Below are 72,089 nucleotides of genomic sequence, written 5' to 3' on the forward strand. Positions count from 1 at the left end.
ACAAGCAAAACATTTTCTGAATAAATAGATTTTAAAATATATATATATATATATATATATATATATATATATAGATATATATATGGTGTGTGTGTTGTGTGTGTGCGTGCGCGCGCGCGCTCTAACGGTCAATGAATTGAGAAATTGAACTCATGTTTGCATATTCATGAAATATAACCTTATAATGCTCGTCCACCTCTCTCTCTCTCTGTAGGCATGTGTGTGTGTGTGTGTGTGTGTGTGTGTGTGTGTGTGTGTGTGTGTGTGTGTGTGTGTGTGTGTGTGACCACCAATCTCAATCTGTTCCCTCTCCACAAAGTAAAGTATTGTGCACTTTCCATGCAGCAATTATACCAGAATTACTCATGATAAATGAGTTGAAACAAGCAAAACATTTTCTGAATAAATAGATAAAAAAAATAATAATAATAATTTAAAAAAAAATATATATATATATATATGGTGTGTATGTGTGTGTTGTGTGTGTGTGTGTGTGTGCGCGCGCTCTAACGGTCAATGAATTGAGAAATTGAACTCATGTTTGCATATTCATGAAATATAACCTAATAATGCTCGTCCACCTCTCTCTCTCTCTGTAGGCGCGCGCGCGTGTGTGTGTGTGTGTGTGTGACCACCAATCTCAATCTGTTCCCTCTCCACAAAGTAAAGTATTGTGCAATTTCCATGCAGCAATTATACCAGAATTACTCATGATAAATGAGTTGAAACAAGCAAAACATTTTCTGAATAAATAGATTTAAAAAAAAAAAAAAAAAAAAAAAAAAAAAAATATATATATATATATATATATATATGGTGTGTGTGTGTGTTGTGTGTGTGCGTGCGCGCGCGCGCTCTAACGGTCAATGAATTGAGAAATTGAACTCATGTTTGCATATTCATGAAATATAACCTTATAATGCTCGTCCACCTCTCTCTCTCTCTGTAGGCATGTGTGTGTGTGTGTGTGTGTCTGTGTGTGTCTGTCTTATATCTGTGGAGTGATGGTCTAGAGGAAACGCGTTCGCGTAGGAAGCGAGAGAATCTGAGTACGATGGTTCGAATCACGGTTCAGCCGCCGATATTTTCTCCTCCTTCACTAGACCTTGAGTGGTGGTCTGGACGCTAGTCATTCGGATAAGACGATAAACCGAGGTCCCGTGTGCAGCATGCACTTAGCGCACGTAAAAGAACCCACGGCAACAAAAGGGTTGTTCCTAGCAAAATTCTGTAGAAAAATCCATTTCGATAGGAAAAAATAAATAAAACTGCACGCAGGAAAAAATACAAAAGAATGGGTGGCGCTGTACTGTATCGACGCGCTCTCACTGGGGAGAGCAGCCCGAATTTCTTACACAGAAATCTGTTGTGACAACAACAACAAAAAAAAGAAAAAAAAAAAAAGAGAAATACAAATCTATGTCTCTGCGTTTATATATGCGCTTCTGGCCCTGTAGAGGCCAAATAAATAAATATGCCAGAATCAATGTATAATTTTCTTTGTGTGCATGTGTGTTTTTGTGTGTTTGAGGGGATGGGGGTGGGGGGGATAATGAAATACACAGCTGCATTTCACTCACATACATATATACACATGCTCGTGCGCTGACCGACCTCGCCACCCCCCACCCCCTATTATTTTTTTAACAAACACATGTCCCCTCACATAACACAAATACACTACCAACGCAAGTAGGTATATGTACAAAACATACAAGTAATATAGAAGCAGTGCACCAATGAAAATAGACTAGTATTACTACTCATAGACTACTATTACTCTTTGTGTGTGTTTGAATTTAGTACAAGGCTAGAAAATCAAAAACCGAGTTTAAGTTCTCCTGGAGACAAAGTTGATGGAAATTACTCTACTTGTCCCCCCAAATTTCTGCTAGCCCTCGTAAATTAAAGAAAAAGCTGGTAAAAGTAACTACCGTTAGTGCAATGATATGATCCAAACAGAACATACTCCTTTATATGTGGTATGCTTAACTATGTTTTGCATACATATGTATTTGTACACACGCGCACGCGCGTGCGCATGTGTGTGTGTGTGTGTGTGTGTGTACCGTGTATGTGTGTGTGTGCCCGGTGAGTGTGTGTGTCTCTGTGTGTGTGTGTGTGTGTGTGTGTGTGTGTGTTCAGTGTGTGCATGTGTGTGTGTGCCGTCCGGTGTATGTGTGTGTGTGTGTGTGTGTTAGTCAGGTGTCACATTGTGTGTGTGTGCCAGTGTGTGTGTGTGTCAGTGTGTGCCGGTGTGTGTGTGTGTGTCAGGTGTATGTGTGTGTGTGTGTGTGTGTGTGTGTGTGTGTGTGTGTGTGTGTGTGTCGGTGTGTGAGTGAGTGGTTCGCAGTGGATCCCCAACCGGATTGGTCAGTCTTTGGTGACAGTGAACCATCTGTGTATATGATGATGGCCGTGCCGTGTGCGGTACTGGTGTACTACGGCAGCCGGCGGGTGTACTGCTGCCGGATACAGTGAGTGCGTGCGTGCACGACGGTGTCACACTGACACATACAAACACACACACACACACACACACACACACACACACACACACACACACTGACACACATACGACACACACACACACACACACACACACACACACACACTGACACACATACGACACACACACACACACACCGCCGGAGAGGACTGACGGTGACGCACTGACTCCCAGTCCACATCTGTTGCACGCACACACACACAGGCTGACGGACACACACTGGCACACACACACACACATTTGCAGACGTGACACGCACACACACACACTCACACACACACACACACACACACACACACACACACACACACACACACACACACACACACACACACTCACACACACAACGCTGAAATACGCAGACCCGGCGGCATCAGCCGTCACTGCCACTTAAATACAGACGGCGTTGTGCCAAACCGGCGTTCTTGGGAGCAATAATTCAATGAATGATTGATTAAAGTTATCACAGAAAATTATGTCAGTTTTTAAGCACTGTATGTGTTTTAAGCTGAGGTTTGTGCTCAGCAGTTGCTGGTGGATTATATCCTTCCCTACTGTTTTATTTCAAGTATCTATTTATTGTTGATTAAAAAAGAAAAAGTAAAAAAAAAGACTGCTGTATACAGTTTTGTGCACTCGCATGAAGAAAACCTCATACGGGCATGACAGAAATGAGTAACTGACCTTTCAGTTTAGTTCATCCCTGTTGAAATTGTTGCAGTATTGTTTACTGCTGACTTCCGAACGCACGAAATATACGCATGAGGCCCGCGTTCAACTGTTTACATCTTTCATGTTAAAACCAGTTTCATTGGCTGATGGTGTAACTCCAAGCCAATCGGTAAAAAGGGAACAAGTTGCTTGAGCCAACCTTCCATGAGATAGGAAATGAGCTCGCGAACTCTGTCGAAGCGATGGCTGTAAAAAGCTTCCTGTTTGACCTCAACTTCACAAAATGACTGTGATCGAACGCCATTTACTTGCCGAGACGCTTCCTAATGTGTGTTCTGAAACTCGGAGGGAAGGATAACAGAGGACACGGTGCCATGCATAAGTTGACCAATGTTGTACATTCCGGTTGGATGACCAAATCTCCTCCGGAACAAAAACTGCAATCGCCTCTCAAGATCTTCCGCGCAGTAAGTTTATCACCTGATGAAAAAAACAACAACAAAAAAAAAAAAAAAACCAAAGAAAACCAAAAAGACCTCCCCCCCCCCCCCCCCAAATCATTGTAAATAATGATTTACGAGTGCTTAGTTCATATATTAATGTAATTATCTCTTGATACCATCGAACTTTGAAGTCTGTCGTGGTCATGTATTGATGGGTGTGTCATTTACCCTAAACACTGAACAGCTGTTTACTTATGGGGGCAAGACGTACATGTAGGACCATCGACATTTATGTAATCCATTTAATGTGTGTTTGTTGTCTTCAAATTGTGACCAGCGTGCAGTAATATAAGAATTGCTTGAACTGGCGAAATTTACTAATTTAGTAGCTCTACTGTTCTGTTCATTATTGCCCAGGCCAGACTGGATATGCAGTATATAAAATGTAAACAAACAAAATTTGGATTGAATAATTGATTGAAACCAAGGACACAAAGACATGAATGTACAGGAGCTTCTTGTCTTTGGAGGATGTCACCATGTATATGTCCTGTTTGTGTATCTGAGGTTCTGTATGAGTGTCTCTCTCTCTCTCTCTCTCTGTGTGTGTGTGTGTGTGTGTGTGTGTTTCCATTCCGTCATATAATCTAAATTATCTATAAATACTGGAACAAGACAACGCAGGTTGAGGTGTTATCTATAAATAGTATAATGAGAGTAATTAAATTTTCAGTAAATTAGGAAAACTAAGTATACATGTGTGTGTGTGTGTGTGTGTGTGTGTGTGTTATAACCATGGCACTGAAGTCTGATCAAGAGATCTGTCCATTTATCATAATTAGTGGAGGCAGGCTTGCAGCCAAACGAACACGGAAGAAGACGTTTTTGAAGCTCCAGGTCATTGTCTGATAAGGAGTGATAGCAGATGTGGGCCATACTATGATACTGATGGCTATCAGCTTTTTCTGTCAAGGCTGAATCAGTAGTTGCCCAAAGCATATAAACAGAGTTTACACTATACACAGTATTGGTCATGATATACGCTAGCACACTTGTTTGTTTGTGTCAGATACGAGCTCATGTTTCCAGATTGAAGAGTGGTCATGTTATGGATTCAGTTTATGAGTGTTTGATTTAATCTGAATTTGCTGAACTTTGGATTTTAGATGAACTCTAACAGTACACCAGACAGTGTGACTGTTTATCTCCAGTGAGTGAGTGTGTGTGTGTGTGCTTGTGTGTGTGTGTGTGTGTGTGTGTGTGCTTGTGTGTGTGTAGGTGTGTGTGTGTGTTCAGACACATTTATTTTGATTTGTTTTGAAGTGTTTCTTCTTGTGTGAACCTGTTCTATTTGTGTTACACAGTTGCTTGAAAGTTGTGGTAATACAATTTGTATTAATGATTATAGAAGTTATACATTGTGTTCTGATTTGTGATGAACAGGAACTTGCTCTCTTGCCACCAGCTTACTTCATACCTGTCTTCTTCAAATCAGTTTTGTGTGGATGCTCAAGGAGTCACAAATATACAATATCAAGGAATGTTAATTAATTCTAGTTATATGAATATTATGTTTCTTGAAACATGTGTAGATGTCACTGCTTGTCTTGCCTTGTTTCCTACCTGTCATGTTCACAGCACTTAAGCATGATGCACAAGGAGTTAAGGTTGATTAATGCTAGTTATTGCATTTCATGGAATACACATTGTAGAAGTAACTGTGTGTGTGCGCATGGGTGTGTGCATGCATGTGTGTGTGTGTGTGTGTGTATGTGTGTGTGTGCGTGTGTGTGCACTTTGAGCAGGGTTTCCACATTCTGTTCTCTTTACCATACTGCCCCACCCACCCCTCTCCCTCCCAATCCCACCTTCTCTTCTTTTTACTGGTCTTCCCATCTTGGTCTCTTTACTTTTAGTGCAGTGGTGTGCTTTCAGACTGAATGGGCCAGACTATAATTAAAAAAGCTTCATTTCTCGCGGCTGCTGAAAAACGGATTTGAGAAGTTGGTAACACAAAACCACACGACTTTCTTCATGGTAGTGGTGTCTGTTGTGACAGATGCAGTGGATTTGAATGGTTAATTGATAAAGCACTGGATTTCCAGTCTGAGGGACCAGGGTTCAATCCCAGTGTTGACTACTCCTGGTGTGTTAAGGATGGAGAAATTTGCAGTTTCCCAGGTCAGTGTATGATGTGAATGCATGCAAAAAATAGAAGCACACGTTAAACATCACATGATCCATGTCCGTGTTTCGTGGGGTTATGGAAACATGGACATACACAGCACACCCCCATAAGTGTAGAATGGTTGCCTATATAGTATATGGCTCGGGAATAAAATAGTTACAACAGAAATGGTTATTAGATACAGGTTTAAGCATTGCACCTGATAAAGTTTACCTGCAATGGCGTCCATGCCTATCCCCATCCAACCACCCTCATTATTTACTTGTATTATTTGTTTTATTGTCATTATTATTATTATAACTATTATTATTTTTATCACTATCATTATTATTATTCTCATCATCATTTCCACCAGCCGTTGGCTACCCTCCCCCTCCTCATTCTTCTGCCCAAGTGCAGATTCTTCACCTAAATGATGGCTGTCCTATCATGAAGAACTCATGAGTTATATATATTTTTTTTTATTGTACATGAATGGATCTGGGAATAGCAGCCCATGAACATTGAAAAAAAAGGAGGGAAGGAAAGAAAGCTCTTCTAGTTTGGTTTGTCAACACAAGTTCTCGCCGTGCAGAGAACAATGGTGGTTAGTAAAACTTGTTGCTGTAAACTGCACACCTGCCTGTTTGTGTGCCAGTCTGGAGTTGAAACACAGCACTGGTAGCTGGGTTTGGATTGTGTACACACACACACACACACACACACACACACACACACACACAGAGAGATATATATGTATATGAGAGAGAGAGAAAGAGACCAATAATATTGGATTGTGTACAGGATTGTGTACACGAAAAGGGAACACACACACACACACACACACACACACACACACACACACACACACACACATTCACAGACACACAAACACACACACACACACATTCACAGACACACAAACACACACACATGTATGTATGTGTGTGAAGGGTGGGAGGGCATGGGGGTATGTATAAGCATTCAGCTGGTCGTTAGAAGTTAGAAGCACGGAAGCCACCATTATTTTACACCTGTGGTTTGTTACTGTAGAAGGTTGGAGACAGGGTTTGGGGGTAGATATGGAGGTGTGTGTGTGTGTGTGTTTGAGAGGGGAAGTGTGTGCTTATGTGTGTGTGTGTGAAAGAAAGAATGGGTTTGAGTTGGAGAGAGAGAGAGAGAGAATGACGGGGAGGGGTGGGGGGGTTACACGTACAGGGACATGGTTCTATTTATTGCATTGACAATTTATCTTTTTGGCAAGGGGAACAAATACATGAACAGACAAAAATAAAGACGGGATACAGGAAATTGAGCAAACTGGAAAAAAAAAGAAAAAAAAAAAGCCACAGCCGAGATTTCCATTCATATAAATCATTTGAATGTTAGCCTGGGTGTAGACCATGCAACCCGTAACGTTACATTCGGGAAGTAAAAGAAGAAAATTAGGACACACACTTTATCCATAAAATACACCTCACCCGCGCTAACACACTTGTATTAGTTATTCCGTTCTAAGAGAGAGAGAGAGAGGTCGGGGGCGGAAGGGATATCAAAGACCTACATCGAATTAAAGGGGAACAGGTCTTTATTATAGGGGGGGGGGGGGGGGGCCTGGGGGGGGGGAAGACATGAGATGGAAACGTGTATGGGGGAGGGTGGGGGTGGAATGAGGGGGTAGGAGAGGGGAGAGCAATGGAGATCTCAGGTGGAGGGGGTATAATTATGATTTGAATTTACTTTAAAAAGAACGGGTGGTGACGAAAAAAAAAAAAGGAGACGTGAGTGGAAACGTGCGCGCGTTCGCGCGTGTGTGTATGTGTTTGTGGAGAGAGAGAGAGAGCGTGGTGCGAGATTGGGTATCGTGAGGGGAGTGAGTGTTTAAACTGCAGATGCTCTCTCTCTTTTCTCTCTCTTTCACACACGCACACACACACACAGGGTGCCACATAACAGATACCGCGCGCGTCAGCTGGTAAGCGAGGGGAATCTTGCAAAAAGAAAGCGGACATAACAGGGGTCAGAGATAATGTAAGGGAGGGAGAGGTAGGAGAGGGAGGTGAAAGGAGGTGGGGCGGGGCAGGTGAGCGGAGACCTGGTGTTAGGTTTGGTGGTTGTGGTGGTGCAGACGTGGTAATATGATATGGAAATCCCCACACACGTAGAGGGAAAGCAAAATAAAACAAAAATTCCCTTCATTCCCAACTACTAGGGTGTGTGTGTGTGTGTGTGTGTGTGTGTGTGTGTGTGTGTGTGTGCCGAGATAAGGGTGTGTGGAGGGTGATGGTGGTGGTGGTGGTGGGGGGAGTTAAGATGGTTGTAGCATGGTAGTGGGTGGTATTCGTGTGCATGTGTATTCATGCAATGTGAAGAGGAAGTCCTGGTGTCCACTAAGGTGTCATCAGTTACTGATAGCACCGACAAAAGTGTGTTGTGGCGTGGTGGTGAGACGATTATGATGTGTGGGTGGGCAGGTGCGCGTGCGTGTTTGTTACAGAGAGAGAGAGAGGTGTTTTCAAGACTCAGATTTTATCCAGCATATTAAACAGACAAGCGTTTGACTTTACAAACCAAACGATTACAAACACCTACGACTTGTACTGCTACAACTACTACTTCTAAAACCTGTTGAATGCCTTACTCCATGTACTGAATAGAACAGAAAATGGTTTGCAGTAACACACAGGGATTTATAGACCAAAAAGCAACATTGTCAAACGACATGAAGTATATAAACCATAATGTCAAACGAAATAAAGTATGGACCAAAAACCTTTGATGATTCTGATAGTCACATACATGTGTAAGATGTAGACAAAAGAGAGCGTTTTCAGTGCTGGCGCCACTGTGCAACGTGCACATATGGTTTGGCTTTGCCTTTCGTTGTTGTGTCTATAAAGCTGTATGGTTTTCGTGATAAATGAACATGATTCTGATCCTCTGTCTGTCTTTCTGTCCCAGTGTCCTCAGTGGTCCCCACTTTCACAGTTTCACTCACAGTAAGTGTGTGTGTGTGTGTGTGTGTGTGTGTGGATAGATGGACATATAGATTAAGATAGATGGATAGATGGATAGATAGATACATACATACATACATACATACATATTGCCACTATAGATCTCCGCTGCCGCAGATGCATGTGTCTGTGAGTGTGTGTGTGTGTGTGCGCGCGCGCACGTGTGTGTGTGTGTGCGTTAGGTATAACTCAACACAGTAATAAGAGCAGACTGAAGATAAAGCACGAAGATGTTCTCGCATTCCACCTATCAAATTAGGAGGCAAGATTGCAGTCTCTTGGTGCTACAGCCTTCTTGGTTGAACAATCTCAACGCCGACTGTTTTAAAACCCTCTTGGTCGAGAGAGTTGGGATGGAACTTGGACAGGACACTCTCCACAATAATCAAATTCTAGCCCGGATAGTTAGGACAGCAGTTGCCTCCTCTGCTGTTCTGATGGTATTGGTCGGACACGACTGACTATCATACAAAGAGCTCTGGATGGCAACATGGTTTTTAGTTTCTAAACTGATATAATGCCAAATAATTGCCCAACTTCTAAGATGTGTTATAGTATACATATGGGTCAGTCATCACGGGTTGATGCCTCCATGTAACTGAAACATGGAGTTGAGTTCAAACCGGAGGGGGGAAACGTGTCAGACCCGTGAGGCGTTTGTCTGTATGTCTGTTTTGTCGATGATAAAAATTCGTTTCCGAACGTTCATCATGAAAAGGATTTGGATAATTATTAAATGTAGGCCTTAGGTTTATCCAGATCTAGACTTTTGCGTCTCTGAATAATTATGCGGGACGTAGTTACTGTCACAAAACAAATGGTACAAACGTAGGGTAAAAGTGTTTGTTTTTTTTTTTCCGTGAAAGGAGAAAACGACTGTTTTTCTGCTGGTGTCATGCCGTGGATGATTTAAGAGAAGAGCACGCTCGCCATTGAAGTTTTAACAAAATCCCGTGTTAGTTTTTCCAATAGCATCTCCACTTGAGGGTCGAAGTAATGCGAACAAAAATGGCACTAGTCTGTGACCATTTTATCATGATTGTATTTTTGTAAACACACATGGTAACCCCTGAAACATAAGTAATCTGAAAGTGTTGTTTAAAGGATATTCTTCTTCTTCTCCCTTAACTTATTTTAAAAATTACGTATCCAAAAATAGCGACAGTGTTGGGGAAACATCGACCCAGGATTGCCACATTTTCCACGACGACGAACGCGCTGTGGACAACTCGAGATCGATGCACTCTACAGTGGAATAGTATTTCAAGTTTATTGTGGCTATCGCAGACACCTGACTTGAATATAATTATGATAGAAGCATTTGGAAGAAGATAGTTAACTGTTGTGCAGATCTTATGCATGTCATTCAGGAAGTCTGGGTCTCGCTGTCTCCTGCTTACATTCTACTCTGCAATTCGATTCCCACCCGTATTCGATACAATGGGCTACACGGGCTGTACTTGCCGTTGGATTTGCTTCTGAGTGCAAGCTTTAGCTCGAATCTGACACTGATTGACAGTGCTGTCGTTGATTGTTTACATCCGTCCCCCACCTTTTAGACGTTTGAGCACGTTTTAGTGTGATGGCCTAGAGATAACGCGTCCGCCTTGGAAGGGAGAGAATCTGAGTGCGCTGGTTCGAATCACGGTTCAGTCGCCAATATTTTCTCCCCCTCCACTAGACCCTGAGTGGTGGTCTGGACGCTAGTCATTCGGATGAGACGATAAACCGAGGTCCCGTGTGCAGCATGCACTTAGCGCACGTAAAAAAACCCACGGCAACAAAAGGGTTGTCCCTGGCAAAATTCAGCAGAAAAATCCGCATCGATAGAAAAAACAAATGAAACTGCATGCAGGAAAAAATACAAAAAAAAAAAAAAAATGGGTGGCGCTCTGTGTTGCGACGCGCTGTCGCTGGGGAGAGCGTCCCGAATTTCACACAGAATCTGTTGTGACAAAAAAGTGAAATACAAATACAAATAATGTTGACCCTTGACTGTATGCTTGAACACGCTGTCGGGAATCTGTCAGTGTGAATATATATATATATATATATATATATATATATATATATATATATATATATCCATTCCTTTTCTGAAAACAGCACTTTATAAGCTGCGGTCTGCTTTGAAGGTCTGAAAGTACTGAACTGAGCGCGCATCACCAATGAAGTAATAAAATGTTGTGTTGGCCTATTATTAAAACCAGTCGTGCATGATTTTGCGAAGTGTGTTTGTTATGATGAAAGTGGTAGCTTATTACATATATATATATTTTTTTTTACGATGGGTTGGGGTCTTGAATCGAATTCCTGGGACAGTACATGTTTTCTTTTTCTCAACGCTCAACACAGTCCCATACCACACACACACGCGCGTGGGCGCGCGCAAACATACACACACACTAAAGCACCCACCATACTCACTTCGTATTCCTTCTCCCTCCTTATCATTCTAAACGGCCTTTCAGCCGAAGACATAATGATCACCATAAGAGTTAAGAGACCGAGCAGTACTATTGTTCCTCACCGTGCCGAGCTTTTGAACTGTCTGGCTGTCAGTGCATTTTTATATTCTGTTTGCCGCCCGACCATATAATCCTTGCCGCTTGCCAGCTGACGCTCGATTTGGCGTACCCGCTCCACCCCCATCCCTCCCTCCTCCCCTAAGAACGCGACACACATGCATGCGCGCGTAGGCACGCACACAAAAAAGAAAAATAGATCACGCTGTGTGAAAACTCGCCATCTGTCCGCAGTCTGCAGTTTCCCTCCCACCGGCTTGGCGCGGCCGAACGTTATGGAAAAGGGAAAAGGGTAAAGAAAAAGAGGGTTGCCTTTGTCCCTCTCTCTGTCCTCAGTGTGAGTTGCCCCCCTTCCCTCCATAAAACCCGCACCATCCGCCAGCATCCCTCCATACCAATCACTTGCCCCCTCCACCCTCGCCCCCACCCCACCCCCATTCCCCCCTGAACCCCTCGAACCTGCGATCTGGTTTATTTGATTTTTTTTTTTTTTTTTTTTTAATGGTCAGACACTATTTATTCGCGTGGAATCAGCGTGGCAAACAGCAGACTTGGAAGAGCTTCCCATGTGCAGGTCGCCCCAGTACGCGTGTGTTCGTGCAGAGTGATGAGTACGTGCGTGTTTTGCCGTCGGCGTTAAACGTGTATAGTAACACTATTATTCATTGTCTTGACTGACCATCTGGGTAAAGAAAACAACAACAAAAAAGAATCCTTTCACCCGTATTCACTACGCTGAGTATCCATTATTCGAGTGCGTGTTGCACGACTGTGTGCTAGCACGCCTTCCAGACATTTGTCCGACTTTGTTGTCGGATTTCTGCAAAAGCTCGTAACATGAAATGAGTCAGAAATAAAACATTCTAGAAAAAAAGAGACAGTAATTTGAAAGGTTTGGAAAGCTGTAGAAGGTTTTCGGGAGGTGTTTGTCTCGCTTAGACTGACTGACTTTTGTGACCTGCTCACTTACTCCAGAAAGAGACGGTGTGTATATGTGGGAGAGGATCATCTTCGACTTCAGCAGTGTCGTGGTTCTGTCTTAGTTGTGAAACACTACAACATCAACAAAATGAGTTGGTGCTGGAATTTCCAGGCGTGTCTGTCGTTTCTAAAGGTAAGGACTGGCGCGGTCGTGCGTGTATCAGTATGTGTGTGTGTGTGTGTGTGTGTGTGCACGTGTGTGATGTTACTGTTTTGAACGCGTGTATCTGTGTGCATTAGTTTAATCTTTAATCTTTGGAGCAGAGAGAGAGGGAGGGAGAGAGAGATAAACAACATCGCAGGAAGGTATTTCCTGTTCTAAAATGAGACACCTGACTTGCAACCATTCTGCTTCATGTTTATATATATATTTAAAATTTTTTTTTTTTCTTCTTTTCTTTTTTTTTTTTTTTCCCCCAGTGAAATAAGTCAGCCATATGTGGTGGTGGCGGCGGTGGTGGTGGTGGTGTGTATACGTGTGTGTTTGTGTGTCTCAGAGAGAGAGAGAGAGAGTTGTCAAAACAACGTCAAGTCCGGGATTTCCTGTTCTATAACGAGACATCCGACTTGCGACCATTCAAAGTTACACTGACAGTTTCGGCGTGAAAGAAATCAGTCAAAGGTGGTGTGTTTGTGTGTGCGTGTGCGTGCGTGACACCTTTTATTCGACGAATGGGTTTTATTGGTAGAAATATTTCTGAATGCTGGAGACAGGCGAAGCTGTGTAACCCGCTTCTTGTCCCTCAATTTCCTGGGTAGTAGGCGGGGTCTCTCTCTCGCTCTCTCGTGACAGCAACGCTCAGCACTGATTGTGCAACACACACACACGCGCGCGCGCGCGCGCGCACACACACACACACACACACACACACACTTGCAGAAAAGGCGGCACATTTATACAGACAACAGAACCGGCCCGACATCAATCACTAGCCATACCAGGAAGTTGGGTGTATAAACCCCACTGATTCACGAAACGAAACAACGTACAAGATCACGACTCATGCAGCTTAAAAAAGATTTTTTTTTTTTAAAGAGAAAAGAGACAACATACAAGGACGGCAATGTTTGTCGGCGGGTCGTCTTGGATGGTTGGTTCGGGGGGGGGGGGGGGGGGGGGGGGGGGGGGGGCAAGTGTTCCTTTCACTTTATGTGTGTGTGTGCTCTCGCTGCCGGTGTTGACACTATTTTCAATGTTAGTTTGTCACCCAAGCAATGGCCACTCGTAGTGGGCGAGGGGCATGTTTTAAAAAAAATTATTTATCAATCTAATAATTGAAAACAGAAAACAAATAGTAATACAGGCAGTATAATCTACTTTTCCTAATGACACTATCTGCGCGGTCGCTTAGCCATGGGCATTATCTTGAACGTTTTTATTTACGATGATTGACGAAATGTCTGGGTTTTTCCTTGAGGGAGAGGAGGGAAGAAAGGACGGGGTGGAAGGAATAGTTTGTTTTCTGCGGAGACGGAGGAGTGGGTGGGTGGGTGGGGGGTTGGGGAGTAAGGGTAGGTCCACTGAGATGTAATGTAGGTCAGTGCCTCGAATCCCAGAGCCTCTAGAGCTGCGGGCGAACCGACATGTATCCGAAGGGACCGACGCAATACAGACTGTACTGCCTTCCTCGCAGTGGGCGACCCTCACCTGGGATTCTGTTTGTTCCGGTACCGATTCTCTTTGTTTGGATGAACCGTGTTGGGGCCGGGGATTATGCTCATGGGACAGATCCCGGCCCGGCGGAATGCGGAGCATGCTTTTTTTTGAGTGGTGTGAAAGAAAGAAATAAAGTACAGGAAGGAAGGGAGGACAAATCGAGAGAGCCTTGGACGTCTGCACGGTCCACTTTAATGCTCAAGTCCACAGTCGTTAGAGAAGAAGATGGCGGGGTAGGGTGGAGAAGGAGAAGTGGGGATGGGGGATTTGGGGGTGGGGTGGGGGGTATTTTTTGGAGACTTTCTCGCCAAGCTTGTCATCGGGGATGATGGGGAAGGTGGTTGTGTGGGGGTGGTGGTGGGATTGTGTTCGAGGGGGTGTGTGGGTGGTGGCGGTGTTGGGGTGAACGAAATATGGGAAGGGTGAATGGGAGGGGATTTGGGGAGTTGTGGGAGATAAAGGGGATGTTTAGGGTCGTCTCCTCAACGGACAATCAAGGTAGCCCTCAGACTCCCTTTTTGCCCTCCTTTCTTTTTTTTTCCTATGCTTGTTTTGGCTGTCATTTTTCATCGTGGGCTGACGAAGAAGAAAGAAAGATTTAAAGAAAAACATATAGAAATAAAAGAAAAGCGAAGCAGAATACGAAGGAGGAGGAGGAATACAGGAAGAAGATAATGAAAGAAAGACACCTTCGTTGACAAGTCGCTTAGTCTGTCACACCTCACTGCAGGGTGAAGAGAAAGACGAAAAAGGAGGAGAAGAAGGAGGGAGAGGAAGAGAAGACGACGAAAAGAAAAAGAAAAAAAAGAGGAGAAGGAAGAGAACAGAGGAGGAGAAGAGAGAAAAAAGAAAGGATGGTGAGGAGGAGAAGGAAGAAGTCAGGTTGCGGAGAGAAAGAAGAGAAGGAAGAAGAAAAACGTGTGAGAAAAAAAAGGACAAATAAATAAAATGATAGCAAATACAAACTAAGATTAAAAAAGGAAAGGAGTTGAGTATTTCAAGAAGAAGGAATAAGAAGAAAATTGTTCTGGTCACTTTTGAAATCAAGTTGCATTCTTTGGTTTTCGGAAGAACTCTAATAGGACTGAAGTAGAATGATCGATGGTGGTGATTGTGATGATGATCTATCTGTGTGTGTGTGTGTGGACACACAAACACACACACACACACGCACGCACGCACACGCACATAAGAGGGAGGGAGAGAGCTCCTGTCGCCACCACTCCCCTGTTTGTGGTATTTATTTCTCACACCCATGCTGCTTGTAACAGCATACTCCCGCTCACAACGGCCACATTAAAAAAGAAAGAAAAAAGAAAAAAAAAGAAAAGAAGCTGAGACCCGGCCGAGCAAAGGCTGGCAGTGGTGGTGAGTGTATGGAAGAGGGGGGATGTGTGGGGAGGTGGGGGCGATAAATTGGGAAGCCAGTTAACGACACGTGATTATTGTGGTTGTGCTGCCAAGCACGGTTTACGTTGGCTGAACCGAAACGTGGTACATAAAGAGCCCTAATCCGATAGTCGTCCTTAAGTAGAGGGTGTGAGACACAAGCCTCAGTCGCGAGAAGCCTGATTTTGAGGAAGAAGAAGAAGAAGGAGAGAGAGAGAGAGTCAACATCTGCCATAGGTGATAAAGTAACGCAACACGTACTTGATGAGATTTTAGTTAAGTCAAAGGTGGAAATAACGACAAACTGCGTCAGGATGGGGACCGTCTTTTCAACATTCTTAAACAGAAAGAAACAACACATTGATGATTGTGGATAAAACACATTTGTGACTACCAACCTTTGGATCATGCAGTATAAAGCGAGACGAAAATCGTTCACAATTTTTAGCCCTGCTGAATATCTTTGAATGTGTGTTTTCCCGGGCCTCTGTAAACTGAGAATGTTGCTGAAGAGTTGACCACCCAGGCAAGGGTGCAGCACCCAATTAGGAGAATCGGTATCACATGTTTAAAAAAATGTTTTTGAATATATATATATATATATAATTTTTTTTTTTTTTTTTTTTTCAACACGTGTGTCCTGTCAAAATCTCGATCATGTGTGTGTGTGTGTGTGTGTGTGTACACGCACACACACATGAAGCTGAAGGACACGCAGTCACACACACACACACACACACACACACACCACTGACATTATGCTCGCGGAACGCACCAACCAGTATGAAACAAACTGGTGGACTCTGCTTTGTGCGCTGTACACACATAGCTCACTGACGATATATGAGAGATAGATCTGTGCTCCGCACGGCGGCCTGTATAAGTTCTTTGATGTCACACTGTCTGAACCATTGACCTGCATTACAAACCTCAGACAGATACCGCACAGTGTGGTCTGAACCATCTCCTTCCTCTGCTCATCATCCCAAGGCCACACAGGCCGTGTGTGGTGTCAGAGGTGTCTTCCTGCTGAACAGTAGCGGAACGTCGTGATTGGCGCTTCACTCGCCAGCCGGATGCAGATGTTGCGAAAGAGAAAGCGAGGGGGAGGTGGTGTGGGGGTGGGGGTGGAGTGATACAGGGAGGGGGTGGGGGAGGATAACCGGCAAGTCATAATAATGACGCCCGAACAGTATACAGTGCCGCAGTGTGTATGTGTGTGTGTGTGTGTGTGTTCAATTGCCGGTTTGATGTGTAGAAGGGCATGCTATGCAGAGGTGTGGGCGCGCGCGTGTGTGTGTGTGTCTGTCTCGCTGGCAGTATGACCGTGTGGAGTTGTGCAAAAACGTGCGCACTGCTGCTCTCGAAGTAGTACACAAATGCAGTCGCGGTTGGTGATATTTGATAGTTCTGTAGGCAATTTTAGCTGTACTTTGGTGATCATCAGAAGCACCGCTGCAGTCTGGGAACCAAGAGAATGTATGTGTTTGTGATCGGTTTGAATTTTAGAGCATGCATGCATGTCAGTTGTGTGTTTGTTGTTGGCTTGAGACTGTTTGTGTGTGTGCATGTGTGTGTGTGTGTGTGTAATGTTCATGTACACATATACACACTCAAACACACAGGTATGCATGCACCCCCCCACCCCCACCCCCTCACCCCTCCCGCCTCTCTTACACACATACAAACACACACATTCATGCATACATACATGCATATTTCTGTCTCTCTCTTTCACACACACACACACACACACACACACACGAACATGCTTGCATTCAGACACAGGCATGTCTGTATACACCAGGGTTGGGGTTGGATTCTTGAAAAAATGGTAGATTTTATCTTGTACTTTTTCTTTCTCCATCTTTTTTGCTTGTTTTGTTTCTTTCTCTTCTTTTTGGACTTTGTTTCTTTTGTCACAGTGTTTGGCCTTGTTTTTTTTGTTTTGTAAATAGCTGACAGTAAACCAATCCATGTTCAGCTATTTTTCTTTGTCCCCCCCCCCCCCTTTTTTTTTTTTTTTTTTGACATTCATTGGATGCAGTTCACATTTATATTTGTGTGGTTTTAATTCTTTGTAATGCTAATTGGTGTGCATTTTAATATCTTTAGAGGAAAACATTAACTGGGCTCAAAATCAAAAGCTAATAAGTCATAAAACTCCACTGAACTGTTTTATGGTTGTCTTGTTGTTGTTTTTTTGTTTTTGTTTTCTTGTCGACATTGTGCTCTTTAGGCACCTGTGCTCCGTGTTCAGAGGCTTTGTGTGCTGGGTGTTGACAAATTTGTCTTTTGACCCCTCAAACTGGTCAAATGTTGATATGGATAAAAGGAAGAAACTTGACACGCATTTTTACTGGATCATCTGCAAACATGTGCATGCAAAGGTAAGGAGGTGTGGGTAGGTGGATTTCCACACCCCTGAACATGCACACACAAACACACATGCAGACATGCACACGCACATACACGCACGCATGCATGCATGCACAATATGAGGAGTGAGAATTTCTCTCCCCCCTATCTCTGTCCTTTCTGTTCTTACTCACTAAGCATCACCCAGGATTTGAACACCAGACCTTCAGTTGAAAGTCTGATTCAGGAGCTACCACTTGCCATACCCATCAGTTACAATATTTTAAGTGTGTTTAATAAAATATTTGCATGTTTAACACTATTCAGATAAACAGTTGCAGTCTCCACCGACTCTCAAAAAAGAAAAAAAAAAAGGAAAAGAGATGTGGCATCATCATACAGACAGGCTTCCTCAGCAGTATTTTATCAGCATTAGAAAGAAAAAAAAAAGCTCACAGCAGTGATGGGGTGCTTCTGTGGTCTATGTATTCCAGTTGGTTGGCTTAATTGGCTGGGTCAGGATACATCCCTGTGGGCTAGATGTGAGCATGGGGGAGGGAGGATGATAATGGGGCCTAAACGATGATAGTTATCTATGACTCACAGAGGTTGCTGCAGAGAGCTGTTCACACTCTGTAATTGCTGTTTACATCAGGGATGATGATGATGATGGTGATGTGCCTGAAGGGGATCTCAGCTTAGGGCAGTGTCAGATTTTCTTTCCTAGGTGTTGACTGGTGGTTCTTGAAAACAGAAGAGCAAGGAGGTAAGAGGGGAAAGCACTTTACTGGTCTCTTTGGTTTCAGTTTTGTTGACTGATTAATGTTTTCAATGAAGGCAGCTGGCTGGCTAACAAAACTTGGTTCGATAATATTGGTCCTTTGTGTGTGTCTTTCTCTGGCGCTATCTGTTGTTCAGTTGCGGGGTATATTACCTCTGTTCTCATTTTGTGTTGTCCCTGAGTTACAGAATTACTGTCATAAGTTTGGAATGAATTATATCTTTTAAGCTGTATTTAACATGATAGAATGTTATTTGTTTGTGAAAACCATATTACTATTATTTCTTTTTTTGTTGTTTGTAATTGATTGATGTTCTGTGTTATCTGTGTGCAAGCAAAGTGTTCAGAGGTGCGAATGAGTTGATTTGAATTGTGGAGATATTTAAAAAAAAAAAAAAAAAAAAAGTGGGGGGTGGGGGGGTAGGGTAGGGGGTGCTGGTGGGGGAAGGGGGTGGTGGCACTGATCCATCATTTTAGTTATGGGTCATTATCACTTAATTACTTTCTCTCAGTTCTGTGTTCTCATTCTTCTCTTGTCCTGTCTTCACATCCAGGTGAGATATGTTTGAGACTTTTCTGAGGTCAGACTGAAGGGAGGACTTTGGAAAAGGCAACTTGCTACGTACCTTCACATGAGCGTTGTGGTTGTATACATGTACATGTCAGTGATTTCAGACTGAAATTTTCTGATGGAAAACAGGAGTCTCATCCCATTTCTCTCTCTCTTTATCTGTCTGTCTGTCCCGCTGTGTGTGTGTGGATGCATGCACGCGTGAGAGAGAGAGAGAGAGAGAGAGAGAGAGAGAGAGAATAATTTATATTTCGTGAGGTTAATGGAATGAAGAGAGAGAAAGAGAGTTATCTCTCTTTTCCTTAAAGTCTTTTTCTTTGCATCCATTCCAAATGATCACTTTTCCTGCCAGTTACCCTCAGTCCCTTTCTTTCTCTCCCTCTCTCTTTTTTTCACTCTGTCTCTCAACCCTCTCTGTTTTTTTCTCTGCAGTTTTCTTTGAAATCATCTTTGTCTCTGTCTGTCTCTTTCTCTCATTTCTTCTTTTCTCTGTTTTTCATTACTCTCTCTCACCCTTGCCCCCCATATCAATCTCTTCCTCTCTTCTTCCTATCTCAATTTTCTTTCATTTTTCAGATGCTTTTCTTTCTTGATTTTGTACCACAAAGCTGGGTAAAAAAAAAAGAAAAAAAAGAGCATTCTTGATGCTGTGCTTGTCTTAATACCTTGAAAAAGGATATAAGTAATTTGTTTGTTTTCCATCTGTCTCTGTCTGTCTCTGTCTTTCTGTCTGTCACCCTGTCTCTGTCTGCCGGTCTCTCTCTGTGTTTCTCTGTCTCCCTGTGTGTGTATCTGTGTTCAGGGTGATGTGTAATGAAGGTGTCACTCTCTGCTTGTCCTGACAGAAATGGAAACAGCGGTTCTTCGTGCTGCACAAGCCCACAGGCAGCCTGCCGGACCAGTATGAGCTGAGCTACTACAGCTCTGAGCAGTGCTCCAAAAAGAAGGGCTCCATCGACCTGGACCAGTGTGAGCAGATCATCGAGTCGCTGGACTCGGATCAGTACCCCTACCTGCTGGCCATCAAGACCATCTGTCGCAGCAAGGTGAGTTGCCCCAGTCCCCATCCAGCTTTGGCTTATTCACTAAATTAATTATTTGCTTTCTGCCCGTTATGGTATGTAGGGCAGCAACGAAGCTTCTGTTTGTGTTCCAGAAATAAAAATCTTTTACAGGACTGAATTGTTCGCCCTGTGCTTAACCCCCAACCTGGAGGACCAGTGAACTATGCTTTGTCCGGCCTCTCTGCCTTTTGACCTGCCTGGCTTTGGTGGTCCTACTAGGAGCATAAGCTCCCATCAGCATAGCTCTAGGAGTCCCTGAGGCACGCAAGCTTCCCATCCACGACACGGTGGCTGTCCTTTGGGCACCTGTTTACATGTGTTCAAAGATTGGGCCGCTCACCCATTACTGTTAGTTCTCGCCCCAACATTTCTTCACAGACTGTCGCTTAGTAAGGAACAGGAGAGAAAAAAACAAACACCCACCACCAAATCTATCAAAAAGCAAAAAATCTGGTTAGTAATAGTAGCCAGAAATGGCATTTGGCTAGCAGATAGCGGACGATTAGATGTCTTATCACTGAGTTGCCATGAACTTTTGGCCATGAGGAGCAAACAGATAGGCCTGATTTGCATGAGTTGTACATGGCAAGTATATTTAACCAAACTGGGAGTATGATGCAAACTGCTCATGGTAGTGGTAGTTTTGATACTTTTCTTTAGTAACTGATTCAGTTCTATTCTTTATGATTGCGAAGTACTCACACAGAGTACCCATGTGAGATGTAAGCTTTGATACAAGTGGAACAAAGATGGTCCTGGGGGGGGAGGATGGAGGAGAGTGAGGGGATTGTCATTCACACGCAGAGCAAAGAAAATGCTTTCATTGACTGCTTTTGAAAGTGGAGAGTCAGTGATGCTGTGGGTAGCTCATGACATTATTGCAAAAGTGCACAAAAAATTCAAAACACTTCATCAGTCTCTTGATTCCCAATTGGCATGTTTCATTTTTTGACATTTTAATGGATCTGTACCTGAGTGTACTGCCTCAACTCTCAACTGCAATGAAAGATAATAGTTGGGCCAAGAACAAAGTGAGAGCTGTATGATCAGTGCATTTTCCACTGCGATGGGAGATCATTTACAGCTTAGTCTGTTGTGAAGGACCAGTTTTCTAAAACTTGGAGGCAAGATTGCACTGGCTTGCTCTCTTAGTGCTGCAGCCAGGGGGTCTAGTTTGAGTGTGGGGACCCCCCCAGTGCTGTCTGTCATAAAGCCCTCTTGGCCTAGAGAGTGGGGATGTAACTCCGGCAAGACACTCTCCACTATAATCAAATTCTAGCACAGGTAGCTGGGACAGCAGTTGCCTCCTCTGCTGTTCAGTTCTGTAGGTCATTAGTCGGACATGACTGACCATCACACAGGCCTCCACATACAGTGCGTTTGTGCAGGAACTGATGAATTATGGCGTTGTTGCAGGTGAGGACCTACTACCTGGCCACCAATTCTGAAGAAAGCATGAACACATGGGTGCAGTGCCTGTGCCGTGTATGTGGTCTCAAGCAAGAGGATACACGTGAGTGCGCTGGCTGTGGAGGGTTGGTTTCTTTTGATGGATTGGTGGTTTGAATCTTTCTTGCTCTCTCGCTCTTTCTTTCTTAGAAAGACACAACTTTTATCTTTTTTTGCATATTTTTCTTTCTGTCTTTTTTTCTGCTTGCTTTAAGAAGAATCTTTCTTTTCGTTTTTTTCTTTCTTTTTTTTTCTTTCTTTCTTTTCTTTTTTTTTGTTTTGTTTTGTTCATTCTTTGTTTCTTGCCCCCCTCCACCATTTTCTTTCTTCTTGAGGAAAGGAACTTTAGAGGGGGCTTATTTATTATCATTATTTTTTTCGTTTTGTACTGGTTTTCTACCCTACCATTTAGGTAGTCATACTCTGTTTTGGGGGCAAGTGCATGCTGATGGTGTTCATGTGTCCATAATCCATCAACAGCTTACATGGATTGCTGGATCTTTAACACAGGTATTTGATCTGGTGCCATTGTATGCACACAAAGAATATTGAGATAACAGCAAGCCTGAGCAGTATAATACATTATGTATATTATGTATGTTTTCACCCGGGAGACTGGTGAAAAAAAATCACCACCCTTTACTCATCAAATGAAGCCAGGGTTTGAACCACAGACCTGCGGGATGGGAATTCAATGCTTTAACCACTTGGCTATTGCAGATGTCATGTGGAGGTTGGAAAGAACGGTTTAAATCTAAGAATTTTAAAATTTGATAATAATGATTTTACAGCGGTGTGCAGTTATCAACAAACGACTAAAATGTTCTCTGAACCTAACTGTTTAATATGATTATAAGTAAAGATGGCTTACAGTTCTTGCATTTTTGCTTGAATGGTGCAATTTTTGAATCGTCATGTCAAAGTTGTTTTCTCTATTTTGATTGGTTGTTTCCAAGTAGCTGCTGTGCTGCATTTCGTGAATTGTTTAGAAGATGTGTACCACTGACCCAATTTGCACACTTGTTGACACTGTATGTAGGCCTTTGTGTCAATGTAGATGGAGTGTTTAAAATGAGCCAGGTTAATGCAGACTGTGATTGTCATATGTTGTCAGATTTCTTGCATTCACTTGTTACAGTTGTGATACTGTTTTTGTGTGCCTTGATGCGTTGGAGTGTACTGTGTATGTGTGTATGTGCATGCACGCACATTTTTTTTCTGTGTGGATTTTTTCAGAAGAGCTTTATTGGTAATGGCTCAAGATATCTTGGAACTAACCTTAGTTTATACTTCTGCGCTTGCTTCCAGCGACAGACATCCCTGACGTCCGATATGAGCATGGTGCCCAGAGCAACGCAGGTGAAAACGCCTCTGGAGAGACAGGGTCATCTCCGCCCTCCACAGTCACCTCACAGCCTGTGCAGGCCCCCATCTCTCGAGGTGCTACTGTCCCTCCTTCTTCCAGCACTCCAGGCAGTTCCCACCCTGCCCCGTCTACCTCCCCACAGTCTTATGTCTTTCTGAATGACTGCACCACAGGCACGGCTGAGAAGCGCAGTGATCGGTACGGACGCACTGACAGTGTTGACAGTGTGCCTGAGTATGAGGCCCCACCTCCCCCTGTGAAGAAGGGTTCTCACTTCCACAACAACAACAATGAAGAGTTTTCCAAAGGTGGATCTCCGGACAGTGGGTTTGATGTGTATGACCGGCCCCCTCCTGCCGGGCAGGAGACATACAGCCGACCCAGGTCAGGGTTTCAGGAGGTGTACGACCGTCCCAGGTCAGGGGAGTTCAAGAGCTCTGTGGGGAGCCAGGGGGATGATGATTTTTACAAAGTGCCCCCTGCCAGCAGTGCAGGACAGACGGGTGCATCCATGGACACTGTGGATTTGAACTCGGCGGTCCCTCTGCCAGTGCCTCGCCGTAGTCCTCGCTCAGCCCGCTCCAGCCTCAGTGATCGTCCTGATTCTGTGGACTCCTTCAGCAGACCGATGACCGATTGCTATGATGTGCCTCCTTCGGGTCACATTGATCGACCAGTAGAAACCTATGACGTGCCTCCGCCTGGTTTCAGTGACCGCCCAGTGGCAGAAACATATGATGTCCCCCCAGCTGACATGTCAGGCATGGAGACCTACGACGTTCCTCCCCCATCCTCTGGAGGACGTCCGGTGTCGGAGAACTACGATTTCCCCCCACCTAGGCCCGCTGCCCTCGGTCCGGAGGAGGGGACATCAGGTAGCAGCTCCATGCCCCCTCGGCGCCCGCCGAAACCCCACAACCTGACGGCGCAGTCGGTCTATCAGAACATGCCCAATAAGAGCAGACCCCAAGATGATGGCGGTCTCAACGCAGTGCCATCTGCTCCCACACACTGCACCCCCAGTCTCAGCTATGACGTGCCGCGCTCCTCCTCCATCGCCACCCCTCCCCGAGACTCCAACATCCTGGACGTCGCCCCCCCTCGCCCCGCCCCCAGGTCCATGGGCGGGGCGGCTCAGGCTTACCAGAATGCTCCCCCAGTGCTCCCGCCCCTCCCAGAACCTTACCATGCCTCCAGGAACGGGGATAAACGAGAGGCTGGACATAGGGATCGAGATCATGCTCCCCCTAAGCCGGCAGACTTGAGCAAGACGGGAGGAGGTAGGGGGCGAGATAGTCAGGACCTGTACCAGGTGCCCCCTGTGGTGCCCCGCATTCCTGCCCGCTCCACCACCATGCCGCCTGGAAGAGGTGGAACCTCCACTGGTGCAGGTAAAGCATTCACTTTGATTAGTGTCTGAAATATAGTGTACAGAACAGTGCAGGTAAAGCAGTCACTCATTTTAATTTCTGAAACATTGTGCAGACAACAGGGCATGTAAAGGAATCAATCGCTTTAATGTTTTAAACATTGTGTAGAGAACAGTACAAGTAAAGCAGTCACTCACTTTGATGTCTGAATCACATGGTGTGGAGAGCAGTGCAGGGAAAACAATCACTCACTTTAATTTCTGAAACATTGTGTAGAGAACAGTGCCTGTAAAGGAATCAGTCGCTTTGATTTCTGTAATATTGTGAACAGAACAGTACATGTAAAGCAATCATTCACTTTAATGTCTGCAACACATAGTGCATGGAAAAGTGTGGGTAAAGCAAAGAATCATTTAAGTGTTTAAAATACATTGTGTACAGAAAAGTGTTGGTAAATCAGTATCAGTATCAGTAGCTCAAGGAGGCGTCACTGAGTTCAGACAAATCCATATATGCTACACCACATCTGCCAAGCAGATGCCTGACCAGCAGCATAACCCAACGTGCTTAGTCAGGCCTTGAGGAAAAAAAAAAAAGAAGAAGAAAATACATTAATAGATAAAGCAATCAGTGAATCACTGACTTTTATGTCTGAACCACAATGCACATAACAGTGCAGGTAAAGCAGTCACTCACTTTAATGTCTAAAACATTGTGTACAGAAGAGTGCTTGTAAGCATTCAGTCTCTTTAATGTCTGAAACACATTATATACAGAAAAGTGCAGGTAAGGCAATCAGTGAATCATGTCTGATTCAGTGTTGAGAACAGCGCTGGTAAAGCAATCACTCACATTAATGTCTGAAAGGTTCTGTACAGAACAGTGCTGGTAAAGCAATCACTCACTTTAATGTCTGAAACATTGTGTAGAGAACAGTGTAGGTAAAGCAATCACTCAATTTAATGTCTGAAACTTTGTGTCGAGAACAGTGTAGGTAAAGCAGTCACTCACTCTAATGTCTGAAATACAGTGTACAGAACAGTGCATGTAAAGCAATCACTCACTGTAGTGTCTGAAACGTTGTGTAGAGAACAGTGCTGGAAAAGCAATCACTTACTAATGTCTGAAACATATAGCGTACAGAACAGTGCTGGTAAAGCAACCACTCATTTCAGTAAATAAATGTCTGAAACACAAAGTGAACAGAAATTTGCCTAAAGTTGGAGGGCTTTGGCAGCGGTACTGGAGATTGTCTTGAGATGGAGTGGGCGAAGAAAAGGTGTGATATGCTGTTGAGTGCACCGTAGATGAGTGTGGATTGCGTGTGTAGTAGTGTGGTCTTTGTATTTTTTAACCAGGAGAGACCAACAAACTTGAGTGTGTGATGTCTTTCATTCTTGGTCTGTATTGCTGTGTTGTGTATTGTGCCATCTTGGCCCGTATTGTACTGGCCTGACCTGTACTTGTGTATTTGTACTGTTGTGATATTGGACTGGCTGGAACAGGGCCTGACCTGTCTTACTGCGTTGCAGTTTCAGAGGAGATGGAGGCTCACTACATTTGGAGCAACACGCGCACCAAGAGCTTCAAGCGTAACCATCAGCTCAACGCGACCTCTGCTGTGTCTGCCAAGTGAGCAGTTGAACCTTTTCCCCGCTGTTTAAAAAACAATTACTATATGAAAAAAAATGATTTGTTTTGTTTTGGGGAGGTCGGGGGGTTGTTTTTACTTCAGGGTTTTGTACTTTTTGTTATTTTTTCCAACTCAGGGTAGTGTGTATTGAGGTCAATCTGATGTACAGGTGTCGTTTATTTGGCAGACAATGAGGTTTTGGGGCAACTTTCATTTATTGTGTTTGGGATTATATAGAAAAATGTGCACTTGTTTGTTACTGATTGAAATTTTTGAAAAATGTACACTGTTTGTGTGTCTGCGTACATCTGTGCACACATGCATGTGTGAATCTGCAAGCATGTCATGATGTATGCTCTCGATTTCCATGCATGCATACATATATAAAACTAACATGCACACATAACACATACACCTACACACACAATCTGGGGTAGGTGTGTGTGTGGTGGTGGTGGGGGGGGGGGAGTGAATAGGGGGGAAGGGGGGGGGGGGGGCAAGGGGGTGTCAGAGACTAGAATTTTGGTCTTTTTCTGTCTCATTTTCTAATTTCATTTCTTAAACAACCAGTTACTGCTAGAACGCACATAAAAAATATATAAAAAAACAGTTCAGTTATGAATTCATTTAGTAAATGCAGATTTACTTTTGAGGGTGCTTTTGCATCACAAGAGATGAATCACCAAGTTTTTTTTACTAGAAAGGGTATTATTATATGTGCATTGAGAGGAAAATGAAAATTGAGAACACACACACACACACACACACACACACACACACACACACACACATGGAATGCAGCTGATATTGAGTTAAAAAAAAAAAGTTCATTGTCTAGCATTAGAAAAGTTGTGGCACAAAAGGGTTGTCCCTTACAAAAATTATGTTGAAAAATCCTTTTTGATAATAATACAAGTACACATGCAGACAGAAAAAAAATAAAAAAAATAAAAGATGGTGCTTCATTGTGGTGATGCGCTTTCCCTGGGGAGAGCAGCCTAAATTTCATAGAGAGAAATACGTTGTGACAAAAAGTGTATGGCAGTCAGTCGTGTCCAACGGTGACCATCAGAACAGCAGTGGAGGCAGTTACTGTCCTGATGATCTGGGCTGGAATTTTCATATAGTGAAGAGTATTTCGCACAAGTTGTTTATTTATTCACTGTCTCAGCCAAGAGGGCTTTGGGACAGTCAGACGGTCATTGGGAAGATCCTCCAAAGCCACCTAGCCCCCAAGGCTGCAGAACTAAGAACCAGAGCAGTCTTGCCTCCTAGTTTGACCTAGTTTGAAAGTCATAGTCCTTCACATGGGACTGAGCTGTTAATAAATTTCTATTGCATTGCATTGAAGAAAACATTGATTATACAGTTCTCACTTTGCTGTTGGCCCATCTGTAAGCTTATGTCAGTCTCTGACATGAGCAGAACACTGAGCCTGGAAAAAAAAGTAGTACAATAGAAAAATACAAGCACAAAAAGCTCATCTTGTGCTTGTTCTTTTGCGCAGGCCTCCTCTGGAGCCCCGTCGTCCCCCTCTCCCACTTCGCAGTGAGTTTGCCTCCAGCTCTGACGATGATGACGATGTTTCTGTCGATGGCAGCGATGTGAGTACAGAGCTGGCATCAGTGTATAAAGCTCTTGGATTAAGTGTTTGTATTTAAGTGCATCCTTAGGTATTGTGATGTATGATATGTATGTTGAGTGTGTGCTGTGTGTGATGATTTTGTGTGTGTATTGTGATGAATGATATATATGATGAGTGTGTGTTTATGTAGTGTGTGATAATTTTGTGTGTGTGTGAATAAAGTTAGTGCTTGAGTGTTTGGTTAGGTGTCTGTCAGTGCCGGGATTTTACATTGTGCAGTGCAATTGAGCATTCTTTACATGGAAAGGCGCTTTCTATATTAGAATCAACTTCATCATCATCATCATCTTATTATTATTTGTGGTTGCAGTAGTTTGTGGGACATTTAGCACTCTCATGATGTTTCTTCTTTTTTTTCTGTCTGTTTTTCTGCTAAGCTTTGCTCTTTTGTTTTTCGCTTTTTTTTTTCTTTTCTTTTTTTGGTTTTGTTCTTTCTGTCTTTCTCTACTACCTTTCCTTTTCTTTCTTTCTGTCTTTCTTTTTCATTTCTACTTTCTTTCTGTCCTTGAAATCTGTTCTTTCTTTCTTTCCTTTCTTTTTGATGTTACTTTTCTTTCATTTCTAACTTTCTTGTAAATATTTTCTTTCTTACTTTCTTTTTAGATATTCCTTTTCTTTCCTTTCTAGCTTTCTGACTGCCTTTCCACCCTTTCTTTCTTTCCTTGTTTTGTTATTGCTTTGTTTCTTGCTTTTCATTTCTTCCTTTCCTTTCCATCCTTGCTCCCTCTCTTCTTTCCACAGTTTCTGTCTTCCAACCTTTTTTTTTTCTTGTATTCTTTCTGTCTTTCTTTCTTTCTTTCTTTGTCTTCTTTCTTATTGTTACCATTTCCATATTCATAAATTTCAGATACAGACACACATTGACCCCGGCATCATTCGCATGTCCACCACTGTACCTGTGGCAACGGAACAGGAGTTTGACCCAGAGCTCAAGTACCTTGACCTTGACCTGGACACCCCTCCTGACCTCTCAAGGCCGCAGGCTGCAGGGACACATGGGAAAGGAACAGAGTACCGGGAGATTGATTTTGACAGAACACAAGCTCTGCAAGAAGCTAGGCGAGCACGACATTTGAATAAGTAATGGATGGTGCTGTGTTGAACTGCATCCAGGGGCATTGAGACTGGAATTTTGTACTGTCATCTAGCGAGTGTGTGTGTGCATTCATGTGTGCGTACATGTTTGTGTGTGTGTGATTATGGTATGCATACACATGTATTTGTGTTCATGTGTGTGTTTCATGCATGCGCATGTTTCTTTGTTCATGTCTATGTGTCTGTGATATGCATATATATATATACATGTATCTGTGTTCATGTGTAAGTGTTTATGTTAGTCTGTGTGTATCTGATAACATTTTTTTTCTGGAGCAAATGTTTGCCTTCACTAACTAACCTTAATGAAAGGAAGATAAAATGCTTTGAGATATTTGAAAGTGCTATGTAAATGTGCTGTTTTCAGTCATCAAAGGGATGGACACAGAGAGGGGGTGATACATACCAGAGAAGGAAAATTGAAAGCCACTGAAGAATCTGTGAATAGCCTACTGTAGCTTAGAAAGATTAACATCGTCCTTCAGCACATTAGCACCCCGCTAGAGTACACAAGGTTAGGGAAAGTCATGTTCTCCTGAGTAACGCTCAGAATAATGAACAGAGGATATGCGGGCCTTGTATGTCTGCACTGTCTGTCTTTCCTTCAGTCCTTCCACCCTTCCTTCGTTTTGAACGTTGGTTTATTTATTTTTAATCATCATGACTGTCTGGCTGACCCTGCACAGACACAGCATACTTCTTTATTAAGCCTGGATGCCTTTGTGGTCATTCATATTTGGGGGGAATTCCAGTTTGCCAAAACATGGTTCAGTTACTCATACTATACAGTGACCCACTGGTGCAGACTCTGGCAGGGGTCCGATTCCTGTTCTGTGCTAACTACAACCCAGTTTAAGCGGAGAAATTGAAAGATTTTTTTTTGAAGGGGACAAATTTCTTTTGGACTCTGGAATCCCAGATTGCCAAAATGCCCGTTTAAAAGTCAGTATTTTGTAATGTGCAAAAACCTGCAGGTGTGTTGACAGCTGTTCAGTGATGGTGTGTTAGTGATACTTTTACTGCTTTTGGCTGGATCCAAAGGTTGTTTGAATATTTTATTGTTTTCTGGTGAAGCGAATTTATTTAGGAGGACAGTCGGGGGTTGCTCAGTCTGGGTTTCTCAGTGTATATTCGGCATTCAGGCCAGCTAGGGATCAGACCAGTATCACTTCATTATCTCAGAGAAATCGAAAAGGTGGCGACGTTTATGATATATGCAGTTTATAAGCATAACAGTAAAAGATGGCATGAAAACCTAACAAAAAATGCAAACACAAAAATCAACTACAAAAAAGGAAACATGCATGCAAGCATGTGCGCTCACACACATACACACACACACACACACACACACACACACACAACACACACCTGCCTGCATGCATGCATGCATATGAACACACCACACATGCCTGCATGAATATTGATACACACAATCGCACACAGTTTTAATTTCTGCACACATGTGTGCACAACATACGTACTTAACATGGTTAAGTATTTTGAACTGTTATAAGGTAGGCTTAGCATTTAATAGTCAGTCTGCTGTTGTTTATTACTGTTATATTAAGATGTGTACTCACTTATTTGCCAAGTTATGCACAGTCATTTGGTGAAGTTCCTGGAACCTTTTGGTCAAATTCCTGAAATCTAAACTTGCAGACAAATGTTCTTCAAATTTTCATCTCAAGAAACAATCCGCTTCGATAAACATTTTGAGCTGATTGAAAGGCGAAACAAGCAATTTCAGTTGAATATAAAAAGGGCTGTGACATAAATATTTCCACTGTCTACTTGCTGAGTATGCCATTGTAAATGAGGAAAAAAACCAACTGTATAACACCTCCGCAAAAAGTCTGAAACTGCTTAAAAAAAAGCATGATGTAGTCATACGAGAAGAGTGAGAATCTACTGTCACATGTCACCAAATAAAACAAACTCACACAATGGCATTATCCCAGTGATGAGTAAGTTTTTGAAATCTGTTGATGTGTGCCATACAGAAAGTTCTTTTACCGACATTAGGGATGTTTGCAGAATGGCGTTCAAATATTTGCAGAATGGTGTTCAAATATCTGGTGATCAATAATGCGTTGGAGTGGAGGGAACGTGTACTGCTGTAATTAATTGACAGGTAGAAATCAATCATAAGAGTCACTGTCAGTGATGTCATTCCTCCACCTGAAAAAATATAATAATTTAAAAGTTGCTGCTGCTTTTGGAAAATACAGATAAAAAATCTGAATAAGGTTTGTCCAGTCCACACACCCCCACTTTCCCCCCCCCCCCTCCCACTCTCCCACCATATGTTCATGTAAACGTTCATGTAAACTGCTGGAAGACTGGGGTATAGGCTTCAACCTCTGTTGTTGTTGTTTTTATAAATTCATTAAGATTTTATTTTATTTTAAATGACTATTTAAGCTTGTATTTTGGAAGCTGGCCTCCTCCTTTCCTGTGATACGTTGTTTACTGCCAGTGTTCAGAGTTTGCATTTCTGAAAACTGTTTGGATACTTTTAGAACAAATGCTGAGCTGTGAAGTATTACTGATGGAAGATTTTGATAATAAAAGGAGTGGAACATTAAGTAATGCACATCTTTGATCAATTCCTTGAGCCCTGTGCCAGAGCATTGCTCTGGTATCAAAATATGTCTCATTAAAAGGGTTTTACGTTCTTACATATGTATTAACTGCAAGGGAAGGGAACTAACTTCTACAGTATTTCTGGATATGTCCACATGTAAATTGAAGGAAAAACAGTATATTTTCTGGGGTTTTTTTCTGTATTATTGTGGCATGGAAGCCTACAGGGGTTATGAACTCCCCATGGTTGAATAGGTTATGTGTTAAGTTTTTTTCAGTGTCTAAAACAGAAAAAGAAACCAGTTGTATTTGGTAAATATGCAACTATCCTGGAAACCAGTTGTTCATCAGCTATGATTATATTTATTGTTTGTGATTGGATTACAGTCATACTTTAGTCAGTACTGCTAACATTGACCCTTGACTAATTTGATTAGTCAGTGGCAGGAAAGACACTTGTTGCATGATTACTGAATTTTAAAACCTTGACTGTAATATCTTTGGTTTATTTTTGATTGAAATGTCAGTGTGTCAGATTAAAAAAAAAAAAAAATCTGGTGTTGATTTTTATTGATTGCTGTCATTATTAATGTATAAGAATTGCTTGTTAAGATTTACACTTTTTGTTGTTGTATCTTTTATGAGTTTATCTATCTGTTTTTATGAAATTGGAAATTATGGCATTGGAAAATTGTGCTTAAAGTCAGTATCTTTTGAGTCATTTTGTTTCATTTCCATAAGTATGCAGAAAATGACATCTGTTGTATTTTATTGCATGCATATTTTTGTTAATCAGTATGCAGTATTGGATCAGTGGTGTCAAAATGCAAACAGAAACACAAAGAATATCGCGTAAAATCATCTTTAAGTGTGTAAGTGTTTGTGGTTTGTGTACACATGGGTGTGTGCATGCATGTGAGACTAAGCTCATGTGTGCATTATGTAAAAAGACATTCTTGTATATGACCACATGTTTATGACAGTGTTCTGTTATTTTAAAACATGTGCAATGTGTGTTTAATTTTTGTTCTTCATAAGGTTCATTCTGTATTCTTGTTGAAAACAGTGAAAATTACTTGAACTTGATTAACGAAAGAATACGGTCAAGTTGTCCACAAAAAGTAGAAAGTATTACTTATCACATACTTCCCTACTAATGTTAGATTTAAATTATATACTGAAAACAAAATTGATTATGAACTCAAACTCTGGAAGTACTTTACTTTTTTAACAGAAAGATTTGGCTGATTTCAGCTGTTTATTAATAGACATATGGAGGTATAGATGAATGATATGACCAGTGTTGATGTGTTTGCAATAAGAATATTTATCCTTCACACACTTACAGAATACAAAAGCCCTTTCTTCCTAGAGCAGTTTGGAGAAGCAAGCGTTATTGCATTTTCTTTTTCGGGGAAAGAACTTGAATGTCTTTTTTGTGTGTGTGTTTTTTGTTTTTTTTTGGGTTTTTTTTGGTTTTTTTTGTCAGATGCAAATCCTTCCAAAGAATCAGTGTGCTGAATCAACAAATCAGATTTTCTAATTACTATGAATCTAATGAATAGATTGATCATATGATGCTGAATAATATTTACCTTTAAAAGAACTTCACTCTTGGGCATGCACACATTGTTATCAGAAGAATACATTATCTAGAGATTCCTGTAGCATAACACGAAGATGGTTTGATGAAGATAGACACACAATGTGGACAATACAATGTTGTTCCATGTACTGTTTATGCCGATTTATGTTGAAGCAAACATAAAACGTTGCACAGATAGATATATGTGTAGAAGGATATACATGCAGTGGAAGGAAAAGAAAGGAAGACATGTACAGAACAGGAAGGACAGGAGGCTGTTTCCCCTGGAACATGATCATTGGAACACATGACTGTACTATAAATCTCTAACAATATGGGCATAATTACTGGGGTGTTAGAATCGTTTCTGTCAATCATTATCCATCAGAAGCAAAGCATCATGAATGCTTACAGATAATCAGAATCAATGTGGCGAGTATCTAATACTAGGTTACCCTGTAAATACTTCTGTTCTTCCGATCTGTGTGCAGATCAGTCAGTTCTATAATCCAATTTTCACCTGTTTTTCATGAGTCATGATAACAATTTACATGAAACCCTGACCATGTTACTTAAGTTTATGCTTTCTCTTGTCAAGATCCATTAAGATTATGTTCTAAGTGTAATTCAAAATATTATCCATATTCCTTCAAAAAACATTTAGTTTCAGAATTTTGTCAATTAATTGAATAAATCCATTAAACAACCAACCTATCAATCATGCATTCATTTCATGATTGTATAGAGTAAGCAAACATTATAGGACAGGGATAGATACATTGACAAAACAAGACAATTCATTGGTGGCACTCGATCTCCTGCAAGTCGAAAAAATCTGATGATTTCATCAGCAAAGAGCCCCAGCCAAAGGATGTTACCACCTTGGACTGTAGTGCCAATAATCTCCAGTAGTACTGGGCTGTGGAATAGATAGTAGAGGAGAAGCCACCAGCCTAACCAAAGTATCAGTAACAATACTTGAAGGCTATGGTATACTGGCTAAACACAGCACAACTGAATTACTTGGCCCACCATCAATCTCTATGTCAAGCATTGAGGAGAAACTGGAGTTGTAGCAACCTGAAACCAACCAGCATGAAACAGATCCAAAACTACCATGATGTTACTAACAATCTGTTAACGAGCTAGACAATCTTAGGTCAGGTATGATCTAGTCAGAGCATCATATTAATCCATACTATTATACACTTGCATGCAACCTTCAAAGAATAAATACAACAAGAATGAAAATCCTTCAAACATCTTTTATTTTTTAAGCCCTGAGAGTGTACAGATGATTCTGTCCTTATAATTCCTCCTGTCTGTTTGCTATGACTGTGTCCTTGGCCATGGTGTAAAAGATGTATATGTCCATCCTCTCTCTGAAAGCCTGGCACAAACGATGAAAGAAACTAACTTTAACAGAATTGCACGGAAAAGAAAATAGAATACAAATACCAAAGTCATGTCAGACTTCTGGGTGCCAACTTGTAACGAACAGTTACATTATAAAACATTGCCTTTGTAACGGAGGAATTTTCACAGGTATAACAGATCCCATGCTATAATTATTGTCTTGTTAATGAATGAAAAGGTATCACAGTCTAAGATTAACTCATCTTCTACATAATTTGTCCTACTGTTTTGTCAAGGAGATAGAGAGTTAAATATTCATAAACATAGTCTCACATGTCATGTTTATGATCAGAAAGTGAAAATGACAATCTCAGATCATGACTGCACTTGGTTAACTTACTGCTATTTGGTATCGTTGTTAGAGGGATGTATGTACTTTTTATATATATGTTGATGAAGTTGTATAGTGTTTTGCTGTTCAGATATCTTGTTTTTAACCTTGATTACACAGGGTAGTCTTGTGTTCTTGTGAGTGAATGTGCCTGTTAGAATGTTGATCATCCTTATTTGGAAATGACTTACACTCTGTGAAATCTGATGCCCAGTGCATTTATGGACTGAGCATAAATATTGTTGACCAAACTTCGGCATCACACAGAGCGTGCACTGTTATCACTGTGAACACAATTTTCTCCCTCTTTGTTATCAGTCATGTTTTGTTGGATTTGCTTGCATTATTGAAGTCGGGAGAGAGAGGGAGAGACTGAGACAGGGAGGAACTGACTTAAAATTATCAGATGCCCTCATTGTGTGTGTGTGTGTTGGGGGGGGGGGATGACCCACAAACTCATGGGGGTCCACTTCAGTACAGTCTGATGCTTTGTGAAAGAGAAAATACGCTGCTGTATATAATTCTCTTGTTCTCTTCTCTGCTGTAGCCTCGTATGAAAAATGCATGTACATGTGTAGATGATTATCATTCGTTTGGCATGACGGCAAATGTTAGTTTTCACATCTGCTGTACATACGTTATTTTTTTTGAAAATTTTCTAGTATGACCATGAACACTTACATAACATGTTAACATGATAGTAAACAAATTGTCAGGCACCAATACACAGAATGTGTAAATAAATGTTAAGTTAAAAAAAAAAAAAAATCCTGTGTAGGTTTTGGGATGTGAGTTAACAGTGGTGAAGTGATGAGAGGTGAATTGAGTTTGTCAAATATATGATTAAAAAAAGAAGAAAGGAAATAATGTAAATTGGTCATTTTAAAGAAAATGTGCTGGTAGAGAGAGAGAGAGAGAGAGAGAGACAGCCAGTAAGCTGATTTGGTTCATACTCGTGTCACTGGATTTTGAGAATTTCTTATAAAACGTTATGTTGTTATCTTTTAATTTCTCTTTTCATCAGGAGCTACAGTCTGACAAACCATGTGGCTTGTCTTCAAACTACGCCAAAGACGAGAACAAACCCAGAAATCCCTCCTTGTTTTTCTAAAGAAGCAAAATGTTTCTCAGTTCCATACACTTGACTTGGAACATTGTATGCAAAAGTACTCCTTCACCAACATCTCTAACTGCTCTGCACTTTCCTGCTGCTGTGGAAATTCATATTGCATTTTTTGTTGCTGTTCTTTGGGTAAAGCTTAGCCAACTGCTTTTGATATTGTTGATGATATGTACATTGTCTTTGAAAAAGTTTGTTATTCTATTAAAACTATTTGGTCTGTTGCTGCTGCTGCTACATATGGTTAGATCATTGATACTGAAATATCTTTTTTATTATGATTATTGTTACTGCTGCTGTCATTTCTGCTGCTGCCTTAATGTTTATGTTAGTATTATTGGAACGCAATGAATGTCATTATCATCATCCTTCTGCTTGCTGCTGTAATTTAGTCCGCATGTAGGTTGTTTTTGTGTGTGTTTCTTAACATTCATTTCATGCAGAGGAAATAATTTTTGCTGCATAATAGATGGGAGCGTGATGTGTGAACATTTCCAGAGAGGAAAGACACATCATTTTATTTTGAACGTAGCTTGAACATACATCAGTATGGGTAGCTGGTAGGGAGGGAGGGGGCAGGGAGGAGAAAAGAAAGTGGGGAGATGTTCAAGCAGCAAAGCCGTATTGTTTGTCTGGAACAAAACATGTACTTGAATTTTTTTAAGTTGTACAGATTCATCATATTCAGCATAGAAGAAGGGCCAGTCTGTTTTCGATGAGCAAAATATTGAAAATGGATTGTGTGTGTGCATATGTGTGTATGCATGTAGACACAAACACCCACACACACCCACACACGCACGCGCGCGTGCTCACACTCACACTGAAAATATGTGATTTGTCTCTTCTTCATAACTTTCTGTTTGTTCAGCCAGTCATTTGCAGTACATGTTGTCCTTAATGTGAACAAAAGCTGCTTTTCTGATTGTTCGCATTTTTTTTAATGACTTTTGCTGGCTTTTTTTTTTTTTTTTTTTTTTTTTTTTTGATGGGTCGCTTTTTCCGAGTGACTGGTCACTTTTTCTAATGACCGGTCACTCTTTCAGATGTGTGCGCCATTGTAAAAGTCTTCCCTGAAGTGCATTCTCAACCAAAAACATTTGCTCAATGATTTCACGAAAACAGTGACTGTGTACCCATTATCATGACAGATTTTTGTGCAGTGTGCATTGTTAAGATTTGCTTTCTGTGCAAACAGGGGATGGAGGGAGGGGGGTTGAGGGGGCTAGGAGGGGATAGAGGGGGCATGTCTTCACTTATGTGGCATGGACCGACACACAATGGGCAGTGTGCGTGTGTATTTTGTTGTTGTTTTTGATGATAGTGTTGAAATCTGGCAGTGTAAACTCATCAGAATTTTCATGGCTGTTCTTTTTGTGCAAGTTGTCAGTAAAATTACAGGAACAAAACAGAGACAAGTGGTACATTGAAAATTGTGCTGTAATACAATATATGTTGACGAGCATAATCATCCTGTTATTTGCATTTATTTTTAATTATATAACTGTGAGATCTGTGGGCATAAATATGAAGAACAACGAATACGCAAAAGTTGCACAATAGCGTTTAATCATACAGGTGTACTTATATATTAAAAACAAAACAACAAAAAAACAACCCAAAAAACCCAAAAACACACACACACACACAAAACATGGTCAACAGGTCTGATTAGATGAGAGAAACCTTTGAAAATATGTCAACCCATTATGGCATCAGTGTCATGGTGGTAATTTTTGTGATCAACCCAGCAAATGCTTCTGGAAGTTAAGCAACTTCCCACTGTGTGCAAAAGAGAGAGTCTGTCAGTTTAGAAACCACAACCAATTTCGTTATTTTACAAAATGCCCCAAGAGGATGGCTGCAAAGTGGTGGAAGTTGAAGATTTTTTTTTTTTTTTTTAAGGAAATTCCTGCTGTAGATGCCCCATACAGTGTGTTTCCAGGGTCTAGGCCTCTAGTAGTGGTAAAAGACGGTCATAATGGGATAGGTGGTCGCTTGTGGACATCATTTTGCCAGCTGTCAATCAGAAAGGGAGTACTGTATTGGAAGGAACTCCACTCACCAGCAGATGTTTGGTTTTTTTTAGATTACATATTTGATTTATGGCTGCCCCATCATCTGCATCGTTTCAGTGGCACTACTCCCATGCAGCTCACTTGGAGTCCCCCTTACACAGCCATATACGGGTCCGTCTGCCACAGACTCAGTGCTGGCATTCCACAGAAAACTGTCAATGCAAGCAGATTATTATACAGCAGTTGTATCTGCTTTTTTTTCTTCAGCATTTGGTAGGCTCTTGAGACATGACCAGCATATTGGGTATTTACGTAGGCCAGGCATCTGCTTTTCCACCCACACCCTCCCATTTTTTTCGTTTTTTAAAGCACATGCAGTGCAGCTTATAAGGATCAATCTGCAGACTTTGGCATACCCTTGAAACAGTGCTTTGCATTGTATCATACTGGTGCTGTTTGTCCAAGAAGGTTGTTTCCTGTGGACGTCATTCTGCCAGCTGGAGTGATGCCTGTCAGACCACAAGCCAAACGGAGAGTGTAGGAGGGAACTCCACTTACTTGCCAGATTGTTACTATATTGCAGTTTGTATCGTATTGCTTTGCATTGTGTGGCACTAAGTTAGAAATGCACTGGCACTCTCGTTCTGGCCATGTACAGGCTTTATTTCTGATGCAAAATCATTGTTTCTTTTTCTCTTGAAGGCTGGATCTGGGTGTAGCCAGATGTGATTGATATTACTAAATGATGTTTATTTTATCTCACACACATGCTGTTAACTCTGTTTTGCAGGTTTTTCCTGAAAGATGTGAACAAAGTTTTCTGTTTCATGTGGCTGAATTTTTTTTTTTTTTTATCTAGTAGGGCAGTCCTTATGTGGCCCTGTGTGGTCAGCTGGACTATAAACAGCAGTGTGAAATGTAAAAAAACAATCACTCATCTGCTTTTGTTCTCTTTTCATTTTTAAAATTTTATTTAATTTTTATTATCATTTTTTTTAGCTGGTTGCTTTATCTGTGCACATTGTAGTTACAAGGCATGGTTTAGGTTATAAACAGTGCTGAAAGAAAGTGAGATTTTTTAAAGGTGAGAACTGTTGACAATAATACTTGAAGAAACTGGTTAGATGTTCGAAAGGTGAGATCTGTTGACTACTGGGAAGGTTAGAAAAGTACAGCCTTTTTTTTTTCCATTTGTTTCTTAAATGAGTGAAAGTGTGTATGTTCACAATGATTGAGAGGTTCCTACAGCATTCATGATTACAAAGGGGAAAAAAAAAAGCAGCTGGTAAAAACTTACAACAATACCATTATTTCTTAAGTGTTTGTATGAAACGGGCATTGTATAATTGTAGATATCTTAACAACAGTATACACCAACCAGTTCCATTTATGTTAACTTTTTTCACCTTCATGGATCAACCCATGTTATATATATCTTATTATACCTACTGAGAGTTTTGTTGATGCAGTGTGTCTGTTGATATTGTTGTTGGCACGCAATAGTGGCTGGCAGATTCTCACCACTGCTTTGTGAAGGAGACATATTTGTTGTCATTGATGATACACGCTTGATGTCTGCTCTGTGTTATAGGATTATGTATGGTTGTTTATCCATGCTGTAGGATCAGGTTTCATTTTTCTGTGAACAGGATCATGTGTCTTGTTTGTTTCTCCATATTAATAGCATGGTCCCCCCTCCACCCCTCCCCATTAGAATTATGTTCTTCATATAGGAATATGATGTTCTCCATAATTTATGGGATCATGTCAGGATTATATTTCCTGTTGTTTCTGCATGTAGAATCAGATTTATTTCTCCATACAGGATTATCATTATTCCTGTTTAATCTCCTTGTAGGATTAAATCCCCCCTTTTCTTTTCATATGAAACTTTCCTCCGATTAGGACTGTTTCCCATTTGTTGATCCTTATAGGATCAGATTTCCCACTTATTTTTTTCTCTGCTTAGGATCATGCTTTTTCTTCTGAGTATAGGATCATGTTTCCCGACTATTTGTATAGTCAAAATACTAGCAGCCAGCTCCCTTTCCAGTAGGGGAAAGACTGGAAAGGAAGGAAGAAGGGGTGACTTGAACTGAATTCTTTGCTTCATGGATGGAGGTTCCTCAAAGGAAGTGGAGAGGGAGGTGGGGTGATGATTACAGGAAGGGAAGATGGCTGATTGCTTTTGTCTTCCAGTCCAGCATGATCATTTCTTGGTCATGACCCCTCCCCCTTCTCCACCTCATATCCCACAATGGAGGAAGAAGACGAAAAGCTCCAGCACATGATAAAACAGGTGTCTGTTCACTGTTTTTAGCTGTGAAATCTGAGATGCTAATCAGTCTCCATGGCTGTCAAATACATCTGTTAAATGCTGGAATGTGGACAAGATGGACTAAGGGCTGTTGTAAACAAACACTGTTTTTATAATCGCTGATGTCTGTAAGTTCTTCACAAAGCAGTGAAATCCCAGAAATTTTTACTTAAAACTTGTTACATGTCAGTAGCAATTAGTTTACTAAGTTCAAACAGAAATGCAAATTTTGTGTTCAGTGCTATACAATTACTTATCCACACATTTGTAGGTAGGATGTTAAAAAACGTTTCAGTTGCAAACCATAAGCTCTCAAGTGTGTCCAACAGATGATCTTATGATAAAGAAGATGGAAAAATAGGATGGAAGCACTACAAAAAATATCATGAAAATAACTTGCAGAAAAAACAACAGATTAAGTCATCAGAACTCTCTGAAGCATTTGTTGTCATGCTTTTTTTTTTTTTTTCTTTTTTTTTTGCTTTATTTTTTTGTTGTTTATAGACAGACTGTTAGGCTGTACATACACTTGCATATATTAGTTTTTAATGAAATACTTAATTGACCAAACTTTTTCTGTCATTTCCTTATCACTCGTCCTCTCAGCTTAAACAGCCTGTTGACATCACACATTCCGCAACATTTTCTGACTGCTCTGTTGACACGTGCACACAGGAGTTTGGATTTTGTCAGTGGTGTAAATAAGGGGAAACAATGGCTTCTGTTGCTACACTGATTATAACTTGAGAATAAAATATAGACCAAACAGCATGTCACGTGTAGGTGAGCACAGACTGTGGATATGAGTGTAAACACATTTTTTTCTTTCTTTAATTGAACGTCTTTTCACTTTGAGTGGTATTAGATGTGTGTGTACGTGTGTGCGTGTGTGTGTGTGTGTGTGTGTGTGCATGGACACATCAGCTGTTGATGGCTGTGAGCTTGTTGCTCCCTTAAGTGTCAACCTTCACTGAAAATTATCCATACAGAAGCACATAATCAGAGGAAAACATTCATGCAGAAAGCTAGCAATATCCCCACAGTATACTTATTATTGAGAGTCTTTGTAAAATGCAGTCAGACTGTTTTCAGTGTGCCAAATAAAGTAATTTTGTCGCAGTGTGTTCTCAAGCAAACTTAAAATTAACTTGCACAACATAACAAAACAGCTCTACCCCATAAACACACACACACACACTCCACCACAAAAAAAGACCAAAAGCCTAATGAGAGCAATACAAATTCAGCTATATGTCTTTGAAAATATAAACCTAATTAATTTTGTATACACAAAAATATACATCTATACACATGTACACAACTGACACTGGGTTACTCAGTAAGTGATCGAGAAGCTTCACTAATCTATGTGGGATTTTCCAGCTGGTGACTCGTTCTTATCTACAGCTGAGTGTGCTTTGGGCTGGAACAGGAAGACAGGAGCTATGTAGTCTGGAACCATCCACTTGACATGTGTGTTGTTCAAATTTCCTGACCAGCACTGCTACATTTCTGACATTTCTTGGCATGGAACCCCCAAGGAAGGAGAGCCTGGCCAAGAAACACCTGGCAAAGATACCTCCAGGCAGACACCAAGAGGCTGGGCCTTACCTGGGGACAGATAGAGGCAATGGCACTGGATAGGGGAAAGTGGAGTTCTCTTGCCGACTGCCTGTATCCCGGAAGGGGTGAAAACCCAAGGGGAGGATGACATCTCTTGGAACTGGTTGACACCAGTATACATTACGGAAGTAATGAAGACTACAGCTTTGTCATATAGTCTCTGCCTGAGAAGGACCTCCGTGATAATTTCGTCATCATTACCATCATCCTCATTCGACATCAAACATCGAAAAATTGTCCCCAATTCTTTGGGCTTTCATGCCCAAGTGGTCTCCGTTTCAATTTCCCCTCCACATCCAGGCCCAGTGTAGGGTTTCCAGAAGGTGGGAATATTATGCATACTGAAACCCCATGAGGGGTGGGGGGAGGGGATAGGACTGACACAAAAATCAGCATTGAACTGATTGTTTTGGAGAAGAAGTACTGTAACTTTTGCTCTTGCAACAAGACAAAGGCACACATCTCCCAACTCTCTTTGTTATGCTTTTTTTTTCAGCTTGCCTGAAGGTACATCAGAGAACAAACAAACAAACAAACCAGTGTGATTACCATGCATTTCAAAAGTTAACAATGCTCTGATTTTTTATGCCTTTGTGCCAACAAGGTATGGAAAGCAAATCAACTTACACACACACACACACACACACAAGAGCATTTTGATCTTTCATACAACAAAATTTGCATGTCAGACATTGAAAAAGGGCAGATTATCAGCAAAACTGGTATGTTCTGGCAGGAATCAACAAAGCTTTTATTAAAGACTGACAGAAGATTTCAATAAACCAGGCCCAAGGGATTAACTAATTACATGGCCCTATTCAATCCACAAAGATCACACACACAAAATACACGTGCACACACAGGATATCATTCATATTAAACAAAATCTTGATCTTCACAGTTTAAACATTTGCTATTAACATAACAAAGTTTGCAAAGAACTGAACAGTCACATAGTTAACATGTGAAAAAATATGTACACTGTAGTTAAAACAAACATGCTTTTAAAAACAGCAAGAAAAATTACCCCTGTCAAATAAATCCATACATGCTAGATTCTATAATTCTGTTTTACAAAACTCTGAAACAACACCTGAATCTGAAAGCATACATCATTGGATCATGGCAATAAAACCACGTGACCTTGTTTTTCATTTCTAATGCTAAGTTTTTTTTCACAGTAAGATGATCAGCAGAACTGACTCTTTTCAAGTCTCACTGCAGCTTTATGTCTCACACAAATATACAACACAGTAATTCTCGGAACAGCTTTTTAAGTATTTTTCAAACTTTAAGGGTTTGTAACAAACAAAACAGACACTTAATATCATATAAACTTTCAGGGTTTCTTAACGTGAGATTCAACACATGCCGAAAGCTCACTCAATTAGAGTTTAGTATGAATCAGTTCTCACACAATGAGCCCCCCACCAAATAAACAAGTCAACAAACTAACAAAAAAACAACAGCAAAAATCAAAACCAGTAAACACGTAAAAGCTTGTTGCATACATTATCCAAGGCAATGTTCCTGTATGCAAAAGCACTTTAAACTGTCTGAAACTAATCCTGAAACAGTATCTGTCAGTAATGCAGAGTGGCTGTGGTCTGTCATCTTGTTCAGATTAAGTTCATCATATCAGTGCCACAGCAGGGATGTCACTGGGTGAAAAGTTTGACCAGCCAGTCCTATCACACAGCTCCTCAGAACATCATAAGGTGAAAGGCTGCACAAATTCTGCATTTCTACAAAAATCAAGGTAACCGTGTGTAGCATGCATTTAGCATGTGTAAAAGAATCCATGGCAAGTTAAATGTTGTCTCTGGCAAAATTTTGTAGAAAAACCTGCTTTGATAGGAAAACAGATACACTTGCAGGCAGAAAAAAAATGTGGCACTGCACTGTAGCAACGCACTCTCTCTGGGGAGAGCAGCCCACATTTCACACAGAGAAATCTGTTGTGACCAAAGAGTAATACAATACAATACAGTACAAAACAGTACAGTACAATACAAAGTGGAGCACACACAAGGGAGAACACAGTCTTGCTCCGTAAGCAAACATTCCAAAATTCACAGGTGAACTGGGCAAAGCCAGCATCCCATGCCACTGGCATGTCTGTGAAGACTGCAAACTGTTACATGTCTGTTCGTTCGTCTTCAGTTTAACGTCTTTCCACTTGAAGTGATATTAGACAAAAAACAAACAAAAAAAAACACAAAAAAACAAACACCGTGGGGGTAGGAGTTGTGGGAGGGGGTTGGGGGTAAAAGTGTATGTATGTGTGGAGGGTGAATAGGGAGAGACAACGCTAGGGAAAATGGAAACGTTATAAACGCCAACATCAAACAACTATAACAAATGTCCTATTGGACTACGCAGCAAACCTTCTGTAACAGCAAATAACATATTGGGATTGTTAATAACACATTCAAAAGAACTTTTGGAGAAGTCTGGTAAAAAACATTTTAGATTCTGACATTCGAATATTATATGGTTGCTAGATATATGTCTGTTGTTTGTGTGTGTGTGTGTGTGTGTGTGTGTGTGTGTGTGTGTGTGGTGGGAAGTGTGATATGTAGGAATGCATGTGCTTTATTTCTTTAACAATTATTATCATTATCTAAAAACTTTTTCTTAAACTAAGGTTATTATTATCATTATCATTTTTCTTCTTTTTTCTTATTCTTATTATCATTACTGTTTTTCCCCTCAAGGCCTGACTAAACACACTGGGTTATGCTGCTGGTCAGGCATCTGCTTAGTAGATGTGGTGAAGCATATATGGATTTGTCCGAATGCAGTGACACCTCCTTGAGTAACTGAACTGAACTGAACTCCAGCTGCCACAAAGAACCACTACTGTTGTCATCACCAGAATCCAGATAACTGTCAGCAGCGATTCCAGCAGATCTCGAGCATGTAACACTACTTTCTTGACTTGTTTACATTGTCTTTGCCTGAAAGTCCTTGAGCCAGTTTAGTCCCTCCGTCATGAGAATCTAGGCTGGATGTGGACAGGGTGCAGTCGTAGACTGAATTTACCACAGTTGTATTATTGCCGACTAATGAAAATTTAGTCTAAACCACGGTTGTAAATGTACTTCTACTGAGTAGTAGGACTAACTTGGACTGAGACGAGAGCATCCACAACAACACAGCCTTTAACTCACTCGGGACGACAAGTTTTCTCCCTTGCTTTTCCCCACAGACGGCCCATTTGTAAGGGTTTGAAAAAAAAATTACAAAAAATACGAAATACTGTGTAAGAAAATGAAACTTTCAGAACTGGTTTATTACGTGTTGAGCTATTACATATAAAAAAAAAATCAAATTTCTCATCTTATTTTTACAGTTTTGCCATATGTAGAAAATACTGCCAATTTTTCACCCTGAATCACCTTACCCATGCTTGCTTTCTGCATTAAATTCGCTTTCTTCTTCGTCATCATCCACCTCTTCAATGTCCGACCCTTCAGTTTGTAGCATTTCAAGTACTTCGGCAACCCTAAAACGTTGTCACTGCCTTGTTCGCTTCACAACATTCTGAGAAGAGCCCGCTTTGCTAACAGGCTGGCACACGAGCAGACGACTGGTCATTGACTTTGTCAGCATGTGTGCAAGACGGGCCACACATCCCAGACTGACCAATCATACTGTTCGATTGTGGAGTGACCCAGAATAGCGCACTCTGCTTGGCTAATCACAAAATCACGTGTACAGCGCATGATGGAATTTTACTTTCGGAGAATGCTATTCCATTCCTTCGTCCGAATCCGAATACGTTTTGTGAATGCGTTCCTTCGTCCGGAGAGAGTTAACAGCCAAACCACCTTCCTTCATGGAAAACTTTTTTTCCTTTCGTTTAATAGATTTTTGGCAACAGAATTTCTTTCTGTATAATCAAAAAGGATATATTTCTTAGCTAAGAGGATCAAATGACCATGAGGCAGGACTCTTGCTGTGTTCTGCATTTGTGACGTTCAACTTCAACATTCACTCTTTCCTTCCAGTGGCCATGTAAGTCTGTGACCACTGCTTGTCTAACCAATATCACCCCATGATTTAGGCAGCCATGCTTTATAACCAGATCAGCACAGGGCATGGAACGTTAAGACATGCTAACACACACACTCACACACACATACATGTGATAAAATAGGGGTTGTATCACAAAATGCTTACTGACGCCTGGAGATTCAACAGAAATGCCACCAAAAAATGTTCCTTTGATGGTCTGTCTGTCAGTTGAACTGACCTTGAAAATCAACAGGGACCAGAGGAAACACAAAGATCTTAAACAATTCTGTTCAGGAGAACAGGACTTCTGACTGATAAAAGAGCAATTTCACCCTTTGCCAGAGCCTGTCTGGTTACCAAGAGTGCAGCCCCTTGCTTTACCTCCAAGTCCACAAACACCAAGCAGCAGCCAATCATTTTCTGACATAGGTGATGATGTATTCGGGGTAACACACATCCCTGTCATAGACAACAAATTCGCGGAAGATCTTGTTGGAGTCGAACAAAACAGAATCATGGCAGCGGGCTTCTTTGCAGTGACAGTTGTGGGCTCTCTTCTTGCACACGTAGCATGGAGGACGAACAAAGGACTCCGGTTTGCCTGCATGCAGATACGGTTCTCCCAGCAAGACTCGAACCAGGAGTATCTTCAGCTCTTGTCCTGCTGGCACCCGAGCTCCTTTGGGATCTTGCAAATATAGATCATACAGACTGTATGTGAAATGACATGAAAATTGTGATAACACCGTTTCTGTTGAGATGATAATGGTGATGCTACTAATGATAACAAAAACAATAATAACAATAATATCAATAATAATAACAGTAACAATTATGAACACTTATTCAGAGCTTTTTTTTTCAAATTCAGGTCAAAGCACTTCACATATTAAAAATCACCGACTGTAGATGATGGATAAAAAAAAAAATCAATTTACATGCTCATGCTTCATGGCAAACAGCCTGAGTAATGATTATGATGCTGAAACAAAAATGACAATTACAATATCATAAAACTTTGTGTTTACAATGATGACAATATGCAGAGCAAAAATTCATTCAGAGTGGCTAGCAACACACACCCACACACACCAGACATGAACATGCACACATATATACACACCCACACATGCACAAAACGCACACCACACACAAAACATGTTTTAAAAACAATGACGCTGATGACAATAGCGTTAGTCTCTCTGGTCTCACTAAAAAATATCTTGAGTACCCTTCATCTTCAAGACATAAAAAAGCCTGATAATGATGACGACCGTGGAAGATATGTCACAATGATCAAACAAACAAAAACCAAATCCACCCACCTCCTGGACCAATCTGTTCCCAATTTTCTTACTTACACTCTGAATTCACCAATATCTTGCACAGTGTGTGGAAGCATTTCTCACCAGCTAGTAACCCAATCCCAGATTACATTCAAGCCGTTGAAGCCAAGGTGTGAAAAGGGAAAAAACTACAGTTAAAGCAAAAGATTAACTAGAAAGAATGGAAGGTTTCAGTTCCAGTTTCAAAGTACTGTCAAAGCCTGTGGACTAAACCATCTAAGCCTTTCAAGAAGAGAGAAGTCCTTCCTCTTCTTCTGAGTTCCTGGGCTAAATCTCCAACCTTTATTGGTGTGTCTTAGAGCGATTTTAAGTGTATCATCATTTTTATTCCCCCATTCAGGCAGCCACACCACATTTTCCAGGTTGAATGGATGAGGAATGGGATCAGTTCACTTACCAGCATACTGGTCTGCCTTGGTGGGACTCTCTGTCAGGTAAACGCCTCTTCCCAGCATTGCATTGCCTGTCATCCGGTCGTCCAGCCCTTCACCACAAATCTTGCTCAGTATCTCCGTTTTAGTTCCATGGAACAGATAGTGCTCGTTCACCTGTTGGACAAAGACAATTACAGGAAAGACATACCTGGACATGTGTATGAGCAGGCAGTCATACACATACCTCCTCAGCCCCCCTACACACATGTGCTCACATGCTCACACACATAAACCTGCACACACAGAGACAAAATGGTAAGAAAAAACTAAGCAACATAACTTTTATGTTCATCAAACACAAGCCAATGTGTGCAAGAGTGGTGGCCCAGAGGTAAAACGTCTGACTAGGAAGCAAGTATCCCAGGGTTCATTTCCTACACAGACCAAGATTTAAAACAGAATGCTGCACCACAAGCCTGAAGAGCTCACTGGATGATGGATGACATGCTGTAATAGAATGAATGATAAATCAGACCCTGTTGTCTTTGTTTTCCATCAAGAAGGGGGAGAAGAATAAAAATAAAAATCATTCTTGGTTAAACTTTAACTCACTCAGTACGGCCAGTCCTCTCTTCTCCTCTACACAGACCCCTCGGAGGTCTGAATGACCCAACCTTTAGCTTCCGTCGTCAGAATTGTGGTATTCTTTGTCAACATTCACCTCTTCAGTATAAGAGCCTTCCGCTTGCAATATTTTGATGATGGTAATTGGGGTGAAACGCTGTTAACGTCATCTCTTTTGCCGTTCGTATGGAGAGAGTTAACCTTCAGAACCTTATATACATATCTCTAATAAGAAAAAAAGGCAAAACTAGGACACTAACGTTCCTCAGTCAAACTCACATTCCATGGCAAAAAATGCCCCATGTTTAAACCAGCATTTTGCTTCAAATAACTTTCTAATTCTATCATAGCTTCTTTTTATAAAATGTGAACAAAAGCAATTTGCCTGAACTTTGTGGCAATGCTTGCTGGAATGATGACTAAAATGTGTAGTTTATGAAAAGAAATAAAATTATAAAATATTGTACGGACCAATCTGGTGGTGATCATGTATGTGCCTCTATTAGTCTTTGTTTTAAACAAGCAAAAAACCTTTATATATATGACAAACTATTAATGACCTAAATGCCCATTGTGCACTGTGGATGCAGGCAATACAATTCTACATTCCATTCATTATTTTTCTCATGCACTGAGGTTTCAAGCCATAAGAAACTTGACCAATCACAAAATACATTACTCAGAGGTCAAGGTCAAACTCTGAGCTGGACAATTTCAAAGGCCAATCATCCCATGCATCAATCATAAACAACACATCCAGGTACAAAAACACCAGTCACTCACAAAGTCAGTGAGAGAACCCTGAAACGAACACCTCTTTCACGCACAACACACAACCTTCTTCTACCCTGTACCTGGTGAAACATGTCTCGCTGCAGGAGGCTGTGTTCCGGAATTTTCCGAGTGGTGTGCACAGGTCCTGAGGAGCTGGGAAGTCGTTCGACCGGCGCGCATCTGGCGGGGCCCGAACCCCTGTGGCCGTCCACGAGGGCGGTGAAGAGACGCTCCCTCTTCTGGCTGTACCTCTGCCACAGCTTGGGGTTCTCCAGGCGCTCCACCCTCCGCACCTGCCACGCCCACATCACGCGCTGTGCTGTCTTGGGTTGTTTTTGTTCGGTTTGCTGTGCTCAGTTTGATTTTCCAGTCAAACTTGGTGGGGCGGGAGGGGTGAGGGGAGTGGGTGTGTGTGTTGGGGGGGGTGGGGGGGGGGCGGAGTGGGAGAAAGGGGCCAGACTGGGAATCAAACCCAGACCTTCATGGTCACTGTGCTGGCAGATACAGAGTGTCTTAGCCGCTCTGCCACCTTCCTCAACTGATCGTTCAGAGTGGACGCAATATTTTTTTCTGTGTGTGACTTTATAATACATGGTTCCTTTTTCAGGTTTTTTTTTTTTTTTTTGTCTTTCTGATTTTGATATCTCTGCAAACATGCATGTAGTGGGTTTCCTTTGTATTTTTATTTCTCAAAGCCACATAGCACTGATCTGCAGAGTTTTATATCTGTCAGTCTTTGAGACTTCCTTCAGAGAATACTGGGAACTTGGAGAGTGATTCCCAGCTTAACATTGGGTATTCATACACACGTTTACACACACACACACACACACATGCACACACACCTGAATGACTATGTCCTCTGCTACAAGCACACCCCCTCCTCCCTCGCACAGTACCCAGTATTTCACTGTCACTTGAATGACACCTAAATGCAACTAATGTGTCTGCATCGTTCCCTTCACTATATACCAAAGCATTTATTTATTTGATTAACAAGTAGTAAAGAGTGGTAACTCTCTCCATTCACAAGGTACACAACTTCAAGTCAGTGCTGCTTACGCTACTGATTCAGCTAACACACAGGTAAATAAAGGAACACTGGAACAAACCAAGACACTTCTCAAACAAATGTGAATGGAGAGAGTTACCACTCTTTACTATTTGTTAATCATTTCCTCTCCTGGCCTCATTATTTGTTAATTTCCAGTTGAAAAACTACCGAGGCAACCATGTGTTTGTTCTGTATTGTCCATGGGTTCTGTGTGGCTTGTTCAGGATTAAAGAGGCTATGTCAGTCTTGAATAAAAGCTAATTTGTGTTTGCACATTTCTTCCATCTTTGCTGTTGTGTGCACATGTCAAATGATTGGTATCAGGACAGGCACGGCGCTTCCTTTTTTGAGGAAGTTTCTGGGTTTGTTCCAATGTACCTTTTATCTACCTGTGTGCTAGCTGAATCGGTAGCGTAAGCAGCACTGACTTGAAGTTGTGCACCTTGTGAATGGAGAGAGTTACCACTCTTTACTAATTGTTAATCATTCCATCTCCTGGCCTCATTATTTGTTAATTTCCATTTATTTATTTGCTTATTTTGTCTTATCATTCAGTTTTATATTTACTTTTTTTTATCTAACACAAATCAAGGATAGGCTCTCACGGCCTGATCAGCATGTTGGGTGCAAGCAAGGGTCAGACGCCTATCTACTGCCTTTTTGAATAAAAAAAATTTAAAAAATCTTTAAAGATGTGGTGTAGCATGCACGGGTCTGTCTACATGCCTTGAAACTGAAACAGTTTCTGACAGTTCTCTCTGGCGCTTCACGAGTTGCGACACGCAGGTGCATCCGTTCTGCGTTTGATTAGTGTTTTAGTTGTGTTGGACTCGTTCTGGGATTTCATATTGTTGATGATTACTATGTATGGATTATCAATTACATTTTTTGTAGCAAATGTGTGAAAAGATTCTGTATGAAAAACTTATGCTATATATACATTTTGTGCTCCTGCTTAATTAAGTCATTTTTAATTTATTTTGTGCGTCCGTGTTGTGTAATTATTCATTCATTCACTTTTTTATATGGGTTTGTGTGTGCTATCACACCTGGGGTTGGTTGCATGAGCAAACTTAGCAGCGTTAAGTTTGCTTATGGTTAAGAATGTTCCCAACTCCACATTAAATTCCAATATACTCAGGAACATTCTTAACGCTAGGCAAACCTAACGCTGCAAAGATCACCTCATGCATCCCAGCCGAGATGTCATTTGTCTTTATGAGACAGTAAAGCTGTTCTTATCTGCTTTATCTTGTCCTGTCCTAAAGGAACTAACTACCTGAATGCTGGAGTGATGGAGGTTCTTGGCGTCAGCTCCTTTCCCCACTTTGCTGGCATCCCAGGTGGCTGACACCAGGCGCTTCACGGCCTTCAGCTCTTCCTCGCCCACAGAGTTGAAACGCAGGCCCCGCCTCTTCCAGCTCTCGATGGCTTCATTGTATGTCACGTTCGGTTTTTCTTGACAAACCTTAACAAAAAAATATTAATTTTTTTCACATTAATTATAAAAGCAAATGCTTCCCCCCTCCACCTTCCCCCCCCCCACACACACACAAAAAAAAGAACAAAAAACCCCCAAACATAATATCTATTTTGAACAATATAAATTTTCAAACAATCTGTTTCACGCTTGAAAAACAACATCGCACTCTCTCAGCAACATCTGTGGTCTGTTTCACACTTTTAAAAACAATATCATCAGTCTTAACCAAGTTTGCAATACAAAATTGTCTAAAAAAATCACATACAGTCTGTTTCACATTTACAAAATAAACAACAACAAAACAAAACATAACCTCTCTCAGAAATATTTGTGGTCTGTTTCACACTTTAAAAAAAAAAAAAAAATCGCCCTTTTCAGAAACACCTGCCATGTGTGTTTCACACTGACAAAAACCCACAAGAAAAAACCCCGTCCACTTCTCTGAGAAGCATCTGCTGTCTGTTTCACACATAAAAACACAACAAATTCAAACTCTCTCAGAAACATTTGCAGTCTGTTTCACTTGTTTCTTTTCCCCATAAACCAACACCCCCCCCCCCCCCCCCGACCCCCACCCCCCCCCCCCCTGCCTGATACTGACTCTCCAGTAGCTGGGGATTCGATCAGTGTCCTCCGGGAGCCGCAGCTTGCGTCGCTTGTCAATGTCCGCCTGTGACCGCCCCACCCCATCTGTCCCGATCCGCTCCAGGATCAGAACCAGCATCTCCTGCACTCTGTCCCGCCGTCCGCACAGCCTCACATCTGGACAACCACCGTCAAGACACACGCATATGACACACCAAACTTTATCCTGTCTCTTTTTGCCTTTTTTTTTTTCTAATTATGTTGTAATCATATTTTTTGTAAGGAGGAAGGTGCCAATACAGAGAGTCCGTGAGGGTGTGGGTTTGAATCTCTCTCTCGCCCTTTCTCCCAAGTTTGACTGAAAAATCAAACTGAGCGTCTTGTCTTTCGGTTGAGACTGTAAACCGAGGTCCTGTGTGCAGCACGCACTTGGCGCACTGAAAATGAACCCATGGCAACGAGAATGTTGTCCTCTGGCAGATTATGTAAAAAAGAAATCCACTCTGATAGGTACACACATTATATAAGCATGCACTCAAGGCCTGACAAGCGCTTTGGGTTATGCTGCTGTCAGACATCTGCTTAGCAGATGTGGTGTAGCGTATATGGATTTGTCCGAACACAGTGACGCCTGCTTGAGAAACTGTAACCGAAACCAAAACCTATATATTTTTTATTTGTTTTTTTAAACATGTATGGCGAGCCTGCTCCTTGAGAAAGGTACCACACTGAACAAGACCCCCCCACACCCCCTTTCATAATTATCATCATATTCTGTGACTGTACCCTCTCTCTTACCTGCCGATGGGCAGGAGTGGCTGATTTCTGTACTGTAATGCTATATTGCTTGTGGCCAGGATGGAATACCGAAACATAGTAAAATGAAGGGGAAGGGGAAAAAAACAAACAAGCGAAAATGCATATATGGAAATCTGCACAATACAGGGAGTCACTCGCACCCTTAGTAACCCTCACCCTGTGTCTCTCTCTCTCACCTTTCGCAACATAAACCCCTTTCTTTCTCTTACCTTTAGAAAAAAAAAACACCTTCCCACTCCTCTTTACCTTTTGCAAATCTTCCCCCCTTCTCTCCCTTACCTTTCACAACACTACCCCCATTCTCTCTCTTACCTTTCACAACACTACCCCCATTCTCTCTCTTGCCTTTTGCACAATTTCCACACCCTTCAACTCTCTCACCTTTCCCGTTGCCGCTATCACCCAGGAGCAGGTGTCTCTCCACAGCCACGTCCGTCAGTGACTGCAGGGTGTGGGGCGGGAGGCGGAGGAGGGCCTGGGTCTGGCGGTGACTGAGGGTCTCCTGCCACAGGAGGCTGGTTCGAAGCTCCTCCAGCAGGGTGGTCCTCACCGCCTGGCAGTCTCCCTGGCCCTGCGTGCACACCACCACCTCAAACCGCTCCTCCTCCTCCTCCTCCTCCCCCTTCTCTTGCCCGCTTTCTGGACCACAGACACACGGAGACACACACACATTACACTTCACTCTCAGTCAGTCCAGTCTTTGGCAACTCTTCTTTTTATTCTCCACCTATTTTTATGTCTCTTTCCCTGTCTCATACACATATACATTTTCCCCATCTAATACCACTTAACAGTGAAAAGACATTGAACTAAAGAGAGAAAGAATTCACACACACACACACACACACACACACACACACGATCACACACACACACACAAACACACACACAATCACACACACACACACACACATCAAATCTTGTTGGTTACTCCCCAGCTGGTTGACAGCAAAGGGGCCATTTGGGAGCAGGGTGTGTGCACGTGTGTGTATGTGTGCATACATGCATTAGCATGTGTGAACATATGGCTTTGTGCTTATATGTGAACATGTGTGTGTGTATTTGCAAGTTTGTGTGAACAAGCATGGAGAGGGATGGGCTCCGCCATGCTTTTCTGCCCAAGACTCACCGCATGAATGACGACCACTACTCAACCCATACCGGCTCGGTCGTCACCCGGGTCAACAAGGACCGCGCCTTCCATTGCAAACCAGGGTGGAGGTGACAAATGTGCTACTGGTGGACCACACAACAACAAGCTCCGGGCCAGGAACAACATCTCTATTGGCACGTGGAATGTCAGAACACTAAGGACGCCAGGAAAATTGGAAGAACTGACACATGCAATGAACAAATATCGCTGGCACATCCTAGGACTCTGTGAAACACGATGGAAAAACATCGGTGAAATACCCACACTTGAAGGCCACAGACTATTTTACAGTGGTAGAGAGGACAAACACGAACATGGAGTAGGGTTCCTGATCCACAAAGACATTGTTAACACTGTCATGGGCTGCCGACCAATATCCAGCAGGCTCACTACCATCCGCCTGAGGGCATCCCCATTCAACATCACCATCATACAAGCATATGCTCCAACATCTGATCACAGCGATGATGAAGTTGAGGAGTTCTACGAACAACTACAAGAAACCCTTGATCAGACACCAAAGAAAGACATCATAGTAGTACAAGGTGACTGGAACACCAAGATCGGAGAAGACTCCTACAACACCTGGAAGGGCACATGTGGACGATATGGTAACAACGCTACAAATGAAAGAGGCTTGAGACTCCTGGAATTTGCCTGCTTCAACAACCTGAAGATAACAAACACATTTGGACCACACAAAGCATCCAGAAGATGGACATGGCACAGCCCTGGAGGAGATCACCACAACCAAATAGACTACATCATGGTAAAGAAGCGTTTCCAGTCTAGCGTGAACATTGCCAAGACAAGAAGTTTCCCAGGAGCTGACATTGCAAGTGACCACGACTTGGTAATGATGACCTTCAAACTCCAACTGAAGAAAACAAGGAAACAAAGCTTCTCAAGACTGAAGTTCGACCTGGAAAAATTGAAAGATCCTGAAGTACAAGAGGCATTCCAAGCCATGATTGGTGGGAAATTCGCGCCACTCATCACTCTCGATGCAGATGACGCCGACCTGGATACACTCGTAAGTGACTTCAACGCAGCTGTAACTGAAACAGCCCAAACAACTCTTGGAAAACAACGCATCAAAAAGAAGCCCTGGGTCACGGACGACATCCTACAGCTGTGTGACAAACGTAGAGACCTGAAAAAGAAAAAGAATGAAGAAGAAGGGGCAAAACAGTACAAAGCAGTTAACACCGAAATCAAGAGAAGCATGAAGAAGGCAAGGGAGAATTGGATTGAAGGAAAATGCCAGGACATAGAGGAAAACCTGACAAGAAACAACAGCAAGAAAGCCTACCAAGTTGTGAAAGAACTTACCAACACAAGGCAAGGTAGAACTATGTCCAACATCCAGACCAAGGATGGAAAATGTCTAACAGAAGAACAAGACATCCTAAAGCGATGGACAGAATACTGCTCAGAGCTATACAACATACAGACCATAGGTGATCCAGCAATACTGAATGTTCCACCAACCACTGATAACAGTAATCACCCCATACTCCGTGAAGAAATAGAGGCAGCAATAGCATCGCTGAAAAAAGGGAAATCGGCAGGAGTGGACAACATCCCATCAGAACTGGTCCAAGCAGGGGGTGAAGTTATGATAGTTGTGCTAATGAAAATCTGCAACAAGATCTGGCAAACAGGGGAATGGCCCACACCGTGGACACAATCACTGATCATCACCCTCCCCAAAAAGGGCAATCTCCAGCAGTGTCAAAACTACCGCACTATCAGCCTGATTAGTCATCCCAGCAAAGTCATGTTGAAGATCCTGCTTAACAGACTGAAACCACAAGCAGAAAACATCATTGCTGAAGAACAGGCAGGTTTCAGACCAGGAAGGAGCACAACTGAACAAATCTTCAACTTGAGGTTGCTATGTGAGAGGTACCATCAACACCAACAAGACCTCTACCACGTCTTCATTGATTTTAAGAAGGCATTTGACAGGGTCTGGCATGCAGCTTTGTGGGCTACCATGAATCTGTACAACATCAACGCCAACCTGATCAGACTGATACAGCACCTCTATGACAAAGCCACCAGCGCCGTCTACCTCAACAATAGCATCGGGGACTGGTTCAGAACCACAGTCGGAGTGAGACAAGGCTGTCTACTCTCCCCAACACTCTTCAACATCTTCTTAGAAAGAATAATGACTGACGCACTGGAAGAGCATGTAGGAACAGTCAGCATAGGCGGCAGAACAATCACAAACCTACGTTTTGCCGACGACATTGATGGACTGGCTGGAAAAGAAGAAGAACTGGCAAGCCTGGTCAAACATCTAGACAAAGCCTCCACATCGTATGGAATGCAAATCAGTGCGGAGAAAACCAAACTGATGACTAACAACACCAACGGCATCAGCATTGACATCAAAGTCAACGACGAAAAGCTTAAAACAGTCCACAGCTTCAAATATCTGGGAGCAATCGTGTCAGATGAAGGATCTAAACCAGAAGTACTCTCGAGAATTGCCCAAACAACAATGGCACTCAACAAGCTGAACACCATCTGGAACAACAAAAACATCGCTCTCAGCTCAAAAATCAGACTGATGCGTTCCCTGGTTATATCAATATTGCTCTACGCCTGCGAGACTTGGACCCTGACTGCAGACATCGAGAGAAGAATCCAAGCTGTCGAGATGAGATGCTTTCGTAGACTACTTGGCATCTCCTACAGAGACCACATCACTAACACGGAAGTGAAGAACAGAATCAAGCAAAGTATTGGACCCTACGAAGACCTTCTGTCCATAGTGAAAAAACGCAAACTTAGGTGGTATGGACACATCTCCCGATCATCTGGTCTTGCCAAAACGTTCCTGCAAGGCACCGTACAAGGAGGCAGAAGGAGAGGACGGCAGAAGAAGAGATGGGAAGACAACATCCGGGGGTGGACAGGCTTGACGCTCGGTGACGCCCTGAGGAAATCAGAAAACCGTGAAGAGTGGAGAGGGGTGGTGGCCAGGTCAGCAGCGGTGCCCCAACGGTCTGAACCCAGACTACGGGAGAGGTGAAGGTGAAGGTGAAGGTGAACAAGTGCATATGTCCATGCGTAACCTCACCTCCAATGCAAAAAAAAAAGAAAAAAAAAAAGGACTTGATCAAAAAAAAGTTAAATATCTAGCCTTTGTACATGGAACAAACAGGAAATAATTACAATTTCCAAGAAATCACAAATGAATCTGTTGGAAGATAAGAATGAAGAGAACCATAACGTGCATCCAGAAAATTGGGTTTAAATATATTCAAAAGAATAAGAAAAGAAAGAAACAAAAACAAAAACAAACAAACAAAAAAAAAAACACTCCAGAAATCACCCTCTTCATCTTCACTCATGTCGCTGTCAGAGATCTCAGAGCTGTCACTGTCACTTGTGGCCATCGCTGTCGCCGAGGCCGCGGCCCTCTTCCTTCTGAACGTCTGCTTCATCACCTTCACAAACTTGCCTGCCAGATCCACGTCCTTGTACACCACCACTGAGATGTTCTGAAAATGTATGCACCCACTTCAGTATCAGTATCAGGATCAGTAGCGCAAGGAGGCGTCACTGCGTTCGGTCAAATCCATATATGCTACACCACATCTGCCAAGCAGATGCCTGACCAGCAGCATAACCCAACGCGTTAGTCAGGCCTCGAGGAAAAAAAAAAAAAAAAAATAATAATTAAAAAAATTAATAAAAACAAATAAAAAAAATATTTAAAAAAATATATATATAAATAACCCACTACATTGCCACAGTTTGGTTATAAAGACGTTTTGATCCAAGAAACAAGACAAAATACAGCATACAATATACACAAAGTCTCAACTGGAAAAAAAAAACCCCAAAAAACAAACAAACAAAAAACTTGAGCAAAAACAAGCCTGAGCTTATATCATGCTCTTTCATGTGACACAAATGGTCAACAAACATTTGAAAGTGAATATTACCTCACATGTAATGTATTTGGAGAAGGAGAGAGATAGCGAGTTAGAGAGAGAAAAAAAAGAGAGAGACAGAGGTTACCCCTCCCCCACCCCCCTCCCTCACAACACCCCTTCCCTTCCCTCCCAGTTTCAGTGCATATCAGATGAAAAGCAAGAGGCAAAAGCCTTCATCATAGCTACATGCGATTCTTGCTAACAACAGTGGCGGGTGTATGCGTGTGTGCTTCTTTTTTTTTCTTTTTTCTTTTTTTATTTATTTTTTTTTAAATTTTTTTTTACTACTCATGAACAAAAACAAAAAACAACAGCATCACACAGACAGACAAAATACAAAGAGACAAAAAACTCATTTTACATGTCCATTTCCATTTCTTCAACCTCTCCCCCACCCTCTCTCTCTCTCTCATGTCCTGTCCTAACCCCCCATAACCCTAACTACACCCCCCCCCACTCTCTCTCTGTTTACCTCTATAGATCTTGGATTGGTTTGCAGGAACTCCTGAAAGGCAGACATCATGGCGCTGGCTGTGGTGTATCCACCAAACCCAAACCGCTTGCCCACCCCCAGAGTTGGGAAGGCGATGGACTTCAACCCTTTCTCCGCAGCACTGTGCAGTATTTGTAGAACTAGCTCTTTCACTGTCTGGAAAATGAAAATCATGTCACCCACACAATGGCATTGTACTGATTTGTATTGTATTGAATTGTATTGGATTGCACTGCATTGCACTGTGTTGTACTGTATTGCATGGTATTGTACAACATTGTGTTGTACCGCATTGCATGGCATTGTCATGTATTGTGTTTCTTTTTAATTTACTGCATTGTATTGTGTTGTAGTGGATTTCATTGCATCGCACTGTATTGCATGGTACTGTATGACATTGTATTGTATTGTATTGTATTACATTTTGTCACAACACATTGTGTTTGTTCATTCTTTAGTTTAACGTCTTTTCACTGTAAGTGATATTAGACGAGGGTAGGAAAAAAATCGAGTGGGTGGAGGTGGTGGGGGGGAATTACTGTGTACGCATGCAAGTAAGTGAAAGTGTGTGTGTGTGTGTGTGTGTGTGTGTTTGGGGGGGGGGGCTGGGGGGGGGTTACATATACGAAATGATTGATTTAAAATCTGTGTATGAATCAGTGTGTTGGTAGGTTTGAAAGGTCCGACCAGTGAGTTGGGAATATGTGAAGGTCAGGCATCTGCTTGTTTAAAAAAAACCAAAAAAACATGTTTCATTTCTTTTCTTTTTTTTTCCGAACAGATGTGGTGTAGTGTATATGGATCAGTCCACACTCTTTGCCACATCCTTGTCACTGAAAAGAGGTGAACAGAAACCTCACCTTGCTGACAACAGCACGTCGATGGAGCCTGCTGAGGACAGCATGGTAGAGGACGGACATGGGCAGAGGGCTCCCCGTCGCTGTGGTCGTCACCAGCCGGCACTGAGATCCCTCTCCACCTCCTTCACCCCCACCGCTGAACGTCAGCGCCTGCAAGGGAAGCCACTCAAGAGATGCCATTTCTACTGGGCACACTGTACTCTCCTTCACTGTTCTGTTGTAAAGCGAAATAAAAAGAACGGATTCTGACACTGTGCTGTACTTTGTCTGAGAGAACCGCGAGTCTGTGAAAAGGACAAGCAAAATACTCCTGTGTAAAGAAGAATAAGTGAAAACTCCTGTGTAATAGTTGAATACATTAGACGAAAGTAATGTCAGATATTCTTTGACATTAATGAAGTCAGTGGCACTGGCAGAACGAAGACATCTGATAGTTGTCAGGTCAAAGCATATATACACCCCCTTAACTCCTCCAAAACAACCCTTCTCCTGAAACATGTTATAGTCAGAACCTTAAAAAAAAAAGAAAGTCACAATCTTGCTGAATTCTAAAAATGATCATGGAGCGGTGGCCCAGTAGTAATGCGCTTGACTAAGAAATGAGTGTCAACAGGTTTCAGTCCCAAACACAAACCAGTATCTTTACTCCCCCGCCCCCCCTCCCCGAGATCTTAAGTGGTGTTCTGGATGCTTGTCTTTCAGATGAGATGAGATGATAAACCAAGGTCTCAAGGTCTTAGTGTAAGCACGTTAAACAACCCATGGCAACAGAGGGTTATCCCTGGCAGGATTCTCTGCAGACTAATCCACTCTGACATTAAAACAAATATACATGTAGACAGAAAATAAAATACATGGGTGGTGTTGAACTGTGTTAAAGCGCTCTCCCAGAGGAGAACAGCCTGGTTTTCACATAGAGGAATCTGTTGTGACAAAATAATACAATACAATACAATACAATGCAATGCAATACAATACAATGTAATGCAATGCAATAAAATACAACACAATACAACACAATGCAAGGTAATACAAGACAATCATCTGAACTCATTTTCCAAATCACAAGGACAAAATCAATGTGCAGCAAAAAAACAAAAACAAAAAACAAACAAACAAAAAAACAACAACAAAACAAACAAAAAAAAACAAAAAAAAACAAAAAAAACCAAACAAGGCACAGCATTTTGTTCCTTGTTCTGATAGAATACATACAATTTGATACAATACAATGCAGTACAATATAATGCAACACAATTTAATACAATGAAATACACTACAGTACAATGCAATACAATACACTACAGTACAACACAATACAATACAATACAGTACAACACAATACAATACAGTACAACTAAATACAAAACAATACAATACAATACAATCACCTGAACGTATTTCCCGGAATCACAAAGGTGAAAACAATGAGCAGCACAACAAAAAAAAAAAAGACAACAACAATGGAACAACATTTTGCTCCTCGTTCTAACCATGGACAGGAAAGGCCACTTGCTGAGGAACACCGAGCCCAGAGCCGTTGCCTTAGGATTCAGGTCAGTTCCCAGCACACTGACCGCTGCTTCCACCTGTTGGCATGGCAACAAAACAGGACAGGTACAGTTCATACACCACAGCTACGCTGCCGTCAGCCCTCGACCAACACACAAAATGTGATTAAAGCAAGAAAATATATGTTGCAGTTTGTGTTAGAGTAATGTGCGTGCGTGCGTGCGTGCGTGCGTGTGTGTGTGTGTGTGTTTGTAGGCATGTGTACACATCACCTATGTGTGTGTGTGTGTGTGTGTGTGTGTGTGTGTTTGTAGGCATCTGTACACATCACCTGTGTGTGTGTGTGTGTGTGCGTGCGTGCGTGCGTGCGTGCGTGTGTGTGTGTGTGTTTGTAGGCATGTGTACACATCACCTATGTGTGTGTGTGTGTGTGTGTGTTTGTAGGCATCTGTACACATCACCTGTGTGTGTGTGTGTGTGTGTGTGTGTATGCGTGTGTGCGCATGCACACACACGCATGTGCATTTATGTACATGTGTGTGCATGTATTGGTGTGCACATTCTGCGTGTGTGGCTGCTTCTGTGCATGTATGTGTGAACATTTCTTCTGCTAAATATGTGTACACACGTGTGTGTATGTGTGCACATGCACACAAGTGTGTGCATGCACGCACATATGAGCACGCTCGCATATGTACACGTGTGTGTATAAACGTGCATGCATCATTTGCGTGCACGCTCCTGCATGTGTAGGTATGCCTCACACAGACAGAAAGAAACAAAAATGCAAAAGCAAGAAACAGGAAAAAACAACTTGTGAACTTCTTCTTCTTCGTTTGTGGGCTGCAACTCCCACGTTCACTCACATGTACATGAGCGGGCTTTTACATGTATGTCTGTTTTTACCCCGCCATGAAGGCAGCCATACTCCATTTTCTGGGGGTACCTTGAGAACAATATCACGCTGAAAAAAATTCCCCAAACAGCAACAACATCAAACCCAACCACAACCACAACCACCACACCCCATTCCTGACCTGCTCAGCCGTAATGTCCCCAAGCTTCACGGTGACTGTGGTCCTGCCCACGCTGACGCTGTCGCTGACTTTGGGCAGATACAAGGACCCCGCCAGCATGGAAAACATGCCGCTGTACAGTGAGCCCCCTCTTCTGCCTCTGGGCCGACGGGCCTTCGACTTCCGGTGATGATGATGCTGCTTCTGGGACTGGTCTTGTGACGACGGGTGGCTCTTCCTGTGACTGCCCTTCTCTCTGGCAAGACTAGTGGTGAGAAAGAAAGGGCGTGTGGGGTTTGAGGGGTGGGGGTGATTCTGATTAAATCTGAGAAGGTTTGGTCAGAATTTTTTTGTGTGTGTGTGTGTGTGTGTGTGTGTGTGTGTGTGTGTGTGTGTGTGTGTGTGTGTGTGTGTGTGTGTGTGTGTGTGTGTGTGTGTGTGTGTGTGTGTGTGTGTGTGTGTGTGTGTGTGTGTGTGTTGTTTGTGTTTGTGTGTGTGTGTGGCATCAAATAACAAACAAAAAAACCAAGATAAATACAGTCCTTTTTGATCATTTGAAATACAGAGAGGCACATAATCCCAAACTACTATTGCTTAGTGTCACACTTTACAACAAACCGAGGAATATCTGGACTCTGACCATAATAATTATGAATACTGCATCAAGGTTACTTATCTATCTATCTATCTACACACACAAACGCACACACTAACCTGAAAGAAGGCAGAGGAGGTCTCTCTGGCAGGGTGATATCACCGACACTGGGCACCCCAGAACTCATCAGTTTATCCGCCAGGGTCCAGCAGAAATGACGAGCCCCCATGTCGTACAGACCGTTCACCAACAGAGCCCTCTCTGGTCACACAGAGAAGCCTAGCAGACATGACGGTGCCGGTGACACACAAAACAACAAGTAAACCACAGTAGGGAAAGGCACAGAGGGACAATGAGAACAGGTTCGTATGGGGTAAGGGTGAGGATGTGTCGGGGTGGGACCACAGAGGGACAATGAGAACAGGTTTGTATGGGGTAAGAGTGGGGATGTGTCAGGGTGGGGCCAGGGATGGACAATGAGAACAGGTTCGTATGGGGTAAGGGTGAGGATGTGTCGGGGTGGGGCCACAGAGGGACAATGAGAACAGGTTTGTATGGGGTAAGGGTGAGGATGTGTCAGGGTGGGGCCACAAAGGGACAATGAGAACAGGTTCGTATGGGGTAAGGGTGAGGATGTGTCGGGGTGGGGCCAGGGATGGACAATGAGAACAGGTTCGTATGGGGTAAGGGTGAGGATGTGTCGGGGTGGGGCCAGGGATGGACAATGAGAACAGGTTCGTATGGGGTAAGGGTGGGGGTAAGGGTGGGGATGTGTCAGGGTGGGGCCACAGAGGGACAATGAGAACAGGTTTGTATGGGGTAAGGGTGGGGGTAAGGGTGGGGATGTGTCAGGGTGGGGCCACAGAGGGACAATGAGAACAGGTTTGTATGGGGTAAGGGTGGGGATGTGTCAGGGTGGGGCCACAGAGGGACAATGGGAACAGGTTCGTATGGGGTAAGGGTGAGGATGTGTCAGGGTGGGGCCACAGAGGGACAATGAGAACAGGTTTGTATGGGGTAAGGGTGAGGATGTGTCAGGGTGGGGCCAGGGATGGACAGGGAGGGCTGGTGGTGGGAACTGGCAAGGTTGGGAAAGGCACAAGTATTGTGAAAAATTCAAATAAAGTGATTAAAAAAAAAACCCAAAAACCCACCTCAGAGCAAGTGTGTGGGGGTAGGGATGTGGATGGCTGTGTATAGAGGGAAGGGGGGAGTGGGTGTATGTGTATACTGGGTAGGTGGGTGGGTCAGTATAGGTGCGTGTGTGTGTGTGTGGAGAAGAGGCCGGGGTGTGGGGGGGAGGGCAGGGGGGGGGGAGGTGTGTCTGGTGAGGTATGGATTATGGATGTGAGTCAGCGAGGGTGTGGGAGAATGCAAGTGTGTGTGGGGGGAGGGGGGAGGGGGGGGGGGGGAGGGGTGGGGGGGGTGGTGGTGGGGGGGTGTCTGGTGAGGTATGGATGTGTGTCAGGGAGAGTGTGGGAGAATACAAGTGTGTGTGTGTGCAGGAGGATGGGTTTATGTGGGATGAGAGTGCCCTAAAACGAGCAAAGGCTACAAAAAACAAAACAAAACAAAACAAAAATTACACAAAGGAATAGAGAAGGAAAGGATCACACGAAAAAAAACAGACACAGAAAAGATGGCAGGTGGATGGACAGAATTACCGGAATACTCTGGGAACTCATTGTTCAGGTCGATGGTCTGCGAAACAATGCAGCTGCTGATGGATTCCAGTCTGGTGATGACCTCATCCTGAACATCCTGGTGGCACTGGAACTGCAGGACATATTCCCCATCCTTCGTTTCACCCTCAATCTCTCCATTGTTCCTGTAAAGGATGCGAAAATGGTGTCATTTAGCTCTAACCCCTGATCTCGTCCTCTGTCTCAACAAAATATCTATTCACAACTAAGCCTTCATCTCATCCTCAATCCCTCCATCCATTATTTTCATCAAGGAAGCAAAAGTGGTGTTGTTTACAACTGAGCCACTGAATGCAGACTTAAAGTTGGTGTGTTCAAAACAGGCTTTAACCTGTACAGGGCCTTAAACCTGACAAACCATGACAACAACAAATGGAAAACACACATGCACACCCACACCTGCAGTTTAAAACAAAAACATCACAGTCAAAAACATGATCTTGAACTTAATGAAAACGAAAGGAAAACAAAACAAAACACACACACCAGCAATCAAAACAAAAACACCACAGTCCAAAATGTATGGCAGAACCAGACTCAAATGTAACAAAATGTACTGATCAACCTCCAAATGCAATGACAACGACAGGTGCAAACCCATAAAATATGGTGGAAGCATTATTATCAATGTTCCCTCTGACCTTCGTCTGTGTTTCCTTTGGTCTGTGTTCTTCCACACCATGAACCAAACAGACCTGACCGACACAGACCTGTGAAGGCACAGACAGTGAGAACAAGGGCCGACACTGTTAACTCACTCAGTACGGTCAGTCCTCTCTTCTCCTCTACACAGACCCCTCAGATGTCCAGTGGGTGTCTCAATGACCCAACCTTTAGCTTCCACCGTCAGAATTGTGGTATTCTTTGTCAACATTCACCTCTTCAGTACAAGAGCCTTCCGCTTGCAATATTTTGATGGTGGTAATTGGGGTGAAACGCTGTTAACGTCGTCTCTTTTGCCGTTCGTATGGAGAGAGTTAAACCTTGCCATCATTTTCTTTTCTTTGGTTTTAGTGTGAATAAACTAACCCAGAGAAACACATCGTATTTGGTCATCTTACTTCTGCAGCAACCACCTTTCCCTTGACATACGTTAATGGTTGTGATGGTGGTGGAAGTTATGGTGGTGATAGTGGTGATGGTTGCAATGAATGGTGAATACTCATGAGAACATGATGCAGATGTGTGCTGGGTGAAATATGTGGAGGAGAACACAGACCCAGAGGAACGAACATGGTATAAGCACAAATGTAGAATATCAGAAACTAATGCAAACACAGACCAAGAGGAACAAACACTGATGGAAATACAGACAGACATACAGGTACAGACATGGAAGAACAGACTTTTTTCCTTCAGCTGTGCATACACAAATAGATTCAACACACACACACACACACACACACACACACACACACACACACACACACACACACGCACACACACACAATCTCCTACATACTCTTAAAAACAAAACAAACCAACAACCCAAAACAAAAACACAAACAATTTTCAACACAAAAATGATTCCAACAAGAAGATGATGACCTCAGAATCAGCTGCTTCACATCATCCAGCTCGGCAGCAAACCAGTTCCGGCAAGCGTTCCCTTGCAGAGCGCCAGTGATCACAAACTTCTTGCTGCCAGAGCGGTTGAGGTTGGTGAAATGGTTGAGGTCTCGGACAGCCAGCTGGATGTCTCCCCGGAGGCCATCCAGCTCAATGTCTTCCGAGTCATCCCCAGGGTGGGTCAGGATCACCATGTACTCCTTCTCCAGTCTGATCTTCAGGCCTTGAAACTGCACTGACTTGATCAGCGTCAAGGGGACCTGGAAAGTGTGTAAGGTTCGTGTAAAATGATGGATGCTGTGGCTTGATGTCAGTTTGACATGAAGTCTGTGATTGTTTTCAGGGTGTATAAAAGGGTAACACACAGTCTGTGATTGTTTTCAGGGTGTATAAAAGGGTAACACTCACACACACACACACACACACACACACACACACACACTCACACAAACTAAAAGTAACAGGCATGCACACACCAAAAAAACACATAACACACACACACACACACACAGGCTCTACCCAGGTAGTCAGCCTGTTGTGCAAATGACTGTAAAGCTCTCAGAGTTTGGTCTCTGAACAAAGATAGGCACTATGTAACTATCAATAACAATAAACACACAAATACATACACACACAGTCCAAGTCTTCCCATTTAAGCCCATAGGACACTAAACTCTGGGTAGGAGCCAGACGTGGGCTGAAAAACCCACCTCCAACTGGGAATCAAGCCTGCATCCTCCCAGCTGTAAGTCTGTGATGCTAACCAAACTTGCAACAGCTGCTGGTCATGTTTACCTTCCTGTCTGTCTCTGATTCTCTGCCCTCCTTTACATCATTCTGTCCACAGCCTATTTCCCTGCCTTTTTTTCCCCAACTTGTTTACATTATCATGCATGTGTAGCGTTCATGCCAGTGCATGCATGTGTTTCCCATCTCCTTGTATTTATGAAACAAATGTCTTTTTTTTTTTCACCTTTTGGTAAGGTGGGGGCAGGATGAAAACAGGCTGTTAAGATCAAATACTTTTCCCCCCATCAATAAATAGTCCAGTTTCAGTTTGAATTCTGTTCACTTGACATACCCACTATAGTCTCTCAAGGACCTGATAATTGCATTGGGTTTATGCATTGGTCAGGAACCTACTTGCTTTTTAATATATATATATATATATATATATTTTTTTTTTTTTTTTTTTTTTTTTTTAAGCAGATGAGTATCCAGATCAGTCCACACAATCTGACACCTCCTGGGAGCTGACACAGAAACTCACCTGACAAGTCTCTTTCAGGATATTCCTCTGCAGTTTTCTCTTGAAGTCCTCCACCTCTTCCACAGAGAGAGCAGCACACAGGACCTGACAGTTCACGATTTCCGCTGCACACCCCCAGTGCCTCTGGACTAAATCAGCCAGGTAACTTCTGCCCGAGGGGGAGTCCAGTATCCGAGCCATAGGCTCTGTCAGCGATATGGCATCATCTGCCAGGTTCTGCAAGGTTTCAGATAATTAAAAATGTTAAAGGTTAAAGGCCCCACAGACATTTACGGCTATAAAGGTTAAAGGCCTGCTACAGGGGCATTGAATCCATATTCACTGTGTCTAAGGCTTGGCACAGGAAGGCAGGGCCTAATCCTGTTCTTCCATTGTTTTAACCTTCCCTGGCTGAAGTCATGCATCCATTCACACCTGGGTGGACTGAGGAAAATCAGAGTAAAGTGCCTTTTCCAAGGACTAAACACTGTGCTAAAAAAAAAAAAAAAAAAAAAAAAACTGCTTTGAACTCTGTCATTTGTGAACACTGGATCAGAAGTCTAACATCTAACTGGTTCTGCCATTGTGCTCCCATCTGATAACAAAAGAAGAAAGAAAAGAGGATGTAACCTATTCCTTTGCCCATTATTGCTATATCTTTTCTCTTTCACTGGTTAGTGATGTCAGGGATGCTGGACAAAACCTGGCATAAAAACATTTATGAAGCACCGCAGGTGATTTTCTTTAATCTTTTTTTTTTTTTTTTGATGCCTCATCTGCACCGTTTCCATACAACATTACTCCCATGCCATTTATTTAAAGTTCCCTCCACACACAGCCATATCCAGGCTTGCTCTGTTGCTGGCAGTCATCAGGCTGCTATCAACCTAAGGCTGCCAGGAGGCCACACAACAAAAGAGACCCCACACTGATGTTGAGTTCTTCAGTGGTGTTTAGTAGAGCCTGTTCTGTTTAACATGCAACAGGGCACCACTTACTGGGTGATGACAATAACTGCTCAGCTGAAGAGCTGGACTAAATGATTGCTTCCCCTTGCAAGGGATCACCAAGACACTGCCTTAAACCTGCTGACTTTGGAGATTTGATGAAAACTCATCTCACACACTGTTATGTGTCAGGGAACTAAAAACTGCCGCTAGAGAGCATGAAAAGTCACAGAATCTGGGGAAATTATTCTCTATTTTTTTCACGATGATGGATGAATATAAAGTTTTTGACAAAGCTGCGATGAAGATCTGTGAAGGTTAGGGATATATGACAAGGCTGCACTCTCCGTTTCCTTTTATATCCTATCCCAACATCAACAAAGTCTGAAAGATACAGATACCTGTGGGGTTGGTCAGGATATTTAAGCAACACTCCCAAAGACATGTTTGTGAAGTGGACGACACTCAGCAGTGTGGTCCCAGTCTTCCAACCTGAGTGGTGAGTGTGTGCACTTGTGTCATATACATAAGTGTCAGAATTATTTTTCACATCTGTGATCCTGCATCAAAAGATAAAGAAGGATAAACAATAAACAAACAAAACAAGTAAAAAGAGAAAAACTCACATGTAACTGCTTGAGAACGTGAAGTTTTTCAGTCTCACAGTCCTCCTCTGTTCCGTGGAACATCAGCTGCTCTTTCTGCTCTAAAAACGTCATTTGACAAGCAGTGCACTGTTCAGCAAAGGTCTCCAGCAGTCTGTATTTATAGGATGGCACAGGGAGGTAGGTGGTAACTGGCTTCTTCAGCTTCTCATTCTCATTTTTCAGCTGCACGTTTTCCATCTGCAGCTCGCTTTGAGCCCTCTGTAGATGTTCCCTTTGAACACGGAGAGCTTCTGCTTTCCGTTCTTTCTCTGTCTGCTCTTCAATTCGATGCAGCATTTGCAGCCGAAGTTCTTCTTTTCGTTTGTGCTCTCTGGCTTCTTTGCTGGCTAACATTTGCTTGAGCTGCTCATTTTCTAGTCTCAGTTTTTCTACTTCATCTGCTTCAAGCGTATCTGTGGTATTTCTGGTTGCAGCGGATCCATGCGTGCCAGTTCCATGGAAATTAGAAGCAGAAGGAACAGTGGGTTTATGATCAGAGACTGTTGGACGGGCAGGCGTTCTTTGGTCGTCTGGATCCAGAGGACCCCCCTGTTCACTGGTTTCACTGTGGTGGGTGGACTGCTGACAGGCCGCCTGGCTCTGGTGGGGTCTTCTGTGGGCAGTGAGCTGCTGCAGCAAGGGTGTGTGAAAGAGGTCATACCATGGCTCCACTTTCAGCACTTCACCTTCCTTCTGCAGGCGGTGGTTGCCTCTCACCATAACTCCTTCCAAGGCTGAAAGTGGCGTCCACATGTCATGATCAGTTGACATCATTATAGACATAAATTGATGTGAGCTAGACAGTTAACCTGATTATATATATGTTTTACACAAATATGATTATGAAATTATCATGTCCTACAATATTTCTTCTCGTTTTCCAAGCAGTGCCTTTGCAGAAATTCGAAAGAAATTCACCATGCTGCTTTCCAGGTGTGTTAACTTCACCCTGCTGCTTCCAATATCTTTTACATTTGCTCTGTATTAAATTCATACTCCTTTTTCCATTGTGCATTAAATTCTCATTATTTCCACTGTGCATCATTAACTTTGCACTGGCACTTCCACTGTGCATTGAATTCATAATCATGATTCCACCTTTATCCCCTTTAATCCCCCAATTCCCTACTGACAAAACATGAAAAAAGAAAAGAAAAAGAAAGAAAGGAAAAAAACAACAAAAAAACGCTCACCTTCAGCAGACGAAAATCTCACAACAGCCAGCATCAACTCCTGGTAGATTTGACAATCCTCCACATAGCCCTCCCCACATCCCGACTGTTGCGGTTCATCAAAGTAGTAGAAGATGTGATCCCGGGACACCCCAGGGTCTGAGTAATAGACCAGCAGACTGCAGGTCCGACTCGGAAGAATGCGAAGAGTTAGGATGTTGGTCTTCTGGAAAAGGGCACGGGCTAGCAGTCTTTCTGCCTCCTGTACCATCTCCTCTGGAATGACAGAGGGACACAGAGACATACGTGAATGCATGAACGCATACACACACACACATGAACACACACACACACACACACACACACACACACACACATACTGTACTGTACACACACACACAGAGACACACACACACACACACACACAGAGACACACACACACACACACACACACACAAGAGTGAAACAAGACTTTTGATTCAAATTTAAATATTTACAAATATAGGAATGGTCAGAAGAAGAATGAGGTTTGACCCTGAAGGTCAGAGAAAATGAGGCAATTAAAAAAAGCAAAGTTAGAGACACCCCACTATATTTATAAAACCTAATCACGAACAGCTATAAAAGACAGAGAAGGGGAAAGGGAGGGTAGGGAGGTGGGGTGGAACACACACACACACACACACACACAGACACAACACACAGACACACACACACACACACACAAACACACACACACACAACACACACAAACATGCACACACTCACGTGCGCACACACACACGCACACAAGGTTTACAATTTACAAAAAAAAACAAATGCATTTCTTAACAACATCGCTCATTATCAGCTTCTATGTATTGTCCATGCAGCAGAATCAGAAGTCAGTTTCTAGCTTATAACACACACACACACACACACACACACACACACCCACACACACACACACACACACACACACACACAAAATGACATGCCAACTTGAATAAGATGCAGGAGAACAAACGTTCACCTGTGACAGCTTCCTCCAAAGTGAGAAGGGCGGAGTGAGTGACACCTGGAAACACCTGAACACCATCTCTGGCCACCATCAGTCTCTCGCCACTTGTCACCTCCAGGTAGTTCACCAAGTGGTCAGGTGTCCATCTTTCTGGGAGATTCTGAGGAATGATCATTTCATTCCAATAATGTAATAAAACAATTTAATACAAAATGGACTGATATATCAAAAAAAAAAAAAAAGAAAAAAAAAAGGGATTAAAGTCCCATAGCCATTGGGACAGTGAACTAATATCACTGTGTCCAAGGCTTGGCACTGGAAGATGGGACCCAACCCTCTCTTTCCATCTTTTTAACCTTCCTAAACGGTCAGGTACCTATGTACACCTGGGTGAAGTTAGGAAAACTGGTGTAAAGTGCCTTTCCCAAGGACACAACACCATGCTGAAACAGGGCCTCAAAGCCTGATCATTGGTGGTCACTTCTTTTTCTGCGCTCTTGGGCTGCAACTCCCATGCTTTATGTGTATGGCCATTTTTACCCCACCATGTAGGCAGCCATACTCCGTTTTTGGGGGTGTGCATGCTGGGTTTCCATGAACACTGGATCAGAAGTCTGACACTTAATCAAAAATGCCATAGCGTCTCCTCATTGTGATGTGTCATATTGAAAATCTAAAATGAGAAATACGCAATATGCTTGGCAAAAAATTACGTACTGCACTTAAGCAACTTGCTGACTTCAACAAGAAACATTGGGGTGTCTTATTTGTGGTACCTTAAATAGCCCAATGTGAGTGAATTAAGAATCCAGGTACGCTTTGAGTGGGTAGTGGATATTTGCAATGCACTGCCTGCAAATTTAACACTGAATGGCCCACTTTTTTGTTCACAGCCACAACCAAGTAGATGATAATTTTGCCATTTCCTGAGGTTGTATATGATAACTACTGATAACAAAAAAAACCCAAAAAAACCAACAAAAAAAACCCACAAACAACAACAACAAATCTTGTGCAGGTGCAAATCAAAGCACTTGCAAGGCAGTAGTTCACATACCTCATCACCAAGAAAGAGAGCCATATATATATATTTAAAATTCTATTATTATCTTTTTTTTAAACAAAAGATTTCAATAGAGAGAGGAGGCAGTGGGGTGTCTGTGTCTACCTACTCTATATGCAATGTTTATCTTTCTTTTTAAACTTTCAGAGAAGTTGTATTCTTCACCAGTTTAAAGCTGACAGACACAGAATACAGGTATTGAGTCACTTCAACTGCCCAACCACACATTGAAAAAAAAAGATATGATATCATCCATTTCTAAAAGAGTTTATGAAATCAAAGAGTCTGAAGAGATGGGACAGGAAAATGTTTGCAGTGCCCACGATGGACTTCCCACAGACTGGACAATTCTTAAACCCACTGCTGAACTCCTCACAGATGATGAAG

General features: G+C 42.3%; 2 protein-coding genes across 3 annotated transcripts in view; one reads left to right on the forward strand and one right to left on the reverse strand.

The window, feature by feature from the left end:
• The first annotated feature begins 3,398 nt into the window (after positions 1 to 3,398).
• Positions 3,399 to 30,379, forward strand: LOC143298516 (uncharacterized). 2 transcript variants are annotated; one of them, XM_076611363.1, is made up of 7 exons: positions 3,399 to 3,648; positions 19,916 to 20,116; positions 21,551 to 21,647; positions 22,892 to 24,340; positions 25,852 to 25,951; positions 27,460 to 27,556; positions 28,445 to 30,379. In XM_076611363.1, exons 1-7 carry the CDS (start codon positions 3,508 to 3,510, stop codon positions 28,679 to 28,681), a joined length of 2,322 nt encoding a protein of 773 aa, XP_076467478.1. In that variant the 5' UTR covers positions 3,399 to 3,507; the 3' UTR covers positions 28,682 to 30,379. The 2 variants fall into 2 exon arrangements, with proteins under 2 accessions (XP_076467478.1, XP_076467481.1); XM_076611366.1 differs by lacking the exon at positions 3,399 to 3,648 and adding an exon at positions 12,338 to 12,447.
• A 13,799-nt stretch (positions 30,380 to 44,178) lies between these two features.
• The window catches only part of LOC143299248 (uncharacterized), a 31,263-nt gene continuing 3,352 nt past the window's right edge, over positions 44,179 to 72,089 (reverse strand). Inside the window, exons 2-19 of the mRNA XM_076612468.1 lie at positions 70,652 to 70,799; positions 69,661 to 69,915; positions 68,447 to 69,201; positions 66,895 to 67,110; positions 65,604 to 65,884; positions 64,017 to 64,180; positions 62,472 to 62,613; positions 61,779 to 62,022; positions 60,723 to 60,818; positions 59,230 to 59,379; positions 58,349 to 58,525; positions 57,270 to 57,438; positions 53,149 to 53,406; positions 51,965 to 52,125; positions 51,160 to 51,348; positions 48,907 to 49,119; positions 47,452 to 47,602; positions 44,179 to 46,396 (exon numbers count right to left, since the gene is read on the reverse strand). Of these exons, the coding sequence (XP_076468583.1) occupies positions 46,122 to 46,396; positions 47,452 to 47,602; positions 48,907 to 49,119; positions 51,160 to 51,348; positions 51,965 to 52,125; positions 53,149 to 53,406; positions 57,270 to 57,438; positions 58,349 to 58,525; positions 59,230 to 59,379; positions 60,723 to 60,818; positions 61,779 to 62,022; positions 62,472 to 62,613; positions 64,017 to 64,180; positions 65,604 to 65,884; positions 66,895 to 67,110; positions 68,447 to 69,201; positions 69,661 to 69,915; positions 70,652 to 70,799 (4,044 nt within the window). The 3' untranslated portion in view covers positions 44,179 to 46,121. The remainder of the gene's footprint in view (positions 46,397 to 47,451; positions 47,603 to 48,906; positions 49,120 to 51,159; positions 51,349 to 51,964; positions 52,126 to 53,148; positions 53,407 to 57,269; positions 57,439 to 58,348; positions 58,526 to 59,229; positions 59,380 to 60,722; positions 60,819 to 61,778; positions 62,023 to 62,471; positions 62,614 to 64,016; positions 64,181 to 65,603; positions 65,885 to 66,894; positions 67,111 to 68,446; positions 69,202 to 69,660; positions 69,916 to 70,651; positions 70,800 to 72,089) is intronic.

The sequence above is a fragment of the Babylonia areolata genome, chromosome 24, assembly GCF_041734735.1.
Source record: "Babylonia areolata isolate BAREFJ2019XMU chromosome 24, ASM4173473v1, whole genome shotgun sequence".
Taxonomy (NCBI): Eukaryota; Metazoa; Mollusca; class Gastropoda; order Neogastropoda; family Buccinidae; genus Babylonia; species Babylonia areolata.

What these genes read in the sequence shown, in the direction of transcription:
- LOC143298516 (XM_076611363.1), top strand. Translation starts at nt 3,508, where the DNA reads ATGTGTGTTCTGAAACTCGGAGGGAAGGATAACAGAGGACACGGTGCC. An exon ending in AGACCATCTGTCGCAGCAAG is followed by an intron (nt 20,117 to 21,550) that starts GTGAGTTGCCCC and finishes GCGTTGTTGCAG; the next exon opens with GTGAGGACCTACTACCTGGC. An exon ending in TCTCAAGCAAGAGGATACAC is followed by an intron (nt 21,648 to 22,891) that starts GTGAGTGCGCTG and finishes GCTTGCTTCCAG; the next exon opens with CGACAGACATCCCTGACGTC.